The following is a 72,089-nucleotide window of genomic DNA, read 5'->3' on the forward strand; positions in this document are numbered from 1 at the left end:
CCCGGGTCCAGGTACCCTCGCCCCCAGAGGGGGAAACAGCACCCAGACCCAAGAGATGTGACCCTTTCCCCCCGGGGTGGAGGCAAGCAGACCGCCCCAGGCCTCGCAGAAGCAGGGAGGCCAATCTGTCAGCCAACACCTCCTCCCAGCCCCCCGCCCCGATGGCTGGCAGAGAACGGGGGTGTGTGAAGACCCCATACCTCCCTCCTCCCGCTCATGTGTAGTGTTGCTGCGTGTTGTTCTAAAGTGCATTTAAAACAAGGGAGGGCATGGTGCTGCTGCCGGAAAGCAGCAGGTGTTAGCACGGCCCCTCCCGAGAACCCTCAATGTCTACATGGATTTAAAATTGAGAGGTGGGCACCGGCGCCAGAGGTAGGGTTGAATACTCAGACCATTCACTGGACGCCGTTGGCGTGGTCACCCTCAAGGCCCTATATATATGTGTGTGTTATGACAGTGTGAATAATGTGGATGTCTAAGTTGTGGAATAAAATTGAGGCACAGGTGGCCAGAAGGGGACAGAGGGGGGGGATGTCTCCCCTGCACCCTGGTGACACACTCACACCCCAAGGCCCTACCTGTGTGGGTGGGTGTGGTGGAGCGGGAAGAGGGAGGCAGCCGGGGATGGGGAGGAAAAGAAAGGAGGGGCAAGATGCTCCTCCCTAGGGCCAGCTCCCCCGCTGACCCCAGTAGGCACCCCCGTCCTCTGGCACCCACCAAGGCAAGGGAGTCCAGGCCCATCCAGACCGGGGCCTACGGCAGCAGCACCGCCAAGCCCCACAGGACCCAGGGAAGCCCACCCTACCCCACCGCAGAGGAAACTGTACCCACCCTAACATTCAATCATCTCCCAGACTACACAAGACAACAGACACCCAGGTTAGGTTTGTTCTCCACCTCTCCTATGTCTCTCCCCCACCTGCAGAGTGGACTTCTGCAAGGATGGAACAACCTCCCCGCCAGTTAAAGAGCCCCCCAGTTAGGCCGATGCACCAGAGGCCCCCTGCGCCAGGGCTGAGCCCCCGTGCACCCACCCGCCCACAACCTCGGCGACACACCGACTAGGACCGAAGCCCCCAAGGCCCAGCCAGAGCCCCATCACGGAGACGAAGCACCCCCGAACCCCAAGCCCCCCCGCCTGCCCCGGATCCACTCAGGGGCAGCCAGGCCACCAGGCCAGTAACCTACGTCCGCCAGCACAGACCATCCCCCAACCCCCGCTGCACGCAGCCACGAGGAGAACAACCTCTAAGAGCGACCAGAGCCACTGACCAGGTTATGACCACAGCCCCCCGGGTTGAGCCCTCCCGGGATAACGTCTCTAGGGGTCCTCCAGGCGCCCTAAGCCCGTCCCAACCTCCACATCAACCACAATAGCTAAGACAGGACCAAACCACGACCCCCCACCCCCTCTAGGTGACGGAGCCGATCAAAGGAGCCCAGAGGGATTGATCTAATGTGGTGGCAGAGGCTGTATCAAGACTAATGTGATCTATTAGATGGTTTCTATATTGGCTAGAATTAAGATTATTTTTATTTTTCCAGTTCATGAGGATCGTTTTCTTGGCGATGCATAGGGCAGTAAAAACCATGTGGACTGTATTAGTTTCTGTAGTGACATCATCCAATTTTCCCAACAAGCACACTAAACGGGAGGCTGGAATTTTACATTTCAGACACTTTGATAAGTCTTCACATATCTCACGCCAAAACTTCTGAACTGGTGAACAGAACCAAAGAGCGTGGATGTAATTGTCTGGTGTATTGCCTTGACAGTGTGAGCAGTTGTTGGAAGATGTAAAGCCCATCTTGAACATCCGATGACCAGTATAGTGCACTCTATGTAGTATTTTGTATTGTATTAATTGCAGACTGGGATTTTTAATCAATTTAAAGGTTTTTAAGCATACCTGAGACCAGAAGTTTTGGTCTAAGCTTACTGATAAATCTGCTTCCCACTTTGCAATAGGAAGGGATACTGATTCATCTATTTTAGAAAGTGTTCTGTATATTTTAGATAATAATTTGGGGGATTTAAGAGTAAGAAAATGTACCACACTTGGTGGTGTTTGTGATTCAGCTTGACTGGGGTAAAATTTCTTTTTTACTATGGATTTAATTTGTTGATATTCTAAAAACCTTTTCTTGTTGATCCCATATTGTGCAACTAGTCTGTCAAATGAAATAAATTCTGTTCCCTCTAATATATGTTCTAAGTATTTAATTCCTTTACAACTCCATTCTGGAAAATTAATCATATTATTGTTTTGTAATATGTCAGGGTTATTCCAGATAGGTGTACGTTTGCATGGGATTAATGAAGACTCCGTTATTTTTAGAAACTCCCACCATGCTGTCAGAGAAGAGCTGATGTTAACACTTTTGAAGCATTCATATCTTTTGATGTTTGAGCTGATAAATAGTAGGTCTGAAATCTCTAGATCATTGCATAGTGCCTGTTCAACATCTAGCCAGGGCTCATCTAAGAGGGTATGTTTTAACCATTCTGAAATGAACTGAAGCCTGTTGGCTAAAAAGTATTGTTGAAAATTAGGCAGATCTAATCCTCCTTTATCCTTAGTTCTTTGTAGCATTTTTAAGCTGATACGCGGGGGTTTATCTTTCCAAAGGAATTTAGAAATATATGAATCCAGAGATCTGAACCAATCTTGTGATGGTTTGTTAGGGATCATTAAAAATAAGTAATTTATTTTTGGCAAGATCATCATTTTTATAGTGGCGACCCTTCCCATGAGTGATATGGGTAAAGATTTCCATCTAGTCAGATCACCTTCTACTTTCTTAAGAAGTGGGATGTGGTTTAATTTAGTTAAGTCTGAAAGCTTAGGAGAAACATTAATACCCAAATATTTAATGTTTCCAGATTGTAGTGGGGCAGAAGAAGAGTTATGGAAGGAACAGTTAATGGGAAGAACTGTAGATTTTGACCAGTTAATTGAATAATCTGAAACTCTTGAAAACCAGTTTATTAGAGTAATTACCTCAGAAAGGTTGGTTTGTGAGTTTTGCAGAAAAAGCAACACATCATCTGCATAGAGACTGATTTTATGTTCTACGTTCTTACATTTTATGCCCTTAATTGTTGTGGCCTGTCTAAATGCTGCAGCTAGTGGTTCGATAAAAATTGCAAAAAGTGAAGGGGAGAGTGGGCATCCCTGCCTGGTGCCCCTCAGGAGACAGAAGCTGGAGGATGTCTGGTCATTTGTCCTGATACAAGCTGTTGGAGAATTGTATAATATTCTTATCCAGTTTATGAAAGAGGTTCCAAAACCAAATTTGTGTAAATTTGCAAATAGAAATTTCCAGTTTACTCTGTCAAATGCTTTTTCTGCATCTAGAGATAATATTATGGTTTCAATGTTTTTACTGCATGAGTAGTCTATTAAATTAAGTAATCTACGAGTGTTTGTTGATGAGTGTCTACCTTTTATGAAACCAGTTTGGTCAGGATGAATTAAAAGGGGGGTTATTTTCTCTAGTCTCTTCGAGAGAGCTTTGCAGATTATTTTGAGGTCTACATTTATAAGAGATATTGGACGATAGCTTGAGGGAAATACAGGGTCCTTGCCTGGTTTTAGTAGGAGACTAATGTTGGCAGAATTCATATTTGGTGGTAGTCTGCCATTTTCCTTGATTTCCTGCAACATTCCGCGGAATACTGGTGCCAAAATTGTCCAGAATTCTTTGTAGAATTCTGCAGGAAAGCCGTCAGGACCTGGAGCCTTATTATTGGGCATACTTATCAGGGCTTCCTGGAGTTCATCTGGCGTCAGTGGCGAATCCAGTGCCATTGCTTGACTGTCTAGTAATTTCGGAAGATTTACGTTGTCAAGAAACTGATCAATTTCACTATTAGATGGGTTTATTTGTGGTGAATATAAAGTTTCATAGAAATCCCTAAAATTGTTGTTTATTCTTCCAGGGTCATATATTGTGTTCCCCGATAGATCTTTAACAGCACATATAGTTGTTTTTTCTTTATTTATTTTTAACTGGTTAGCTAGAAATCGACCGGATTTGTTACTGTGTTCAAAATTCTGCAAGCGAAGTCTTTGTACTAGGAATTCTGTTTTTTTATTAATAATTTCATTTAATTCTAGTTTTGTTTTGCATATTTTGTTCATTATTTCTTGATCTTGGTGGGACGCATAGCCTTCTTCTAAGGATTTGATGTTTTTTTCTAATTCCTGAATATTTTTGTTTTCTTCTTTCTTTTTATGTGATGAGAAAGAAATTATTTTACCTCTCATCACAGCTTTCCCTGCTTCCCATAGAACAGAAGCAGATGTTCCGGGAGTGTCGTTAAAGTCTAAATATGAAGTCCATTCTTTTTTAAAATATTTAATAAAGTCTTCATCTTTGAGCAGTGATGTGTTAAATCTCCAGTTTTTACTTGGTGTAGTATTATTCTTGTGCATCAATGTTAAAGATACAGGAGCATGATCGCTGACCGCTATAGGGTGAATCTCAGTGTCTGAAATGTCACTCAGCAGTGAGCTGCTGACCAAAAAATAATCCAGACGAGAATAGGAGTGATGAACATGTGAGAAGAAAGAATATTCCTTACTGTTGGGGTGGAGGGAGCGCCATGCATTGCAAAGGCCATGCATGGCGCTCCCTCCACGTATTTTGGGGTTTAAAAGCCACAGAGACCTGGTGTTTAGAAAAAATGCGTCTCAACTGTTCTGATACTCCTGACACATATGGGATCACTACAGGTTTTCGCTTGTTGTCCTCCTCTCCTGGATCGGCTGGAGCTTTCTTTAGGTGCCTTTCCAGCTTTGACAAAAGTCCAGCTGGGATAACCACATTTACTCAGGGCCTTCTTGATGTGCTGTTCTTCTGCCTCCCTGGCCGCTGTGTCAGTGGGGATGGTGTTCGCTCTGTGTTGTAGCGTCCTGATGACACCCAGTTTGTGCTCCAGTGGATGATGAGAGTCAAACCTTAGATACTGATCCGTATGTGTAGGTTTACGGTACACGTCAGCTTTTAGATGTCCCCCATTACTGATGGAAATCTCACAGTCTAAGAAGGCTAACCTGCCACTTTTCCTATCCTCCCTGGTGAATTTGATGTGTCGGTCCACCGAGTTAATGTGATCCGTGAAATGTAGTACGTCCTGAGATTTGATTTTCACCCAGGTGTCATCCACATATCTGAACCAATGGCTTGGTGGTGTTCCAGGGTAGGATAGCAAAGCCCTCTTTTCCACTTCTTCCATGTACAAATTGGCCACGATGGGTGAAACTGGGGAGCCCATGGCACACCCATGTTTCTGCCTGTAGAACTGACCCTTGTATGTGAAGTAGGTGGAATGAAGACACAGTTCCAAAAGCAAACACACTTGGTCGATGCTGAGAGTGGTCCTGTTGCTGAGGTTGGTGTCATCCTGTAATCTCTTACGGACTACCTCCAACGCTTCCGTGACTGGGATGCAAGTGAAGAGAGATGTAACGTCGTACGAGACCATGGTTTCATCTGCCTCCATAATGACATCTCTCACCTTCTCAACAAAATCCAGGGTGTTCTGGATGTGGTGTTCAGAGCTGCCCACCAGCGGGTTGAGGATCAAAGCCAGAAACTTGGAGATGTTATAGGTGACCGAGTTGATTATGCAGACAATTGGTCTTAAAGGTGCACCCTGCTTATGTATTTTCGGTAAACCATTCAGTGGGCTGGTTTCAGTCATTATGCAAATGTACTGTTTATAAGGGTTGGGGAAACCTGCAGTCAACTGAGACTGAAGAAGTCACTTGGATGAGTGACGAAACGTTTCTCCCACAAAACGCTACTTCCAGATGAACAGATTCAACTTTTGGAGATTTACTTTCCTGGATGATTGAGAATGCATCAAGACCCAGCATGAACTAGTACAAACAATGACAGTAACAAACGCTGGCTCATTGTTCATGTGTGTGCATAACTGAGGTTTCAAAACAGTGTTTTACAACAGTTATGAAGAAACAAATCACCAGAAACAAATCGTCTGATCAGATTACTCTGTGTTGCATCATGATGGTGGTGGGAATATTCAGGTCTGTGGGTGTTTTAATCTTCTCAATTAAAACACTGAATTGAATCCACCCTGCACAAGAAGGAGTAGCACTCTAATCTTGAGAGGCATGATCCACTCTCTGGTTTTGATTTTTTCATACTTTTGTAATTTTGTAGGATTTTAAATGCAGAACATGTATTTATGAAGTAGTATTTGTGCATTTGTTAGGGTTAGTCTTATTAAAAGACTGTGATTATGATAAAAGTGAAGAAATGGTCAGAGACAGAATAGTTTTTGGAACCAACTCTCCTCACGTCAGAGAGAAGCTACTCAGCCAAGCGCGGACTCTTGCGTTAGAGAAAGCTATAGACATAGCCCGTTCCTATGAGCTAGCACAGTCACAGCTAAAAGCCATGACTAACAACAACCATGAAGTGCATGCCGTATGTTGCAAAGGCGCAAAACTACAAAAATAAAAAACTCACCGCGAACCAGCAACGCAAGTGAAAGTTCCAGACACCAAAACAAAGTCTGTATGGCGTGTGGGAAGAATCACGACAAATAAACTGATTGCCCAGCCAAAGGAAAGCATTGTCTGAAATGCGAGAATTTCAACCACTTTGCAAAAGTGTGCAGATCTAAGCCCAATATGGAAAGAAAAACAGGACACAGAGAGGTGCACACTGTGCCAGAGGCTAATGATTCAGAACCAGAGCTGTTCATAGACACCATAGCTGCAGAGGATAATGGAGACAGTGCATTTGCAGACATACTACTGGGACCAGATAAGATAAAACTTACCTTCAAGTTGGACACCGGGGCACAAGCGAACATCATACCAGCCAACACTTTCCAAATGCTACAAACTCCACTCAGGGAGGACAAGGACAAGCTGTTTGGCTATGGGGGCCACCCACTCAAAGCCAACAGACACTGTGAGTTGATTAACAGATACAAAGACCGAAAATCAGAACAGACATTTCATGTTGTTGACTGCAACAGCCCACCAATATTAGGCTCCAGAGCATGCAAAGCCATCGGACTCATAAAGTTGTGTACGCAGTAACGGAGAGCATGGAAGCAGGGCAGCCCACCAAAGCACCAGGCATTATGAGCGAATATTCTGACATTTTCAAAGGCATTGGGGAATTTCAAGGTGAGTGCAGTTTCACCGTGAACCCCACTGTCGCACCAGTTGTGTGCCCACCAAGAAGAGTGCCTTTTGCCCTCAGGGATCCCATCAAATCAGAGCTGGACAATATGGAAAGAGACAAGATTATCCAAAAAGTCACAGAGCCCACCAAATGGGTCAATGCTCTTGTAATCTGCGACAACCCGAAAAGACCCAAACTCCGGCTGTGCCTGGACCCAAGACCTCTAAACAAAGCCATAATGAGACCACACTATTCACTCCCCACTCTTGAGGATGTGACACACAAGCCTACAGGTGCAAAATTTTTCAGCATCCTCGACGCACGTTCCGGCTATTGGGCCATCAAGCTAAGTGAAGAGTCATCCTTTTTGACTACTTTCAATACAATCTTTGGCCGATACCGTTTCCTCAGACTCCCCTTTGGCATCATGTCTGCTCAAGATGAGTTCCAGAGGAGGATTGACGAGACGTATGAAGGCCTGGAAAGAGTGGCAGGCATCGTGGACGACATCATTGTGTTCAGAAAAACAAAAGAGGAACACGACAAAAACCTCAAAGCCATGCTCAACCGCACCAGAGAGAGAGGTTTAAAACTCAATCCAGAAAAGTGCCGCATCTGTGTTACATAGATGAGCTTTTTCGGACATAAGCTCACAACTGATGGGCTGAAACCAGACCCACTCAAGGTAAAAGCTATCAGAAACATGCAACCTCCGGAAGATGCTGCGGAGCTGGAGACAGTTCTCGGCATGGTGAATTATCTCGCCAGATTCGTCCCAAACCTGGCAGAAATGAGCGCACCACTCAGACTGCTGCTGCGCCAAGACATGCCGTTCAAATGGGAAGAAGAACATGTGCGTGCTTTCCAGCAAATCAAAGACGCCCTTACTGCCGAACCAGGGCCAGTCCTTGCGTATTTCAACCCTCAAAAGGAGGTAACGCTACAAGTAGACGCATCTAAAAATGGACTGGGTGCAACAGTCATCCAAGAAGGAAGGCCGGTCACATACGCGTCAAAACTGCTTAACAAAACAGAGCAGAACTACACCCAAATAGAGAAAGAACTCTATGCCGTCCTCTATGGCTGTAAAAGATTTCATGATTACATTTATGGACGTCATATTACAGTTGAGTCGGATCATGAGCCACTGGAAAGTATACTACGCAAACCACTAGCCTTGGCACCGCCCCGACTACAACGTATGCTGCTTGCTCTTCAGAAGTACAGCATAACACTTGTCCACAGGCCTGGAAAAGAGATCCCAGTAGCAGATACGCTATCAAGAAAGTCAATAGACGACAGTGACAGCTCACTAAGTGAGGAAATGGAAACACAAGTACACACAATCGTCCAGACAGCACCAGTGAGCACAGAGAAACTGGAATGCATCAAAACTGCCACAGCCCAAGACGAACAACTCTCTACCCTCAAACGCATCATCTGGTCAGGCTGGCCAGAGACACGCAAAAAGTGCCCAGAACTTGTCAGTGAGTACTGGAACCATCGCGATGAAATCACTGAGGCCGATGGACTTCTCCTGAAAGGCGAAAGAATAATAATTCCGCACTCACTGAGAAAAGACATGCTGCAACGAATACACACGGGACATTCGAAAAGAGCAAACACAGGGCATGAGACATAATGTTCTGGCTAGGCAAGAGCAAACAGATTGAACAGACAGTTATGAAATGTGACATTTGCCAAACGCATCGCAGCTTGAACCAAAAACAGCCCATGCTGTCTCAAGAAATCCCAGAGAACCCATGGCAAACTGTCGGGACCGATTTGTTCTCATGGAACTCTGAAAACTACATTGTCATTTGTGACTACTTAAGCAGATACTTTGAGCTCGAGCGCCTGCCAAACATCACCACAACAGCTGTGATTCAAAAGATGAAAGCCACGTTCTCCAGACACGGCATTCCGAAGAAAGTCATAAGCGACAACGGACCATGTTACAGCTCACAAGAGTTCAGACGTTTCGCAGAGCACTGGGGATTCCAGCATATTACATCAAGCCCACGTTACCCCCAGAGCAACCGCTTAGCTGAAAAGACTGTCCAAACTGAAAAACGTATTCTGACAAAAGAAAAACAGGACAAGGTGGACCCCTACTTGAGCTTGTTGGATTACAGGAACACACCTGTTGATGGACTTAAATCCCCAGCCCAAATCCTCATGAGCCGTAGATTGCGCTCCATTTTGCTCTCAACAACTACACAGCTGCGCCTTCAGGTCACCCCGCAAAGCCTTGTGCAAGAAAGACGGGAGGAATGTCAACTCTGCCTGCCGACACCGCGCACTGGAGCACTAATACGCTACCAGCAAGAAGATGGGACATGGCAGCCAGCAACTATCGTCAAACCGGCAGAGACCCCACGCAGCTATCACATCAAAACAGGTGATGGTCAACTCTTGAGACGCAATCGCCGACACCTCATCAGTGCCCAGGACACCTCGCCACGCACTCTCACACAAACTGACATTTGTGACGACACGCAAACCACCCAAGACATTGTTCCAGAGACCAGGTCTCCCCACCACACTCCAACTACAATGACTGAACCCTGCCCTCGCACCAGATTCGGCCGTGCCATCAAGCAGAAATCAATCATGATTTGTAAAAAAAAAGAAAAAGAAAAAAAAGAGGGGGTTAATGTAAAGTGAAAGCCTGAGAAGCTGTTGAAATGTCTTGAGAAGCTAAAAAGTGTTGAAATGTTTGAAAACTTAAGAAGTGTTGAAATGTTGTTTTTTTAAATGTTTAAAATACAGCAGCATAGCATATTGCAACCTAGAAGTATATTGTTTACATCTTGTTATTATAGTCTCACTACCAGAGAAGCATTTTGATTGTTAAAGGGGGATGTAATGTTCGAACTCTTATTTTGAAATCACCGGAAGTGCACAGGTACGCCGGCTGTATGTGCATGTGCTAGCTTAGCAGTTGACAGTTACGTGGAAGCGCTGATCCTGATATACTGAATAAAGGAAACTGTATGACAACTCCGAGGCGATTCCTTCATAAGTATTGAAGCCACAACATGTTGAATGTGGTTGTCGCGCTGACCTAGTAGGTGTGGCTGTTACTCTTCTCTTCCTCCTCCTGCCCACTACCTGCTCTGTGCTGCTGCTGCTTGCGCGTGGCCGCTGATTAGACCTTGTGTGCAATCTACAACTAAGCGCGGCCTGGTGCGCGCCGCTCTGCCAGGTGAGCTGAATTAGAGCAATCAAGGGCTGGCGTGCCTAGTAGACCTTAAAATGCATGCAGCAGTCATTTGACCCGTGTGTGACATACTGAGAGGACAGCAAACAAAGCACAATCCACTTTCCACTGTGAGGAAGACTTTGAGCTAGACGGGCTATCGGTAAGCTCTTGGACTCATATTTGCTGCTTATATGTTTGGGAACTATGGAAGCTCAATTGTGGAAATGTATGTATGCTTTGGGAAATAGTTACTGCGTTTAAGTTTAAAAAATTATATTGATATTAAAATGAATGTTTAAGTTTGAATAAATTGTTTATGTAGATAGTGTTTCCCACATATTTATGTTAATTAATACTAAAAATAGCTACCCCAAATCCTTGGTTAAATCTTAAAACTAGTGTAAATATGTTTGGTTTAATTTAAGGAAAATAATTCTTTGTAAAAGAAAATACTTGGTTAAAGTCTCTATTAAAATATTTGCAAAATCTAAAATGTATACTTTAAAAATGTAATTGTTTATAAAAAGTATAAAATGCAAGGTAGACACATTTTGTGTATTTAAGAACCACAGTTTATTTCATCTTCGTTGTTTGAAATTACTCAGCTCTGTGATTAAAAACCAATGAATGTAAAATTAACTTAAACTTGGCTAAATGATAGTTTAGCTAAAGCTAAATACTTTTGTCCATGTTAAATGGCTTTACTGAAGTGTATATATTTTTGTTTTGTTTGTATTCTGCATAATGCATTTAATTTATCTGAATGATTAATGAAATGTTCTTTATTTTTTTGTGTTTACAGGTTTTTCACCTATCTAGCAAAACAGCTACCTACCTGAATGAACCTGAAACTGGTCAAAAATAAATTGAGTGAAATTCAAAGTCTGGTCTTTTTCAAGTGTGGGCACCTCACAGACGGAGAACACTTGACAGTGTTGCACATTAAAAAAGGCACTGGTAACATTCTATCCAACTTTAAGCACAACAAATATTTCTAAAATAACTCTGAGCTGCTCTAAAAAACCTACTATTATATTTATTATTTAGCTTAAACAATCAATGAAATGAAACAATACTGCCCCCTTTTGCTTGAAATATGGAATTTAATTTGATAGCACTTATTACGAGTGGGAAACAACAAACCAAAGATCCCCCCCCCCCCCCCCCCCCCCCCAAATAAAAAGAAGAAACCAAGAAGAATAAAAAGACATTTTAAAGTGACATGTACTGAAAAGTTTTTTAAAAAATCTGAAAAAAATGGTCAGGTTCTTCTTCCTCTTCTGACACTTGCCTACATATACACACTATATGTTGGTCATGTATAGAGTAAGACAACAATCATGATCATTCCACGAGAGATTTGACTTTTTGATTGTTGTTCACACATTTTTTCACTTTGCTGTTTTGCCAAAACATATTTTTTGAAACATGTCGCATTCGCTAGGTTTGGTCTGCATCATTTACAGTTACAAAGTTAATTATCATCAAAGTACACAGATAAAGAAATCAGTTAATTATAGTTTATTGTCTGACAAAAGATGAGAAAGTGAGATAATACCATCACCCTCTGGTATATAAGCCTGCAGTTTATCTCTCTAAAACAAAGACCCAGAACTTCAAATCTCTGCATGTGATATATATATGCAACACATATGTGATATTTGCAGCACATTCTCTTTTATAATTTTGAAGTATAGTGGATGTAATCCTGGTGTGTGGACATCTGAAGTATCTGGATGCAAGGTTGAAGGTTCTTGCTGAAATTCTGGTTTGGAAAAAAAAAAAAAATCATTAACTCCAGTTAGTACTTGCTTCATACAAAAAAAAAATTATTTTCTTTGTGAGTGTGTCTTAATTACTCACAGCATCCATAAAGCCTGTTTACACGAGCAATGTCATTGGCACTCATTTGAAAAGCATTTCCAAAATTAAGATTAGGATTGGACTTGGCAACAATCGTTGGCTGCCCATTCTTGGAGAAGGCGTCTCTGAAAGAACAAAGAACAGCACACACACACACACACCACCATCATCATCATCCATGGTTATATCAAGAACACAGAGAAGAAAATGGGCCCCTAAAGTATTGAATAGTCACATTAAAATTCCCTTTCTCACTGTGTGTGCGTTTTGTTTTTTGTTAGTCTGGATTACATTTTCTTGCGGAAAATGTAAAACATGTAAGGTAAAATAAAACCTTAAAAGGTCCACCTCACACAGAAACTCACCTGCGATAGTGCATGACAGAGTTGAAGTCATAGGGAGTCTGCAAATTGTTGGTGGCCACTTTCACAAAGTTTTTCTCTTGTCCTAAACAGAAATTTCCAGAAAATATTACATGTTTTTATATGCTGCCCCAATGTTCCACCTCAAAATCCGTCTTCAGTCTTAGATAATGCTCAAACTGTAATCTTCAAAGAGCTGAGTGTTAGATAACCAAAAGGTCTGCATTCCTTAATGTACTTAAAATATTTACATCCTAACTAGACATTCAGTTTTTTCAAACTTTCTTAGCGATTAATTTTTACATGCATGACATGAGGTCTAAGAAGTTTATAGAATGTATACATGGAAATGCTAGCTAATCTCTCCTGTGATCCTTTGTTTGATAGTCTTGGGAGTAAAGAAATACAAAAGAAATCTTCTATGCAGTGCTTTCTGTAGTGTTTTATCTGCTGAGTTTGGAAAAGCACAGATTACATGTAATATGTACATTGCTGTAAAACAGGATTATGTGTCCCATTGTCTACTAAGGTAAGTGTAACCAACGTTTTGCGTAGTTGAGCTGACCTGGGATGATGTTCGCGGTAAGGATCGTCACATACAGATCTCTGTCGGAGCGGACCTGCTCGTGGTGGAAGCCCAAAGCATGAAGAACCTCATGTTGCACCGTCGACTGATACAAGCAACCATTTCTCTGTAGGGAGATTACCTGTCCTCGGCTCTGACGGCCCACGTATGAATAGCACCTGATATACACAATAAGATCACTTTAAAAAAAACTAGATGGAGTGTTCTATAGTTCAGCACTATACATCATCCTTCTTCAGCTAGTCATGCTAAGGCTAAAGTACCAAAAAAAAAAAAGCGATGACAGTGATCATGTGATATGTAAGATCATATCTTACATAATACTTAAAATAATATTAATAAATAAAAATACACGGATATCTATTATCACCCAAAATAAGTAAACAGAAAGCAGTCAGAGCAATCTAAGAAAATTTTAAACATCTGTCGTCCCTTAATCATCTAATAACCCACCAGATTCATCTAATCACCTTACAAGGTGCCAGTCTCTACTTTTGGAATTAATGGACCAAATAGTATGTGAAATAAATAAGAGCAGACGAATAAAATGGTCTTTACACTCCTATGCAACCCTATACATTTCATCTAGTAGCAAACAGTGAAAAAACTGGAGATTTTACAGTAGAAGGTCAACACAAAATGGTGCTTCAACAACCTGTTTTGATGACAGATACAGAATACTTGCAATGCTATTAATTTTACACTTGCATTTTTGGAGGGTTTTGAGGGTGTGGGCGTATCAATCCTGTCCTGTCATATAAATACAAATACAGTCTAAGTACAGTGAGTTCATTCTCACCCTTGTCCAGAGAAGAAGTGAATGAAATCAACGTGGTTTGTCCTCCAGACAAACCGAATGCAGGTGGAAGCGTGGAAGGTGACTAGGGCATTGATGATGATGTTGCGCTCTTGGTCGCCTGCAGAATCAAATATGAGTCTGATGAGGAGCTTCTTCAATGTTCAATACCTTAAATGTGTTTCAGCTGTTTCAACTTGGCAACATGAACATATAGGTACTATATTATATATATATTATCCAAGTCTGTTTTTTGTTTTTTATTCTTCAATAAAGATGGCATTTGACAAGTCTACAAGTCTCTCCATCCAAGTAAGAAATAGCTAAAGTCCTTGTTTAATGGTTAAAGTTTGTACTGCTTACTATATTCAGAGCCGATGGAGACAGGTACGTAGACGTAGCTTCCAGTTTTCGGCCACTTGCAGCCAATGGCTGTGCATGGATCAGCATTCCTGGTAGAAGCAGGTACAATGTCGCCATGAACCAGCGGTTTTGCTGCAGAACAACAAACAGAGAGTGGATAAATGTTCCCTACTTAAGCTGCCATTTGCTCAGTTATGTCAAAACAAAGAGATACATGTGTACAGCATTTAATGTAAAAAAGTACAAACAGGTAGATAGAAAGACAGACAGATAGAAAAATAGATACTTTATTGATGGCACAATGAAAATGTTTGATGATAATACTTGTACAAAAAGTAAGATATAGTAACTTAAAACAGCTGACAACCCAATAAATGATCAAAAGGTTGATTGATCATTGTGACTGTTGGGAGTCTATTTTATGTTAACATGTCAGTTCTCAGGAATTTTTCATTTTCATCCACAATTTATATGTTAACAAAAAGAGTTTTATTTTGTAAATTGTCACTTACATGAGTTAGCATTGACTCTTTCAATGATCGCTGAGGCACCCAAAGTCTCATCTGAGGACACAAGATGAAACCAGCAGATCAACTTTAACTTTACTTATATTAAAAACACCTCAGTATGTTGGAAGTATTTGATCACTGAACGCACCACTTATATCTCTAATGACAGCAGCCCTCTGCAATACAAAAAAGGGAAATTATTTACTTACTCTTAATCAATTTGAAATCATACTGACAAATGTTATTGTTGGCAAGCAAAAACTATTATGTGAAAATACTTAAATTGCCTCATGCTTAAAAGCTCATAAAATCTTAGATAAACACTTTCTGGAAATCCATCATTACCAGCATGTTAAGCAGACATTGGGAGAATTGCATGACTTTCATAGAACAGCAGGCAGCGTTGAACAACATTTAATCCCTTTGCTGGAAGAGTCCAACTTACCAGACAAACGGCCATCATTGAGAGGAAGAGGGAGAAGAAGAAGGCTGGAGTCATGATGTTGGTCCTCTGCACTTAACCTACAGTCAAAATCTGAACAGCACTGTTAATAAAAAACCTTAAATGAATAAAACTGCTGCAATAGAAAGGTAAATAAGTTGGATAAGGGAAACCCAAAAGCTTATTCTGTTCAACTGGATGTTGAATTTTCTCCCCCTGTAAACGCTGCACTGAAAACATCCACATGAAGAAAATCAGCTATCTGGGATGTCCCTACTTAGATGATTCAGCATGCATGGAGATGATATGAGCAGGTGAGCTGCTTACCTGTTGTACCAGGCGTTGCTGGATGCAGCAGGTGTTCGGCTGCTCCATCTTTATAGATAGCTCACACAGGGTGTGGCTGAGGTTTCAGGAATGTCTTTTAAACTTAGTTATGTTTGTTTTGTTTCTTTTTTTGTTTCTTTTTGCGCATATCGAAACACTAAAGCAGCAACAATTATCCAGGAAGGAAACTTTAATGAAGGAAGTTGCGAACATATATTGAGGCTGACGTAAGCATTCAGATCATTAAATTATACCAATGAAAAGTGGCACAACTGAAAGAATTGCTGGTGTAAATGAAATTTCAATCAGACTTGCTGGAATAAAATTCATTTAACAATGTAATTACCTTTGGGCAGAATAATCAATTAAATGAACATTTTATTTCCTCGCATGTACTCAATTTACATTTTTGCCTCAGTTTTTAAAACCTTTCATTGTTAGCTTACAAATTAAAGTTCTTCCTTCTGAAATTCAGTCAAGTATCAGATAAAGGAAATACTCACATAAAACGCAAACAAAATGAATCTGTGGTCTAAATGAACAAAGATATGAAAATAAGACGCAAAAGAAGGAAAACTGAACAAACCAATTCATCAGACCTTCTGGGATAAATGTGCAATAAATTAATGAATAATCATTTTAAAATCCTGTAGCATTAGATAAATACAGATATAACCAATGTGACTGACTAGCTGTGGGTTGGTAGGATATCTTCTTTAACAGTTAGAGTTTAACATTTAGCTCAAGGTATTAACAGTAGCTTTTTTGGCCAAAGGCTAATATGTCCTTGGCTCCTGAGTACAGAGAACTTTCTCCATCAATTCTTGGTAAACAAGACACGCAAGGAAAGAAGATTATATCTGAATAGATGACAAAAGGCTCAGTGATAAGTGAGACAAAGGGCTGGGATGGAAACCAGGAAACAGTTTTTAAATATTTTTTTCTAAATACAGCACCCTTGTGTGCAACCTGAAAAACAGAAAAGCTGTGCTTGAAACGATTACATAAAAGATAATATATAAATCACTAAATGAAGAAACAATTCAATTCAATTCAATTCAGTTTCATTTATGTAGTGTCAAATCAAAACAACAATAGCCTCAAGGCTTTATATTGTAAGGTAGACCCAACAATAATACATACAGAGAAAAATCCCAGCAATCATATGAACCCTCATGAGCAAGCACTTTGGTGACAGTGGGAAGGAAAATCTCCCTAGGCTCACACGTAACAACAAAAAACACCTCTAAGCTTGCTCACCAGATAATACATGTAGCATTGGACACTATAGGACCTCAACAGCTACAGGCCGGTGGCTCTGACATCCCACCTGATGAAGACCCTGGAGCGGCTGGTCCTGGCTCAGCTTCGGCGCCTTGTGAGCTCATCACTGGACCCACTTCAGTTTGCCTACCAGCCTGGCATTGGAGCGGATGATGCCGTCATTCACCTCCTACATCGCTCTCTCGCTCACCTGGAGACCGCTGGGAGCACTGTGAGAATCATGTTCTTTGATTTCTCCAGTGCCTTCAACACTATTCTTCCCTCGGTTCTGAAGGACAAGCTGGAGAACTCTGGAGTGGACCATCACCTCACTACCTGGATTTTGGACTACCTCACCGACCGACCACAGTATGTGAGGACTCAGGGCTGTGTGTCGGACAGGGTCGTCTGCAGTACGGGGGCCCCACAGGGAACGGTTCTGGCTCCGTTCCTCTTCACCATCTACGCTGCAGACTTCTCCCACAACTCCACCCAGTGCTTCCTGCAGAAGTTCTCTGATGACTCTGCTATAGTCGGCCTCATCACTGATGGGGACGACGAGGAGTACAGAGGACTGACTCAGGACTTTGTGGACTGGTGCCAGCTGAACTACCTCCAGATCAATGCCAGTAAAACCAAGGAGCTGGTGGTAGACTTCCGCAGGCACAAACATCCTCCACTGCAACCACTGAACATCCAAGGTATGGACATTGAGACTGTGGACAGCTACAGGTACCTTGGTGTTCATCTGAACAACAAACTGGACTGGACTCATAACTCAGACGCCCTCTACAGGAAAGGGCAGAGCAGGCTGTACCTGCTGCGGAGACTCAGGTCGTTTGGAGTGGAGGGCCCACTCCTGAAGACCTTCTATGACTCTGTGGTGGCCTCAGCCATCTTTTATGGTGTGGTCTGCTGGGGCGGCAGCATCTCTGCTGGGGACAGGAAAAGACTGAACAGGCTGATCCGAAGGGCCAGCTCTGTTCTAGGATGCCCTCTGGACCCAGTGGAGGTTGTGAGTGACAGGAGAATGGTGGCTAAGCTGTCATCCCTGCTGGACAACATCTCCCACCCCATGCATGAGACTGTGACAGCACTGAGCAGCTCCTTCAGTGGGAGACTGCGGCACCCACGGTGTGGGACGGAGAGATTTCGCAGGTCTTTCCTCCCCACTGCTGTCAGACTCCACAACAAAGACTTTAACTGATCATACACACACATCCACAAATGTGCAATAACACAAATGTGCAATAATCTTTCTGGCACCGTTGTATTTTTCACTCAGTTGTATATAGCATTTGTATTCTATTTTTATCCTATTGTATATTTTATTCTATTTTATTCTACTGTATATAGTATTCTATTTTTATTCTATTCTGTACAGTTGTGTACTGTATTTATTCTTATTTTATTTTATTCTAATTGTCCTTCATAACTTTTGCACTGTCCACTTCCTGCTGTGACAAAACAAATTTCCCACGTGTGGGACTAATAAAGGTTATCTTATCTTATCTTATCTTATCTTATATCTTAGTATGGAGGTCTATTTTTGAATTCATTATGCATTCATTAATTTTGGATGCATTACTGTACCTGCCAGTCTTACTGGTTCATAAACAGAACATTTCACTTTCAATTTGTGAAGTGTGATGTAAATAGTCATGTTTACTGGAAGCTTTGGGGAGTGCCATGCTGGCATTGAGATAGGGACTTGAAGAACTCATTTATGTTTGACTAATGACATCTTTCAGCACAGCAAGGCTGTTTGTTTAACTTAGGAATGTGCGTTCTGGGAAGGTACCTCACTTCAAGGGCACGCTCACCTGGTGGTTGCAGTTTTATTCAAGATTTTCTATAACAGTACATTGTGCGCTGTGAGTCTTGCGTGCTACAAAATAACATTCAATATTTAGTATTTACTGTTAGTTACAGTTATCTAGGTTATTGCTGTGGTGTTGTGTTTATTGTGTTGCTCTCTTTTTGCTTTTTTGTTCTCACTCAGCGGATGATCCAGCAGATTTTGATTTTTTTTTCATTGTTTTATTTTTGGTGTCTTCTCTCAGTGTCCCTTTTCCCCTCTGTTTTTCTTTCCCTCCCTCCCTTTCTTTCTCTCTCCCTTTCCTATCCCCCTATCATGTCTGTCCTGTTTCTAATAGCTTAAAATAAGATAAATAAATAAATAATAAGACCAAAGAAAAAGAAAAAGAAAATGGCCCCGGTTACGAGCAGTGATAGGTCTGATGAAAAATCTGAGGAGCAGTTCGATTAAATTTCAATTCAATTTTGTTTATACAGCGCCAAATCACAGCAACAGTCACCTGAAGGCACTTTATATTGTAAGGTAGACCTTACAATAATACATACAGAGAAAAACCCAACAATCTTTTGAACCCCTATTAGCAAGCACTATGGCGACAGTTAGAAGGAAAAACTCCCTCTAACCAGAAGAAACCTCTGGCAGAACCAGGCTCAGGGGAGGGGCGGCCATCTGCAGCGACTGGTTGGGGTGACAGAAGGAAGGCAGGATAAAAGACACGCTGTGGAAAGCACTGTTATGATAGAAACTGATATGAATAATGACTGTTTTTTAACAGAATTCTGAAGAATGAAACAACTCTTGAGTCTGTGTGTGAGGATCTTTGTGAGGATGACAATATGTTTGATGAAGATTTATTGAAATTGTCTCTGAAGAGGAAGAGCTGTCAACCTGCCCACTGCAGTACTAAAACATTAAAAGCTAAGGGAGAAAACAAAGCAGGAGAAAGCAGTATGGAGTCTGAAAGGGTTTCGTGTCTGAGCTGGGAATGGCAAAATCTGTACTCTCCTGTTGACTTTAGGAGGCTCTTACTGAAAACCAAAGGCCTCGGGCTGTTGAAAGTGTAGGACTACTTTCCAGACCTGAAGCTGTTTGTCGTCTCGGGTCTTGACGAATAAATCTGGAAAGTTTGTTGATGATGTGTTATCAGTTCAAGAGATTTGAATGAATGAATGAATCCCTTTATTTGTCGCTTGCAGTTGACTGCATCGAAATTTGGACCTTTCCTACCGTACATACAATACACAAACATCACATTGGGGAGACAGGTCAGGCTAGGTGGCATAAGAAAACAATGAAATGTATAACACAAAAGGGCAGTCCAGAAGAAAAAAAAAAGAAACTCTACTCCTACTGGTCCCCAATCGGGAATCAGTATGAGAACAGAAAAAAACCCCACTCAGCACAAAAAAAGCACATTGACACGTCTCCCCCATCATGGTGAGAGCTAAGGCAGGGTGGAGACAGCAACACTGGAAAACCAAAATCAGTGAAGGAGGAGGACAAAAGCAAAGTTAACAGTTGGGCAGAATTTGCTGATAATTTACCCTACTTTGGCAGTCACACTTAACAAAAGAAAAGGGTGGGGGAGGACGACCCGGCAGTTGAGCCAAATCAAAGAAATTAATAAAACAAAAAGAGGTCAACAGCTTCCCTGGGCCTAAATAAAATAATATGCAAAACAAAAGGCCTGTCTAGCTGCTTGACAAAAACGGTCAGTAAAAACATACAATTGTGACATCGACCGCATAACCTAATGTTTGTAACAGTCCCAACTCTGCTGCCAGTGTATAGGTATAGGGTAACCCAAGCTTACTTGTCCAGCCTCCCACCAACACACTCTGTTTTGACATACACAGAAGCCTTCAAACAAAAGTTCCTCATGAGTGAGAAACACCCAGCTGGCCAGGGAGCTGCTCTTTTGTAATGATCCCTGGCCAGTGATTGGCCTACTGTGCCCAGACCAGCCAACAGACACATGCCAATCAGCTTTGAATCGGCCAATAGGTGGAGGCTTGACACCTGAATGAAAAAAGCAACAGAAAAGCAAAGGAACATCTCATGGCATGTAAAACTCTCCCCCATTAAGAACCGAACCTGGGGTTTGGTAACATGTCTAAATAGCATGGGAGAGTGCGTCTACTACAATGTTCTCTGAACCTTTTTTGTGATGGATTTCGAGAACATAGTTCTGAATAAGCAGTGACCAATGCATAGGCCATTTGGTATAATTATACATCCTAGACAGGAACACTAAAGGATTGGGATCGGTGAACAATGCTTGGGAGTAACGGAATACTTAAAACAGAAAATATGAGTAACTGTAAACCGTTACAGTTACTGTTTAAAAAGGTGATATTCAGAAAACAGTTTCTTTGTTGAAATGAATGGATTACATGGCGGTCTTTTCGTGTTTCATATGTTAGGCTATGCCTTCTCTATTTTTGGTAATTCCACGCCGGTGGAAACCCAAACAAACACGCGTTAAGAGGCTCTAATACCTGTGTCTCAATCTTGCAGCCCATATCACCTCTACTTTCCCGCATAATGACGTGAAGAAATATTTCTAAAAATTATTATTCAAAAAATATTTAATATGGAGGCAACAGGCAGAGTGTTACAGGCATAGCCCTAAAGAATGTAGCCTCATGGGCAGTGTAGTCCGTGCTACAGGGAGAATGGACTGCCATACCTGTTATGTGTCTGTGAGTGCGAGTGAGGGAGAAAAAGGAGAGTCGAAAAGTATGAGTTGTCACCGAGCAGAAACGGGAGATGCAAGCATGTTAATATAATAATAACCATTGCATCAAAAAAGAGTGCCTGACGAGCCCAGTTGTAAGTAAGCTATTAAGACTGTTGGGTAGATAGCTTGGACTGGGAGGACTGTAAGGTGCTAGTTCAGATTTGCAGCTACCACTCCCCGGAGTGTCGGCCAGAGCACTGCTCAAGGCCCGGATGAATGTTCAGAAGGGAGACAATGATGACACCGAGGATAGTGCAGACTCTTGTATTGACTTCACATAGGTGGGAGTGACAGTGGTTTTGGCATAGGAGCAGGTATGCATACAGGCTTAGGTGGGTGGGTATGTGTGTGGGTGTGTGTGTGGTCTCTGAAAGGAACAGAAAGAAAATACTACATTACTAAAGTGCTCACATCAATAACTCAAGAGTACATCAACATAAACACAGGTGGGGAATAAACTAACATACCCTTTAATACTATAGGCCATATATTACCCACGACTCACGTATAGACCCACTGAGAGAGCTAACACGGTACACAATTATACCCAACCATACGGCAGGAGAGTTAGCTTAGCTTAGCACCCGTTAGCTGTACAGGCAGAAACACACTCATTCCCCCACTAACCTCAGACACAGTCCCAAACACATCTTATCATCACATAGTCACACATCACAAACTTACTTCGATCATTAACGCACACTTCTCAAGGAATGACCAATTCTCTGCCGGTAATCTGGAGCAGAAAAGCTCAGGTGCCTTGCCCATGTTTCTCCCTGCCCATAGTCTCTCATACAAAGCGGTGGGGTGACCTCTACTGGCCACTCTACAAAACTACCAGTGAAACTAACCGCTGAAAAGAGTAAAACCATAACTACGTGGCCTTTTGTACAAAGACTCAACTGTACACTGTGTTCGTGTTTTCCTCCGAAACAATAAGTTCCGTTGGAGCAGCCTTTCAATGCCTCTCTCTGTCCCTCGCTAGCAAAGTTGACCCAGACAACAAAGTAAAGCTAGTTTTCGGCTATGAGCCCGACACAGAACCCAGCATATTAGCCAGAGGTCCCTTTACTATGGTTCGGAGCCGCGGACCTGTTTTATATATGCGGGGAATAGTTTTCTATACGAGATCACTGCAAAAAGTGCAGCCTTACCCTAATGTCCACCCTACCTACTGTTACTCCATTTATATTAAGATTTAAAAATCTGGTTGGTATTGGTATGGCGAGTAACCTTCAGTAATAGTAATAAATCACACAGCAATAGTACATTCATGTAGTTGTAAAAAGCAGGATAATATATTAAGTAATCCAAAGTATTCAGAATACGTTACTCTCATTGAGTAACGTAACAGAAGAGGTTACAAAATACATTTTGGGGCGTGTATTCTGTAATCTGTAGTGGAATACATTTTAAAAATAACCTTCCCAACACTGTCGGTGAGGACTGAAATGGACTTTGACTTGACCCTATATAAACTTCAAAATGCTGCAAGGCCCACAACAAAACATGTGTCTCCCTTTCAGTGGTAGTAGAATACCTCAGCTGATATTTATCAAACTTGCGGGAGAAGAAACTAACAGGATGGCTAATGTTCTGGTTATCCTCCTGGAGAAGCACTGCTCCTGCCCCAACTGCACTGGCATGTATTTCCAGTTTGAATGGTAAAGAGAGGTTCAGAGCAGCCAAGACGGGGGTGCAACAAAGTATGCCCTTAAGGCTTTCAAAAGATTGTTGGCAACCCTCAGACCAAACGAAAGGGTTTGAGGGATTGGTTAAGTCGGTGAGAGGGGCAGCAACTGAGGAGAACTTTTTACAAAATCGTCGGTAATATGCTGTCGTCCCAAAGAAACGGCACAGTTCCCCCCTGTTGGGGGAACTCCTTAATGGCAAAGGGTTAGGGGTTACGGTATCATTGCTCTGTTCGTCAGGAAGGTGGGACAGGAATTGTGGTAGTGTTGACAATATTGTAGAATTACCTAGTATAGCACTTTGAGGCTCAGCACCCCGTAACACCAACCCATCTTCATTAAGAATCATGCTCACCTTGGAAACAGAAGCTATCGGTGCAGGAGCTACCTGTTCTTGGGCCACAAGTGACACAGCTTCATCATGCTGATGTTACTCTCTCGAGTACGACGTCTACGATCTGGGGTCTGATGGATGTATGGAGACCGACATAATTTGAAGAACTGGCGACTTCTGGCTCACTCCCGGTGGGTGCTTGGCTGGGCCTGGTGCCTGTGGCTCAGTTGGGCCCTGTCTGGGCGGTGGGGGACCCTCAGGCCTCTGGCCTCTTGGCCTTGGTCTCGGTCCACTCTGGCACAGCTGGCTGCCGGCAGAGCCCACGGGCACGTCACTACAGCCCCCTCTGGCTTCTGCTCTGTGGCTGCTGGGTGACCCCTCTTTTGGGGCTCTCCTCAGCTCTTCCCAGGATGGTGGCACGGATACCCCTCCGATGGTCCTCCTTGGCTTCTCGAACTCTTGGGACCTCTGGATGTCTGCAGCCTGGATCTCCTCAATGCCTGTGTGGCTCCCCACACCCTCTAGCAGATCGTTACATGGAGAAATCTTTTGAATACAAGCGCGCTGATCCACACAGGTGTGCACACGGGTGTTCACAGACACAAACTACACCTTTCCTGGCTGTTACCTCAAAGCACATTGTGCGCCTGCGTGCTGCACAATAACATTCAACATTTAGTATTTACTGTTATTTAAACGTATCTAGATTAATGCAATGGTGTCGTGTTTATTATGTTCCTCTCTTTTTTGCTTGTTTTCTCTTTTTTTTCTCTCAACAGGTGATCCAGGTGATTTTTTTCTGTTAAGTGTCCTCTCTCACTGTCCCCCTTCCCCTCTGTTTTTCTTTCTCCCTTTCCTATCCCCCAGTCATGTCTGTCCCGTCTGTAACAACTGAAAACAAAACAAAACAATAATAACAAAGATCAGTGAAATGGACCAATACGCCAAGGCTGTGATGATCCACTTGGTAAAGTAAATCCGTTAGGCATTTTTCTTGGCTTTCAGACAAGAATTCTGATGGCTAAAGAACCAAACGGGACAGGCACAAAAAAAAGAAGAACTGGCGACTTGGTCTCCGCTCTGTACAGGCTATAAGAGTTTTTTCAAAGTCCTGACCATTAGACTTCGAGACGTGATGCCTTCTGTTATTAATAGAGACCAAATATATTGTGTGCCTGGCAGGATAATAAGTGATAATATCACTTAAATTTCAGATGTTTTGGAAATTTCTAGCCCTTTGGGCATAGATATTGGTCTAACTTCTATAGCTCAAGAAAAAGCTTTTGACTGGGTTGAACACTAATATTTGTAGCAAATCTTGACTGCTTCAGCCCAGATTTTATAGCAACGTTTCAGGTTCTGTACCGTGACATTGCGAGTGTACTGAAAATGAATGGAGTCTTGAGTGGTCCGTTTAATATTCTTATGGAGGTGAGGTAGGGATGTTCTTCATCAGGGATACTGTATTAACTGGCAATTGAACCATTGCTTAAAAATATTAAAACAGGGTTAGCGTTAGTGGACAGCTGCTCCATGTCAGTCTGTAAGTCACTCTTAGTGGTAACTTGGCTTTCCTAGAGCTCTGTGTTTATTCAAGTGTTCTCTGACCCTTGTTAATATTAGGCCCTTGTGCTCAGGTCACAGTCCGGCAATTGAAGACATCTCCTGCCTGTTCTCAGTGCAAGAGAACTCCCTCAGTCTCCATCTTTTCCACCTCTTATGACTTTTTGTAAATTGGCTCCGCATTTCATTGGCCCATATAAGATCAATGCTGTCATCAGCCCAGCAGTGGTTCGGCTGTAGCTCCCTGTTTCGGCGCATACATCCAACGGTCCATGTCTCGCAAGTTAAACCGGTCCACCACAGCCCTTTGTGCCCCCCATCCGACCCCCCTCCTCCCGCCTGGCTCCTTCACGGTCATCCGGCCTGTACGGTTCGGCAGGTAGTGGATGCTCACTGGCGCGGGCGAGGGTGGCAGTATCTGGTGGACTGGGAGGGGTATGGCCCTTAGGAACGTTCTGCGGTCATGTATTCTGGACCTATCTCTCATCACTGACTTTCACGCTAAATTCACTTTTCCTGCCGGGGGATTACCCATTTATCTAGACAGGACTAAGGTGTTTAGCAAAGCAACCAGCTCTTTGTGTCCTGGGCTCCCTCTCATCGAGGGAAGCCTCTGTCACACTAGCAGAAGTAAGAGCACATACAACACTCCAGCACAAAACAGATTGGGCATCTCCAACAATGGATATGACATGAGTCAGACATGGCATGTAATGAAGGAACTGTGGTGAAGGTGGGTGACAAAGCGACTTGGAGAACCAAAGCTCTAGCAATATGTTTTGGGACTGTGGCTGAACGTTATTCCATGATTTACTATTGCTCATTCTTTTTGTTCCCCAAGTGTCTGAGACGTCTAAACCTTTGTTATGATTAAACAAAACTGTTATGCCATATAAAACCATAACTCTTACTTATCATTAGACCAGCAAACAGGGCAAAGCTAAGCTGGCAGCCAGGAGCTCCTTAAACATCACAGTTGAAAGTGCTTGACAGCTTGCTGTTTGTATAGTTATTTAGTCAGACAGGCAAAGCCAGCATGAACTAGTACAAACAATGACAGTAACAAACGCTGGCTCATTGTTCAATTGTGTGCATGACTGAGGTTTCATAATAGTCTTTTACAACAGTTATGTAAAAACAAATCACCAGAAACAAATCGTCTGATCAGATTACTCTGTGTTGCATCATGATGGTGGTGGGAATATTCAAGTCTGTGGGTGTTTTAATCTTCTCAATCAAAACACTGAATTGAATCCACCCTGCACAAGAAGGAGTAGCACTCTAATCTTGAGAGGCATGATCCACTCTCTGGTTTTGATTTTTTCATACTTTTGTAATTTTGTAGGATTTTAAATGCAGAACATGTATTTATGAAGTAGTATTTGTGCATTTGTTGAATGTGTTGCGCATTAAAAAAAGGCACTGGTAACATTCTGTCCAACTTTGTGCTGCTCTAAGAAACCTGCTACCATATTTATTATTTAGCTTAAACAATCATGAAGTGCTATATCTGTAACTGTATAGCTATTGAAAAAAGAGTTCTACGGACAAAATCCATCTACTGCACTTTCCTGTACATCCCTGTAAAATAATGAAACAATACTGCTCCATCTTTACAGACATAGAGTGTGGCTGAGGTTTCAGGAATGTCTTTTAAACTTAGTTATCAATCCATTTGTTTCTTTTTGCTGATGTCGAAACACTAAAGCAGCAACAATTATCCAGGAAGAAAACTTTAATGAAGGAAGTTGCGAACATATATTGAGGCTGACGTAAGCATTCAGATCATTAAATTATACCAATGAAAAGTGGCACAACTGAAAGAATTGCTGGTGTAAATGAAATTTCAATCAGACTTGCTGGAATAAAATTCATTTAACAATGTAATTACCTTTGGGCAGAATAATCAATTAAATGAACATTTTATTTCCTCGCATGTACTCAATTTACATTTTTGCCTCAGTTTTTAAAACCTTTCATTGTTAGCTTACAAAATAAAGTTCTTCCTTCTGAAATTCAGTCAAGTATCAGATAAAGGAAATACTCACATAAAACGCAAACAAAATGAATCTGTGGTCTAAATGAACAAAGATATGAAAATAAGACGCAAAAGAAGGAAAACTGAACAAACCAATTCATCAGACCTTCTGGGATAAATGTGCAATAAATTAATGAATAATCATTTTAAAATCCTGTAGCATTAGATAAATAACAAATATAAATGGCCTGTATTTGTATAGCGCTTTTCTAGTCCCTAAGGACCCCAAAGCCCTTTACACAACCAGTCATCCACCCATTCCCACACACATTCACACACTGGTGATGGGAAGCTACATTGTAGCCACAGCCACTCTGGGGTGCACTGACAGAGGCGAGGCTGCGGGACTCTGGCACCACCGGGCCCTCTGACCACCACCAGGAGGCAACGGGTGAAGTGTCTTGCCCAAGGACACAATGTCTGTCCAAGCTGGGGCTTGAGCCGGCAACCTTCTGATTACAAGGCGAACTCCCAACTCTTGAGCCACGATCGCCCCAATGTGGCTGACTAGCTGTGGGTTGGTAGGATATCTTCAACATTTAGCTCAAGGTACTAACAATAGCTTTTTTTGTCTAAAGGCTAATATGTCCTTGGCTCCTGAGTACAGAGAACTTTCTCCTTAAATTCTGGGTAAACAAGACACGCAAGGAAAGAAAATTATATCTGAATAGATGACAAATTTTTAAATGACAAAAGGCTCAGTGATAAGTGAGACAAAGGGCTGGGATGGAAACCAGGAAACAGTTTTTTAAATGTTTTTTTCTAAATACAGCACCCTTGTGTGCAACCTGAAAAACAGACAAGCTGTGCTTGAAACGATTACATAAAAGATAAGATATAAATCACTAAATGGAGAAACAATGTTAAAATGTTCATTTTATTTCTTAAAAAAATGTTTATTTATTAAATTTCTTTCTCTGTATTCCTTTCATTGTAAATGATCCACTTAGAAGACTCTTTGTATCTCAAAATAAAGAGTGATTTTTTTTTATTTTTTTTTTTGCAATTTCTATTATTATTATTATTATTATTATTATTATTATTATTATTATTATTATTATCATCCATTGACTTCTGCTGATCCTTTTCAGGGTTGCGGGGGGCGCTGGAGCCTATCCCAGCTGTCATAGGGCGAGAGGCGGGGTACACCCTGGGCAGGTAGCCAGTCTGTCGCAGGGCTTACACACAGAGACAGACAACCATTCACGCTCACACTCACACCTATGGGCAATTTGGATTAATGCCAAGAAAAATGCCTAATGGATTTACATTACCAAGTGGATCATCACAGCCTTGCCATATTGGCCCATGTGATTGAGCTTTGTTATTGTTGTTTTTATTATTTTATTTGAATTTTATTTTATTTTCAGTTGGACAACATATTTTAGTAAGGAATTCTATTTTTGAATTCCTGCTAGTTCCTGGCAAGGGAAGTAAAGGAATGCATTACCGTACATGCCAGTCTTACTGGTTCATAAACAGAAAATTCCAGTTTCAGTATGTGAAGTGTGATCTAAATAGTCATGTTTACTGGAAGCTTTGAGGAGTGCCATGCTGGCATTGAGATAGGGACTTAAAGAAAGGAACTTAAAGAACTCATTTATGTTTGACTTATGACATCTTTCAGCACAGAAGGCTGTTTGTTTAACTTAGGAATGTGGCATAGCTGCATGTGTGTAGGTTTTATTTTATGGATGCCTGTCCTGACACGTCCAGGGTTTGATGTGCTGTGAGGCCAAAGTGCTAGCCAGCTGAACACTGTGGAGCTAATTACGAGCTTGTGATATCCCATTAAGTAGAGTTGGACCACTTTACAAGTGTTAAAAACCATTCCCTTATTTCTTCAAAGTAGAGTTCCAAAGACTGATTAATGATAAACCACGCAACTGGAGATGCACGCCTCTATGTGAGCGCACTGTCACTACATGGTATCAACAACCCTGGACACAAAACCTGTTTTCATTCTATCCCATGCTGATGTCAGTTAGGAAAATATAACTGTAAATGACCCACGGCAGACCTGATGACAGTTCAGTGCTTTTCAGCATCTCTTTATTCTTACGGTTGCTGTTAACCACAATCGACTGCAGGTCTGTAGCTGCCTGCCCAAGACCTTTGCACTTCCAAGGGAAGGAAGGAAGCGGCGGCAGCGCTGCCAGTGTGTCCATCCACAACCGAGTTTCGGGACCTCTGGGCAGCTGGGTCCCGAAACACTTTTTCTGCTCCTGACTCAATGACTGTCATTTCTGGGACAATGTTTTGTGCAGAGGATGGTGTGGACCGTCTCTGCTTTGTGCCTGCCAAACCAGGACATGCTTCAGAGGGTGTTCACTGTGGTGATAATCCTTCCTACATAGAAACTACTAACCTTGTGTCTGTCAACCCTGAAAATATCACTAACTGCTCAGAAGTTTTTGAAAACTGCTTTTACTCTGTTTCTGCCTAGCTCAAAAATAATATTACCGGAACTGTTGTCGATAAGGTGGTTTTTCCTGAGACTGCTCTAGAGCCGCCTGTAGCACTGCCATTAATGTGGCCTGTAGCCCAGCCTTTAGCACGGCCTGTAGCTCAGTCATCTACTCCACCACCAGCTCCATTCTCACCTCAACCATCACTTTGACCATCTGATCAGGTCAGGTCCCAGCTCAGTTACCTGCTCAAGTTGCAGCTCAACCATTAGTTCAGTCTCCTGTGTTGTCAATAGCTTATTCTCCTGTGTTGCCACTAGCTCAGTCTACTATTCAGTCCGCAGCTTAGCCACCCATTCTCCCACCATCCTCACCCGTTCATTCTAAGCAGGGAGAAAGTCTCATTCTAACCTTAGGTGTTTCTCAAGAACTGGCCACTTTAGAGACAGTAACTCTCTCCAGGGCCTCCCCAGAAGCTGGGTTTCAGCCCCCAGCTGATTCTGGACCCATGGAGGCTAAGAAGCAAACTGAGGACTGCACCTTGTTATTGTTGCCTGGGCAGAGCCAGTGGCCTGCTTCAGCGTTCTGCCTCCTCTGGAGGGTCCAAGGGGCCCGTTCAGCCTTCTGTGTCCGTTGCACGGTCCAAGGGGCTGCTTCAGCCTTCTGCCTTCGCTGGACGGTCCAAAGGGCTGCTTCAGCCTTCTGCCTCCTCTGGAGGGTCCAAGGGGCCCATTCAGCCTTCTGTATCCGCTGCACGGTCCAAGGGGCTGCTTCAGCCTTCTGCCTCCAATGGAGGGTCCAAGGGGCCCGTTCAGTCTTCTGTCTCCTTTGGAGGGCCAGAGGGACTGTTTCAGTCTTCTGTCTCCGCTGGAGGGTCCGAGAGGCCTGTTCAGCCTTCTGTCTCCGCTTGGAGGGTCCAAGGGGTCACTCCAGCCATCTTCTGTCTTCGCTGGAGGGTCCGAGGGATCCATCCAGCCTGCAGCATCACCACCTGTGGCTTCCAATCAGTCGCCTGCAGCACCACTATCATCTGGTCCTTCCTCATCTGGTCCTGCCTCGTCTGTTCCTGCAGCTGCCACGTCGCCGTCTGGTCCACCACCCTTTTAGACGGCACGTCCACATCTAGCACGGCCGGCTCTTCCATGTTCGCCACCTAGACATCGCCGGGCACTTTCCAGTCCGCTGGCCTGACATCATCGCTGTCATGGGCAGCCTGCTGAACTGCATCGCCGCTGCTGCCTTCCGCACGGTCGGCGCCCTGAACTGTTGATTGACTCTGTTTTCTTGGGCTTTCTTGGTGTCTGTTTGGTTTGCTTCTGGACTCGGAGTATAGCAGCATGTAGCACTTTTGCTGAAATTCAGAAACAGACTTACATCTAGGCTTAGTGCAACCCAGTAGAGAAAACCGCTTTTGTTATTATTCTTTCTTGCTTTCTTTTTATTTGTATAAATGTATTTCCACTCTTTTATTTTGAAAAGAAACATTTATTTTGAAAGAAGGAAGTGTGATCCTCTATCGAACTTTATTTTCCTGTTTCACGGCTCACGATGAGTAATGGCAATTTCATTTGTTTGAAGCAGTTTTAGTCCCGCCTTCCAAGCATCAGACCACCATTACACATGAGCTAGGTTTTATCGCACGTGGAAGGTAGATGAGACAGGCTACAGATGGTCTGTGCGGAGTTTTCTGTCATTTTGGTGAGTCGAGCCGATGTACTTTGGGGAAAAAAATAATAATATGCTAGCCTGTAGATAAAATTTTTTATTAATTTTTTGTTAACACCCATTCACGAGTGGTTATTTTCTATTTAAAAGCAATGAAAATGCTGTTTCTGGTTAAAAATAATTTCATGTACAACTGAGGACATTTTAAGTTTATAAAAAACATGCATGTAATATATTACTGTGGTAATATGAAAAGTGAAGATAAAGAATGAAGCTATAGCTGTGAAATAAGAGAAAGGACTTGATCTGGCTGTATGCATTAATGTCAATATTGTTGTGCAGGCTAGGTTTTTTGTTTGTGTTGATAAAGCAACTAAAATTCTGGATCCTGGATGGATTACACTGGATTCTCTCCGGATGGAAATAGCAAGCCTGTGCCCAGACTGAACTGAACTGCCAAGAGAGGCATCAAAGTGGTAACACACAAACCACAAAACCAAGGAAAAAAAGGACTAGACTAATAAGGAATCCTGACTAATGACCAAAACAGGACAACTGAAATATTGAGCTCAATAGGACTGTCATTTTTGGGGGGTTATTTTTGTTATGCCGGCTTACTATTACTATTACTTCTGTTATTGTGGAATTTGTGTCTTATTGTATTTTCATTTCTGTGCAAAATAATAACAATTATTGCTCATTTCCTCTCTCCAGCATTTCATTTCGCATTCACCTCAGTTCCTATTGTAATCCTGCCGAACCTAGCAAGTGGTCTGTAATTTGGATTGTTCTTGATTATTTAAAGTGAGTCACAGGTTACATTAGGTTTTGGTGTTGGCATTTAAATGACTGGAATGTCCAGAATCCTTAAATTATAGAATCACATTGTTTAAATTGTAGAGCATTTAAAGAAGATTTTATAGACTAGGCAACATTAAGATATACTGTGTAGTTGCAGGAAAACAGCTAAATACAGCTCAAACTACTTCACTGTTACCATTCAAGAAATACTATGGTTAGGTCCTGTTTCTCGCCACTTGGTACATGACAGAATGATCCAGCCAAGAATGGATCAAGTGGACTTGAGCACACATTATGTCATTGCAGGGGGACCAACTGGACAGCCATGAAAAGATGCTTCAACACATTCCAGACTGCATCCTCCACTGGATGCAGTCTGGCTGAAGGACCGGATGGCTGTTGTCTATATTGGTTCACTCCCATTCCCCATACCACCGCTGTTGCAAGTCATGTCTTTTTATATTGTAAGGTGTGAAGAAGCTCAGTCTGGGTGGAGTTCTTTTTTTATTCTCCTCCGTTCCCCTCATGTATTGTGTATTTCATTGTTTTTCTTACCATGCTACCTCCCTTTGACGTGTCTTCCCAATGTGATGTTTGTGTAATGTACGTATGGTCAAGGGGGTCCCATTTCACTGCAGGTAACATTGCAGGTCACTCCCGGTGGCTGCACCCATTGCTCAATTGGGCCCCATCTGGGGGGGTAGGGGGCCTTCGGACCTCTGGGGCTGGGGGTCGGTCCGCTCTGGCACGGCTGTCTGCCAGCAGAGCCCGCAGGCACGTCACTACAGCCCCCTGTGGCTTCTGCGCCGCGGCTGCTGGGTGGCCCCACATCTGGGGCTCTCCTCAGCTCTTTCCAGGAGACTGGCACGGTGGCCCCTCCAATGGTCCTCCTTGGGTTCTTGTGCCCTGGGCCTCTGGATGTCTGGGGCCTGGATCTCCTCCATGCCTGCTTCATGCCCTGGAGGACAGGGTTATGGCTCCCCACACCCTCTAGCAGATCGTTACATTATTAATTATTAATTAGTCCTTTATTTGTCCAGGTAAAAAATCTCATTGAGATTAAAAATCTCATGTCCAAGAGAGACCTGGCATCATGGCAACAAAAGTCAAAATACACGTACCACATAAGTATATAACCTTTAAAACAAAACAATATCCCATACAAACATGTGAAAAATATACAATAACAGATCAAATTAAGAGCGACATTAAAAATAAATCACACTGAATAAAACAGTTATTCTCTCATCCCTTTAGGACAGACTTAAATTCTCCCAAGGTAACCAATTCTGATAATTTCAATTCAATTTCAATTCAATTTTATTTATATAGCGCCAAATCACAACAAAAGTCGCCTCAAGGCGACTCAGTTCCTTCTGCAGATTATGCCAGGAAGCAGGGGAAGCGTATTTAAAAGCCTTTTTCCCCAATTCTGTTCTGATTTTTGGGACAATCAATTGTATGATATTGTGAGAACAAAGGCTGTATTGGTTGTGGTTTTTACATGTAACTGAGGTAACATCTGACCCCACTTCTGGGAATGCCTTTATTGTGGCGGGAATAAACTTTGTATAAGTTCCGGGTCAATCAGCTGCATGTCCCCTGCTCTCATCGCTGTTGCTGTCCCTGTGGTTAGTGTGCTTGTCAGATTTTGACAAATTATGGACTCCATATCGATTGACAGCGTGCAATAACCCGGCCAATTCATTCAACTTTATACCCTGTCTCGATCCACTCAACGGTCAGGTTCTTTTTTTTACTCCCATGATCAGAGCCCTGATCAGCGCGGGATGGCGAGCAACCCGACCACTGCTGCATTGCGGTAGGACCTGTGAACTGTTGATACATGACCTATGACAGGTCAACGGAACGAAATGATCCCATACTGGACTAAACCTCATCCCACCTCCTTTTAGGCCCCAATAAGCTCTTTTGTATTATTACCATTATTTTTGTTTGTGATATATGTGCATATATTTATTTTTTGTACATCTGTCTATACATTCCTCCATACCATAACATACATAATATATATATATATTGTTGAGCTCTATTTCTGTTTCCTGTGTTTTATTCAAACACTCAGGCTCCGTAGCCGAAGCTAGTTCTGATTAGCTCATTATCTATGAAGCAGCAGTCAGGCGCTCTGGTCCTTTACCACGTTACATGTGGCAAGCCAGCCAGGAGCCTTTATGTTTGAATATTTTGGGGTCATAAATATAAATTTCTATTATGTTCCTTGTTGAAAATCAAAAATGTATTCAGTTGCACTTTCCGGCATAAATATATCACAGTCTGTGATGATCTCTGGTGTGTCTAACACAAAAGCTGCTGACAAAATTCTTGGTTACTTGCGTACTTATGGTAACCTTACCCGTCATTTTTACGTAAATGATCCTGCGAGTGCTTTCTTTAAAAACCTGATCGCTGAGTTTGTAGATACCACTGCTTTTACAACTCTAGAGCCGCTTCTGCCGTACACTTACTGTTCTAAAACTGCTACCGACCTTGTGTTCTGCGTCGCGGCTCTGGCTTGTGAGTACGCTGCTACAGAGGACAGAAGCAGTCCCCCTCCCAACTACCTCAAGGAGCTCAAACAAATTGCTGATCGCAGTTGGCACAGGTTTGAGGATGTCTTGAAGACAGTAATGAGGCAGATTGGTCAACATTTGCATGAAGCAGGAGCAGATGATGATGGAAAAAGTGAACATGAATAGGATGAGGAAAATGGAGTACATGAGGACAATGGAGTAGAGGAAGGAGAAAAGGAACTGGAGCCGCAGCAAATGTCTTCACCTCCTGCTAGACAGATTTCCTCTTACCAGCAGGGGGCACGACCCCATGAAAGTCAGACTGGTGTAACGCGGTAAAGGACCAGGGCGCCTGACTGCAGCTTCATAGATAATGAGCAATCAGAAGTAGTTTCGACTATGGAGCCTGAGTGTGTGAATAAAACACAGGAAACCAAAATAGAGCTCAAAAATATATATATATTATGTTTGTTATGAGGAATATATAGACAGATGTACAAAAAAAAATATAACCATATATATCACAAACAAAAATAATGTTGACAATACAAAACAGCTTATTAAGTTCCAAAAGGAGGTGGGATGAGGTTTAGTCCGGTATGAGAAATCTAGTTTTGTTCCATTGACCTGTGATAGGTCATGTGTCAACAGTTCGATTCAATCCATAGGATTACAAGTCCTACCGCAATGCAGCGGTGGTTGGGTGGCTCGCCATCCCGCGCTGATCAGGGATGATCGCGGGGGGAAAAAAACCTGACCTAAACAAGGTCAAAAACATAAATTATCATTCACAGAAGAAAATGAAACAGCATTCTACTGCTGTGACAAAATAAATAAATAAGTAAATCCATAAATAACAAAGTCAAATAATTAATGCCATATTTTATACAACAATCAATAAACCAATAACCAAACAAATCATAACATATTATAGTCATCTCTTATAATGAATTTCATTCAAAATACTATTATAGAAAAACATTCTCATGGGTCCCATCAAAGTATATCAGCAATAAAGCTACAAAACAGTATCCAAAGTTAATCAAATATTTAGAAAACAAAATTCAATTCAAGGTGTTGCGCAACAAGTTCAATAATCTAAAGGGAGTTTAACTCAATGCAAAAGTCTCATAGGCCGCTTTGGCATTTAATCAGAAAAGAACAAAAAACATCCAAAACGGACAAAACCACAAAAATCAAATCACTCGTTCAACTCTTGATACGTTAATTCAACATTCGGCCATAGTGAAATAAACAAAAACAACAATATTCAATAAATAAAACTAGTAATTGCACTTACTGTCACTAGCCTAGCATTAGCTTACCGGTGTTTTAGAATGCGCGACCGTGGCTCCGCATTTTCATTAATTGTGACCAAACAAAACAAACAAATAACTCACCGCTGAGTCGATTGTGAGGTGGTGTAAAGATGAATGAATCGGCCGGGTTATTGCACGCTGTCAACTGGTATGTAGTGTAAACTTTGTCAATATCTGACAAGTACGCCAACCACAGGAACAACAGCAGCCAGAGGAGCAGGGAACATGCAGCCGATTGACCCGGAACTTATACGGGGTTCATTCCCGCCACAATAAAGGGACTGGCGGAAGTGGGGTCAGAAGTTACCGTGGTTACACTGGACCAACTCCAAGAGTATCACTGACAACACATGATCTCAATCCACCACAAATACAAAGGGTTGTTGTTGAGCATGTGGTCCGAAACCCAGACATGAGCGCTACAATGTCACTTCACCTCCGTGCTTTTTCAGGAAGGATTCCTAAGCCGAGTAGCGAAGCGGATTTTGAATCATGGCATTCCCAAATTGATTTACTACTTGCTGACCCCAATCTGTCAGCTCTACACGTCACCAGATGCATTATAGAGAGCCTGTTGTCACCTGCTGCTGATTTGGTTTAAGGTCTAAGCCCCAACACATTGCCTTCAGTCATACTACACTCAGCTTTTAGAACAGTTCAAGATGGTGAAGAATTGTATGCTCAATACTTAAATATTCTTCAAAATCCAGGTGAACGACCATCCACTTACCTCCAAAGACTGCAGCTAACCCCCAGCACTGTTGTGAAGCACGGAGGACTCGCAGCTGCTGACATGGATAAACATCTGCTAAAGCAGTTTTGTCGTGGGTGTTGGGATAGCACTATAATAACCAAATTACAACTGGAACAGCAAAACAACAACCCACCACCTTTCTCTGACTAATTGTTGTCATTACAGACAGAAGACAGACAACTTGCTAAGGAGTCACTTATGAAAAAATACATTGGTGCATCAAAAAAAAAGCCAACATCCAGTCCCAAATCACTTGTTCTTGTGGGCACTCTAAAGCCAATGAAGAGTTAAAAGAAATGAAAAAACAACTCCAAACCCTCCAACAGCAAATGTCCCAACTTTTGTCCCAGAACGTTCAGCAGAGTTGAAGGTTAAGCCACAACAAAACAAGCCCAGTCATTCTTCACCCCAGTCAAATACCAAACCCAAGCCATGGTACTGTTTTAACTGTGGAGAAGATGGTCAGCTTTCTTCCACCTGCAACAACAGAGCAAACTCCAGTCTTGTTGAACAGAAAAATAAACAATTAAGGAAAAAACAGCAAGAATGAGATGCTAAAAATACTTCATATTTAAACTAGAAACAGCTTCTGCGGTGGGACACACAGGAGCTGCATGTACTAGCAGTTCCAGAAACCACAACAAACTTCCATTGCTGCCAAAAGGGTTTGTGGGGACCAAAAGCACAGGACAAATTCAAATCAAAGGCAACCATTTCAGCTGTCTTCTTGATTCCGGCTCTCAGGTTACTACCATTCCTTATTCCTTCTATATTACCTATCTTTCAGATCACCCAATCAAACCACTAAATGATCTGTTGGAAGTAGAAGGAGCAAATGGACAAGCAGTACCTTACCTGGGATACATCGAGATTAGCATGACCTTCCCAGCTGATTTCAGCTGATGGTTCATCCATTGATGTTGATACACTTGCCCTTGTCGTGCCTGACATCCAGCAAACATACCCAATGATACTTGTTGGCACCAACACTCTTGATGTCGCTTACAGCAAACACTGTGATACCCACCCTGAGCAGTCATTCCAGCCAACTGGTTCTGGTTACATTGCGATTTATAAAATCCTCCAGTGTCGCCATGTCCAGAATTTGAATCTTGTAATCTTGAAGTCAGACCAACCACATACCATTACTGCCAGCCAAACCACTGTCATTGAGGGATGCCTGGTCACAAGGCTATTTCAAGGTGAGAAAGCAGTTATTCTGGAACACCCAACCTCCATTTCTCTACCTGGCGGACTCATGGTAAAAACCTGCCTTGTGGACTTACCTCAATATCGGCCATGTTTTCTGCCTGTTGTAGTGAGTAATGAGTCTGACCATGAAATCCACATTCCAGCCCGAGCCGTTATTGCAGAAATCAGCGCTTTCCAGGAAGTCATTTCAAAAGAGCAACACATCCAGTATTCAGACCAGTTTACAGAGTCGTTACCCTCCATCTCAACCACAATACAACTTTGGAGATTCCCCTTTAACTCCAGACTGGAAAGAACGCATTATTCAAAAGCTCAACAGTATTCCAGAGGTATTTGCCAAACACGATCTGGACTTTGGCAGGACTGATAAATTTAAACACCAAATCAAATTGTCTGATCCAACCCCTTTCAAGCAAAGACCCTGACCAATCAAGATCCTGATGCTGTAAGAAAACAAGTGGCGCTGTCACTTGGTGTTCGCTCTCTCTGCAGTAGAGCATCACTTCCTGTTCCTGCTCAAACACACAGTGGTGTTTTTGAGTAGCTTATCTGCGTAGCAATTTAATTAAAAACTTTTAGATACATTCTATATTTCATAGTATAATCTTCACGTGCTTCATCCGAAGCACACTTTCTGTGTACTCACTACCTAATTTATAACCAAAGTATTCACTCACTGTGTCTTTATTGTTTCGCTAGCTTAGCTTAGCTCATAGCCAACTCGTTAGCAGCATGGCCTCTTCACCTGTCCCTCCTGCACTTACCTGCTCATGGTGTCAGAGGTTTAGTTACTCCTCGGCCTCCTTTAGCAATAATGATCCTTGTAATAAATGTAGCTTATTTGCAGCTCTGGAGGCCAGGATTACTGAATTGGAGACTCGGCTTCGCACCCTTCATTCACCCATAGCTAGCGAGGCCCCTGTTGCTGGTGCAGCCGAAGATAGCGTAGGCCCCGCTAGCTGTTCCCCGGCAGACCCCAAGCAGCTGGAGAAAGAGGGCAGCTGGGTGACAGTGAGGAGGAAGCATAGTCTTAAACAGAAGCCCCAGGTACACCACCAACCTGTTCATGTGTGTAACCATTTTTCCCCACTTGGTGACACACCCGCCGGGGGTCAAACTCTGGTAATTGGTGATTCTGTTCTCAGACATGTGAAGCTAGAGACACCGGCAACCATAGTCAATTGTCTTCCAGGGGCCAGAGCAGGCGACTTCAGTAAATTCAGTAAAATCATAATTCACGTTGGCAGTAATGACACTCGGTTACGCCAGTCGGTGGTCACTAAAATCAATATTGAATCGGTGTGGAACTTTGCCAAAACAATGTCAGACTGTAGTTTTCTCTGGCCCCCTCCCCAATCAGACCAGGAGTGACATGTTTAGCCGCATGTTCTCCTTAAATTTCTGGTTGTCTGAGTGGTGTCCAAAAAACGATGTGGGCTTCATAGATAATTGGCAAACCGTCTGGAGGAAACCTGGTCTTGTTAGGAGAAACAGCATCCATCCCACTTTGGATGGAGCAGCTCCCATTTCTAGAAATATGGACAAATTTATTAAACCCCGCAAAATATGACTATCCAGAATTGGGAACAGGAAGTAGAGTTGCAGTCTTGCACGCCTCTCCGCAGCTTCTCTCCTCCTGTTACCCCCCCCAAAAACCCATCTCCATAGAGACTGTGTCAGCTCCCAAACAGACAAAAAACAAAATAAAAACCAGCAACAAACAACTTAAACATAAGAAAATCACAAAAAAGAACAATACAGTATCCACATCTGAACTGTTACGAAATAAATATATATTCTTAATGCTTATTTTCTGTTTATATTGTTTTATAGAGCCCAGTGTAGGAAAATGCCCTTGTGAGTTAGAATGTATGCCAAAAGTCACAGAGTAGACTGCACGTCTTGTGCAGAAAACAGGAAGTATAGCGCAGAGCTGCATAGGCATATTAATAAAACACAGGAAACCAGACAGAAAAAGCGGAACTAAGTAAACTGTGTGTGTGACGTATAACAGAACTATGTATAACCATGCTGGCTTCTAAGGCTTTCAGACCTGAGCTTGTGTGTTCGTGTGACAGGTCTCCATTTCCGGAAATGTAAAATAAATATCATTTTTTGAGCTTCACCACTCTGAGTCCAGTCTTTCTCTGTCACCAAAAGAATTCAAAAGAACGGAATTTAACACTTGGTGCCAGTGACCTGGATTCTTTTGCGGCTGAGAGGACAAATTCGGCTTAAGGTGGGATCTGATATGAGGCGAACAGGAGACCGGTCTAAAAAGATTTAAAAGTAAGCACAAGCCTGTTCAAAGAAAAAGAAAATTGTGTATATTGGATGAATTCTAAATTATCTGTTCACCGAGTTGATCTCCACCGTTAAAGTGGCTCAGTAGTGGTGAAATTAAACTAAATTATAAAATCTGTTCAGTAGATTTCAGGTGACATGTCCATGGTGATTTTGGGTAATATGTGATAAATAAAAAGTAACGTCTGGGGAATATTTGATGAAAGCTTATTGTTGTTAATGATGGGGTGAATTTCAAAGTTGATGTGACGTGTGTTTGAAGTTGATGTGTTATGTGTGTCAATTGTGTTACGTCAGCCAAGAAAAGAGATTAGATTAGGACATTTGGTTAAGGGATTTCATTCCCAATTGGTTAAAAGGGTTGGACCCGGGCATCAGGTAGTGGTACTTCTAAATTTATTTAAATTAATCTAGGACAGGAGTTGGACTCCGAGGAGCGCGGTTGTTCAGCGTGTGGCAACGACTCCTGATCGTGGACGTGCGGTCAGGCCTGGCGGCGTCCAGTTAGCCCGGGTGGTTCCCGCGGGGATTCGAACACCCATTAAAAACTAAGTGGTCAAGGATCACTTCTTTACTGCGCCATTTAGGTGAAGAGCTGGGCTCGGGCGTGACCATTTCAACGCGGATGACAGGTAAAGCTTTAAGTAAAGCTTCAGGCGCCAGTGGGATACTGAGGCTACGTCCACACGTACATGGGTATTTTTAAAAACAGAGATTTTCCGTTTTTGTTTTTTAAAAAAAAATCCTGTCCACACGTAAATGCAAAAACAAAGGAAAACGCTGCTAGGAACATGCCAAAGCAACAGATGGCGATATATTCCTAACCGTGTAGAAATGTTGGCCAATCAGAAGTCTAGAAGACTGGGTGGGAAAGAGTAAACAAAGATAGCGCATAGAAGCAGAACTGAGTCCTGTGCGGAGGGACAGTAACTGTGTGTGTATATGTAAGCATTTAAACACTGCAGAGAGGACCAGTAACAGTATTTTGTGTAAGTCCGCCATTGTAGAAATTCATTTCACCGAGACAATAACATGGCGCACAGTGTGACGTCAAAAAAGGCGCACACCTTTGATGCTGCGTTTTCTCCGTTTTCCTCGTCCGCAAGTAAATGCAAAAACTGAGTTTTTGAAAATATCCACCCTGGCAGGCGTTTTTAAAAATCTCCGTTTTCAGTGACCGAAAACGCCGTTTACGTGTGGACGAAAGGTGCAAACACATAGAAAAATCTGCGTTTTCAAAAATACCCGGGTACGTGTGGACGTAGCCTGAGACGCTGGTTAAGTGGAGCTTCCGGTCAAGCTGCGGGGAGCGCTTTAAAATTAATATAGGGCCTAGATATTTGACCGCTATCGGTGACGGCGTTCCCGAAGCAGGTTGGTTGACCAGCAAGGTTGGACCTGGGCTTAGAGGCTTTTAAATTAGTCGAAAAGGTAGGATCACTGATACCAGAGAATGTCTCCAAAAGTTGATTCTGTTCATCTGGACGTAGTGGAAACGATTATGCGGTTAATCATGAGTTTTAGACATGGCAGTATACATGTTACAAAAACACAAAATAAAAGTAAAAATACTCCAACTCCGATGAGTAGTCTTTTTAGCACCTGTAGCCAGGAGCCAGTGTAAAGCCAAGAAAACCAGTCACTTGTATTACTCACATAGTCCTGATTTTGGGCCTGCTGGATCTGTCTCAAGGCGTTCAGGGCGTCAGTCATGTTTGATGAGTGTACATTGTCTGGTATGTAAGTGCAGCAGGTGTTGTTGAAGAGGACGCAAAGTCCCCCTTTCTCTGCCAGTATTATGTCCAAAGCTACTTGATGTTGCATCACTGCGATCCGTAATGCATTGATTTCCTGATTCTGTTGTTCGTTGATCTTGCATGAAGCGTTCAAGAAGAGTCCAAAGCGGTAGTCCAGCGTTTCGATCCTCAGCATGTTTTTTCCGGTTCCCACCCAGGGGAACAATGTGTGGAGTACTTTCTGTCCGGTAGTCCACAGTTTGAATTCCTCGGGTACGTTGCTTCCCCATATCGGGTCATGTGGTTGAAGTTTAGGGAACGTTCATCTTCCTTTCCGGCGTGCTGTAGAAGTGGTGTTTACTGCGGTCATCCTGAAAGTGTTGTCTGACAGGAATATATGAGCACATGTTCCTGTCCAGCCTCGGGGCAGTATGAAATATGCCCGTTGTCCACATAGCCAGGCCATTCCTTGCACGTGCCGTTAGACGGTCCAGTCATATTCACAGGGGCACCCTCTCCGTGGACTGCAGTTTGGACACAGTTTGTGGTGTTTCCAACGGGTGTGTTACCTTTCTCTTGTTGATAACACATGGAGTGGTTCTTCCCTGGGAGTTGGTCTAGAAACACTGGGAAGTGGATGGAAGTTTTCCGGTTTGTCACGTTGAAATCAATCCAGAAGAGTTGATCACATGTTCCATTACTAAGTCCAACAGCATGTGGGATTGTGTCGTTAGTGATGATTCGGCTGTGTTGGAATCCAATGCCAGCGAAGCTGGCTGCACACTTTGCTTGAGTCTTGTTCATATATTCACCATATAGTGTGGGGTTTGTCGATGTGCTGGGCATATGAGAACAGACATAACAGTCTGTATTCGCAGATTCCGCCTTGGTCCTGTCGTGGATATAACGGTACCAGGCATTGTTCATCCAAGGGTGTATGTGATCTTGTGTCATGTCTCTTAGGTGGGAGTTGTCATGCGTCCATCTTTTCTGTCTGCCTCGTGGTTCAGCTGTTGTTGGCGTCAGCTGGGGTCCTGTAAGGGTGAGCGTCGTAGTCAAGGTGACCAAGAGGGTCCACCTTCCCATGGTTGCACACAGGTCCGTCACACCCTGTCACTTGGCCGCCCTAGAGTTGATCAGTGGCAGGAGGTTGAAGTGCGAGCAATTCCCTACGGGCGCTCTATCAGCCCTTCCCCCTCGCCACTGGAGCAATCAAGTGTGGGTGAGACTTTCCTTTCCTAGTTGATTTCTGTGAAGGAAGTGGAATCCTCTGGGACCTCGACCCTTTTGCAGTGGCTCTGATGTATCCAGGAGGGTCTCTCCGCTATTTTGCAGGCAGTTGGAGTGGTCAGAAGTACTTGGTATGGACCCTCCCACCGCGGCGAGCTCCAGTTTTTTCTTTGGAGTACTCGGACAAGGATCCAATCACCTGGCTTCAACCTGCAGGAAATAGGAGAAGAGCCTTGCGGCAGTTTATTGTTCATAACGACTTCTCTGTTTGTCAACAATTGAGTCATCCAATCTGCCAGAGCGGTTTCACGGATTGATTTATCTAGTGGCTCGCTAATAACTGGCAATGGAAAAGGTCGCCCATGTATGATTTCAAATGGAGACAGTTTGTTATTTCCTTGTGTTATTCTCATCCACATTTTGACTAGGCCTACACATTCTGGCCATGGCCTGCCAGTTTCTTCCATTGTTTTCCTGAGCCTTTGTTTTATAGTGCCATTTGTTCTCTCCACTAATCCTGCACTCTGTGGATGGTAGGCACAATGGTGTTTTAAACTGAAACCTAGTGCTTCAGATACTTTGCTGATCACGTCATTTACAAAATGGGTTCCATTATCTGATCTTATCAGAGTAGGAATACCATATGTTGGAATGAAATGGTTGCATAGACACTTTGCAACTGAGATTGCATCTGCTTTTTGAACTGGGTAGATTTCTGGCCATTTTGAGAAAACATCTATGATTACTAGAGCATATTTTGAGCCCTGACACTCATTCAATTCAATGAAGTCCATGTGAATTGTATGAAATGGGTGAGGTGGTGTAGGAAAATGTCCTCTTTTTGGCCTTAAGTTACCTTGGGCATTGTGTTTTTGGCAGGTCATACATGTTCTCACATATTCTTTTGCTGAAGTTTCAAAATTAATAGTATAGAATTGTCGGTTTATTATAAGGATCATTCCTCCCGTTGAAACATGGCTTAAGCCATGGCACACTAGAGCGGCTGTTTTGTGCAATGATTTGGGAAGAATGGGTTTTCCTGCTACTTTCATTATGTCATCAGTGTCTAGTGCTGCTCCGTGTTTTAGCCATTGTTTTTGTTCTTTGGGTGGTGCTGCTTTTTGTTCGTCCTGCAGTACAGATAGTGGAATGGTGTGATTTTCACGAGTTGTTAACAAGACTGTGGTTGCTATAGCTGCTGTTGTTGCAGCTTTGTCAGCAAAATTGTTTCCCTTTGTGATTTCAGAGTCATCCTTCTGATGTGCTGCACATTTACAAATTGCTAGATGTCGCGGCAGTTGTACTGTTTTTAACAGTTGCTTCAGTAAATCTGCATGCTGAACTGGGTTACCAGAGGAGGTCACCATCCCTCTGTTATCCCATATTTTTGCAAAGTGGTGAACTGCTGCAAATACATACTGGCTGTCTGTGTGGATGTTAATGTCCTGTCCTTTATGTATTTCGCATGCTCTGATTACAGCAGTTAGTTCTGCACTCTGAGCTGAATGTGTGTGTGGCAAGGCTCTTGCTTCCACTATAGTGTCTGTTGTGGTTACTGCATATCCTACACAGTTACGCCCTAGTGTATTTTTTGATGCTGAACCGTCAAAAAAGATATCAGTGAAACCTTCTTGTGGTGTACTGTAAATGTCAGCACGTGGTTTTGTTTCTTCTTCTAATTTGTCCACGCAGCAATGTGCTTTTCCCTCTGTAGGTGTTGGCAACAATGTGCTAGGATTTAAAGGTCCACATCTCACTATGTTGATGTGGGACTGTGAAAGCAGTATGCCAACATAGGAGAGTTGTCTCGCGTGTGTTAAGAAAGGCAAATGTGCTTGGAGCAGTATAGAAGTTACTGCATGTGGTACTCTAACAGTCAGAGTGTGTCCTAAAACTATGTCAGCAGATTTTTGCACAGCCTCTGCAGCTGCTGCACATGCTTGTACACAGGTGGGCATTCCTGAGGCCACTGAATCCAGTTTGCTTGAATAGAAAGCTAGTGGCCTTTGTTTTTCTCCAAATGATTGTGTCAATACTGCTTTCATGTGTCCCTGTGTTCCGTCTACGTTTAAGTAGAATGGTTTGTCATAATCTGGTAATGCAAGCACAACGTTGGTTTGGAGCACGAGTTTTAGTTTAATAAATGCTCTTTCTGCTTCTGGCGTCCACTGTATTTTATCTTTTAAAGCAAGATCTTTTCCATAGATTAGGTTTTGCAGTGGTTGCGCCCATGCTGCAAATTCTGGAATCCACGCCCTGCAGTAATTGCACAACCCGAGAAAACTCATCATCTGTTGCTTAGTTTGTGGCTGTGGTGCATTTTGTATGGCCTCTTTTCTTTTGTTTAGTAGTTTTTTCCCTGCACCTGAGAGGGTGTGCCCCAAGTATGTTACTTCAGGTCTCCATAATTGGAGTTTATTCAGAGACACTTTGTGGCCTAGCTCAGCCAAGTGACGTAACACAGCCATAGTATTTTGTTTACACCCTTCCTCTGTGTGGCCAGTCACTAAAATGTCATCTACGTAAAGTAGAAACTGTCCTCCTGCTGGCAGGAGGCAGGACATCATTGATTTCTTTAAAGCTTCAGCATAGAGAGTGAAGCTGTTTTGAAAACCCTGAGGTAACCTAGTATAGGTGTATCTCTGTCCCTCAAAAGTGAAGCCAAACAGATATTGTGAGTTAGGATGTAAAGGCACTGAGAAAAAGGCGTTTGATAAATCTATAACTGAGAACCATTGTTCTTTTGGGGTGACTTGATTCAGCATAGTGTGAGGATTTGCTACTACTGGTGGTATCATTTCAGTAATTTCATTTATTGCTTGTAGATCATGTACCAAACAATACTTTCCAGTATTAGCTTTCTTTACTGGGAAGATTGGAGTATTGCAGGTAGCAGAATTCGTTTTTATTAAAATTCCTGCTTTCTCCATATCTTTTATCACTGGCTTAATCCCTTCTGTTGCTTCCTTAGATAAGGGGTATTGTGGTCTAATGGGCCTGTGGGATGAAACAGTCTGTACTGTTACTGAGTCTGCGTTTTTTATTAATCCCACATCAGTTGGTCCATCCGACCACAATGTTGATGGTAAGTTTTTAAGTGCTGGCTCTTCTTCCAGCGAGAGAATTTCTCATTCTTGTGTGCTGTCATGCAGATGAGAGTTGGGTGTAGTTCTTATCACCCAGCCAAGTGTGTATCTCATGCACCCTGTTCTTTTACCCTGTGCCCAACCCTCTTCTTCTGTAGGTGTATATTTATCATTTTCTACCTTTTGCAGGATGTCGCCTAATTGACACCATTGTGTGCCTGCTGTTTTTGCAACTGACACATGGGGTTTGGTGATCCTGTTTAGTTTTTTTACTGGATCTGGTTGGATCACTGAGCACACTGCATTTCCGCTTGTTCTGACATATAAATGTTGCAAAGTCAGATATGGGCTTTTTAGGCTGTGCACCTGTTTATCATACAGAGGGTCAGGGCCTGTGGTTTGTTTATAGCGCAGGGTGTTGTGATACTCAGTTGGCTTCATTTTTTTCAGCACTTAAAGGGAGATGTTTTTCAGCTGCTTCTTTGAGCTGTGTAAGCGGTGGCAAATCTAATGACCAGTAGTAGTTTGGTTCTCTTTTTCCTTCCCTCTGATAGGGGTCTTCCTCTGCTAACATTATTTCTGCTGTCATGCCTGTTTCTGTGGGGACAACTCCTATCCCTAGTTTTGTCATTGCGTCTCTTCCTAATAAGTTTACTGGGCAGGTTGGGTCTATTATACATGGCATGCAGCAGGAGCGTTGGCTGGGTTTATGCAAAAATGTCAGTGGCATTGTTAGTGGCTGGGTTTTTACGTGCCCTGACGCTGTTTTTACAATTATCGCGTCATTAGAATAGGTTGTTCGGGGGGGTTCTGTCTTAAGTACTGTTTTACAAGCTCCTGTGTCACACAACATTTGCAGCTTTTTGCCATTTACATAGACTGTAAGTGTTGGCTTTCCATCCAGTAAACTTGATGAACATTATATACTTCAGCTTCATCCTGTTCTAAATTGTTTTCTTTGTTAGTTTTTGTTTTTAATGTTTTTACTTCTTTTTCATTTATCTGGGTGCTGGCAGCCACAGTGGTTGCAGCTAGTCATTCTGTGTCAAGCGTGCTCTGTGTCTTACAGTCACGTGCAAGGTGTCCCTTTTTCCCACACTCCCAGCATGTAGTGTTAAAGCCACTGTTTGGTGTGTGTCTAAACCTGCCTCTACCTCTTGCTCCTCCCCTATGCATTCCTCTCCCTTTCTTTTGGCCTCTGAAACCTCCCCTGTAGCCTCCACTCCAAATAAAAGCTGTAAAAGCAGTGTCAGTGTCAGTGTCTAGGGCAAAAACTGAGGCCGTCTCTTTGTTTTTCACTACTGTCTGAGCATGGTCAGCATATTGAAGCGTCTCATCTACTGTGCCTGTGTCTTGTGTTACCCAATGTTTTTCTACATGAGTCCTAATGCGTGGTAGCAATCCTTTAATAAAAGCACGTTTAAGTTGTTGCTGATATGTTGATTGTGGGTCATCAGCATACTCTAGACCTGAAGAAAAACTGCTAAGAAAAACTGGTCTTAGCCTGTCCATATATTCATGTGGTTTTTCTGTGTCACTCTGTTTAACTTGCCCTATTTTACCATACCTGGCTTTTCGCGCTAGTTGTTTACGGGCCCTGTCAAACACAGGTATTAACGCTGCTTGGAGGTCAGCCTAACCTGGGGGAAACGCTCTACCATCTGGTAGGGAGCCAGTAAAGTCTCCCCTAATTCTCCCCCAGGAGAGCCCTAGGCAGTCCTGGAAAAGCTGTATTACCTCGTGACCCTTTAGATGCCACTGGGTAATTACTTCACGCACGGCAGTTTGTCACGATTTGTACCCTTCTTGTATTGATGGAATGCCTTTTACTACATTTTGTCTGTCTTTATGTGTCCATGGGCGGTACACAAAAATTGTGGGTCTGTTATCCCTGCCTCCTCCCTGATCATCACCTAGGAGTGTGCCATATCTGGGGTTTGCTACTTCAACTAATGGACATGCCAGTGTGGATGGTGGTGGTGGGCCTGGGTGTGAACCACGACTGTCGCACTCTTCTTCAGAGCCATAATCAGATTTTCCTGGATGAAAATCTGTTTCATGCTCTGCTAACATTGCTTGCGTGTCCTTATGTACATTGGTGAATTTAGTTGTCATTGCTCTTGTCGCTATGGGAGATCGTTTGAGACTAGATTTTTTTGGTTTAATGTTGGTTGTTTTTTCTGCAGTTGGTGTGAAAGGTTTAACAGAGGGGTTTAAAAGAGAGTTATGTGGGTTTGTCAGTGGAGGTCTTTGTTCAGCACGTGCCTGCTTTGTAGTTTCATCATCAGGGGTTATTAAAGCTGCTGCTAATTGTTTTTTCTTTTCTCCTTTCTTTTTTTTGTTTTCAGTTCTCCTTTCAGCTTCAGTTTCCCATGCTTGGAAAAGTTTAAACTCTTCTTTACGTTTTAATTTTTTCTTTGGGTCTTTTGTTAGTGTAATTTCTTGTTTCAGGGCAGCTTTCAGCTGGGTAACAGCTGAGGGATTGCATTTCCCTTCCCAGCTGTGGTTTTTAGCTTTTTGTGGATTTCTCCACCTATTTGCACTTATTCTACCTGCTCCGGTTTGTTGTTTTTCTAACCATTCCTCATCAGGTGTTAATTTTGCTTGTTTATTCCCCATTTTCAAAGATTTTGCTGGGCCGTCACTAGCACGCTCGACTTCAGAGTGGTTTACTGATACGGCCTTCGACTTGACCCTAGAGGTCAAGCGGTATCAGTTTTATGAGACTAAGTCCAACCGTTCTCCTCTGTCACCAGTACGTGAGCCTCAAGCAAACAACAAAATAAAATAGAAGTAGTTCAGCAGCGTATTGTGCTGTAAAATCAACTTACTTCTAGACACATACACACATAGACATTTTGCGCGCTAATTTGTCACGAAGTATTTTACGGCTACCTCTAAAACCAGTCTAAACACAGTTCCTTTTGGCGAACTTAAACCGATTTTGTTACGAAGTATTTGACTGCTACCTCTAAAACCAGTCTAAACACAGTTCCTTTTGGCGAACTTAAACCTATTTTATCTCAGTTCCTTTTGGCCTTTTGGCGAACTTAAACCTATTTTACTTTGTCAAAATATTTCAATTTGTCGAAACGTATTTTAATTTGTCACGAAGTAATTTTGGCTACTTCTAAAACCAGTCTAAACGTATTTTACGTTTCTTTAAACAAAATAGTGTTTCTCACCCTCAGGCGTCTCGCTGGTGGTTTGGATGGCCAGACTGAATCCCACCGCCGTGGACCAGACTAAAAACACCGGCCTGGACCGGAATTTAACGTCCCAGGTCTTTACGGCCTCGTCTAAGAGGGCTGTGCACAGACTTCGGTGCTGGCTTCCCACGGCGTCGGGAGTCAGTGCTGGATCCTGGAACAGAGTCACAGATAACAGTTCTGATGTTTCTGCCACGGCTACGAAGGACCAAAATAAATGTCAGGAGATTTATTCTAAATGACACTTCTTCAGCTAAGAGTCTAAGAGGAGAAACACACAGACGCTGCAGCATTTACTTGTATACAAGGGCGATCACAGAACGCTCACACCAGAGTGGGGGCCCTGTGATGCGCGCTCTGTTCTTGCACTTGTCTTTATTTATACACAAGAAAAATGAATACATTTGACGTGAGCATGTGCGTATGTGATTGTGTGTGTGTGAGTGTGTGTGTGTGTGTGTGTGTGTGTGTATGTGCGAGGTCAGAACTGCTTGTTTGACTTCTTACTATCGCTGTGTGAAGGTTCAGATACAAATATCAGAACACGTTTTATAAAGAACAATCAGTCCAAAACAATGAAAAGTACAATCAGTTCTAAGCTAGGAAATGTGTTACGGGGTGGTGAGTAAGAGAACCCAGACGCGGACCTCTCGTTAAAGTTGAACAGTGTCTTTATTTACAGTGAAGCCAATCCACAGTTATCCACAGTGCAAAGTCCCTTCAGTGCTCCCCTCGTGTGTCCACACAACTCTCGTGAATAGTGACGTCTCTCCTCTCGTCTCTCCGCCTCGCTCGTTTCCTGGAAAAAGGCAAACAGACGCGATTAGCCCCCCTCCGCTATCAAACACTTGTCTTACACTCGCTGAGTTCGAATCACTACCAGGCTTGGTGGAATACTCCAGCGCTGTCTGTCACTCAGCCACACCATTAAATAGCTCTGCCAACGATGGTGGAAGATTGGCAGCAGCTGGTGAGGAATCAGTCGCAGGTGGGACAGCTCAGAGTGGCAGCACTTCCGGGTCGGAGATCTCCCGTTGCTACGCAACCGCGTAACAACTGCAACGGAGCCGGAGACAAAAACAGAGCGAGAGAACAAACACACACATACACACAGGTTGCCGGTCGGGGCACCGTCGGACCTGACAGTACCCCCCCTCTAATGGGAGCCTCCCGGCGACCTAGCAAATTTATCAGGGTGCCTGCGGCAGTAGTCTCTCACCATGGCATCATCGAGAACCGCGGACCGCGGCACCCAAGAACGTTCTTCCGGACCATACCCCTCCCAGTCCACCAAAAACTGAAAGCCCCTACCGCGGCGCCTGGCATCCAATATCCGCGATATGGAATACGCCGGCGCGCCGTCGATAATCCGGGCGGGTGGCGGGGGCCCGGAGGGCGGGCACAAAGGGCTGGTCCGGACAGGCCTCACCTGGGACACATGAAAGACATTGTGAATTCTCATGGAACGGGGAAGAGACAAACGTACAGTCACAGGGTTCAATATGGCTTGGATGGGGAAGGGCCCGATAAAGCGTGGAGCTAGTTTTTTAGACTCGACCCTTAGAGGAACATGTTTTGCAGACAGCCATACCTGTTGCCCGACCTGGTATGCAGGGGCCGGAACGCGGCGGCGATCCGCCAGTCTTTTGTTCTGCTCAGCGGTCCTCAACAGGGCGGTTCGGGTGGTGCGCCATGCCTGTCGGCAGCGCCGCATGTGGTGCTGGACTGAAGGAACCGACAATTCCCCTTCCGACACAGAGAGAAGCGGGGGCTGGTACCCCAGGGAGGCCTCAAACGGGGAAACTCCAGTAGCCGCTGACGTGCTAGCATTATGGGCATATTCGACCCAAGCCAGTTGATCGCTCCATGATGACTGGTTGGAAGAGACCACACAACGTAGCATCGCTTCGAGTTCTTGATTAGCTCGTTCCGTTTGCCCGTTAGTTTGAGGGTGGAAGCCGGACGATAAGCTGGCCTGGGCCCCAAGTTCCTTACAAAACTCCTTCCACACTCGGGATGTAAACTGGGGACCCCGATCGGACACGATATCTTGGGGAACCCCATGGAGACGGAACACCTGCTGTGTCAGAATCTTGGCAGTTTCCAGGGCTGAAGTGAGTTTTGGCAGAGCAATGAAATGAACAGCCTTTGAGAAGCGATCGATTATGGTCAGGATGACTGTGTTACCTGAGGAGGGGGGAAGACCGGTAACGAAGTCCAGTGCGATATGAGACCACGGGCGGCTGGGTACAGGCAATGGACGAAGGAGGCCAGCAGGAGGTGAACAGGAGACCTTGTTTCGGGCACAAACGGGGCAAGCTTCCACGTACTCCTGAGCGTCCTTCCCTAGAGTAGGCCACCAAAACAAACGTTGCAGAAAGGCAATAGTGCGGTTTTTACCTGGGTGGCAGGCGAACTTGGCCGTATGGACCCAGTGAAGGACTTTACTTCGGACCGCTGTGGGAACAAACATCCTCCCATCGGGCCCTGTGCCTGGATCAGGTTCTGACCGCTGAGCGGCCTTAATGACCCTCTCTATGTCCCAGGTCAGAGCCCCCACAAAGCACGAAGATGGCAGAATGGGTTTCTCCTTCTCTTCTGGGTCGAGATCCGGGGTGAATTGGCGTGATAAAGCATCCGCTTTGAGATTGCGGGAGCCAGGTCTGTAAGAGATGGTTAAGTTAAACCGTGTGAAAAATAGAGCCCACCTGGCCTGCCGGGCGTTCAGTCTTTTGGCTGCTTGGAGGTAGGCTAAGTTCTTGTGGTCTGTCCAGATTACCACCGGATGCTCGCTGCCTTCGAGCCAATGTCGCCACTCTTCAAGCGCCAACTTAATGGGGAGGAGCTCCCGGTCTCCAACGTCGTAATTGCTCTCTGCAGGAGATAAGCGACGAGAGAAAAAGGCACATGGGTGTAACTTTGCGTTTACCCGTTGGGATAGTATTGCCCCCACACCTGCGTCTGAAGCATCCACCTCCACAAAAAAAGGTTGACTGATGTCTGCCTGCACCAACACCGGAGCTGAGGAAAAGAGGTGCTTGAGTCTCTCAAAAGCTCGTTCAGCGCCGGGAGACCACTGGAACGGCTGCTTAGGAGAGGTTAGTTTGGTGAGAAGCAGGGCGACCTGACTGAAATTGCGGATAAATCGTCGATAGAAATTGGCAAATCCCAGAAACTTCTGCAGCTGCTTACGGTTCTTGGGTTCTGGCCATTCCACCACTGCTTTCACTTTGGCTGGATCTGCCCGCAGCCGTTCCTCCTCGATGATGAACCCCAGAAAGGAGATTGTCTGCACGTGAAACTCACATTTTTCTGCCTTTACAAATAGCCGGTTCTCCAATAGGCGTTGCAACACCATTCTCACGTGCTTGACATGTTCAGCTGGGCTCCGAGAAAACACGAGGATGTCGTCTAGATAAACGAAAACACAGTGATTAATGAAGTCCCGTAAAACATTATTTATTATGGCTTGGAAAACCGCTGGAGCATTCGTGAGCCCGAATGGCATCGCCAAATACTCAAAGTGCATAAGGTGCGTGTTGAACGCCGTCTTCCACTCATCCCCCTGGCGGATTCGGACCAGATGATAAGCACTGCGGAGGTCTAGTTTCGAAAAGATGGTAGCCCCCTGAAGGAGTTCAAAAGCAGAGGTGAGTAAAGGAAGCGGGTATTTGTTCTTAATGGTTATCTTGTTGAGACCTCGGAAGTCAATGCAGGGGCGGAGTGTTTTGTCTTTCTTCTCAACGAAGAAGAAACCTGCCGCAAGAGGAGAGGTGGACGGCCGGATTATCCCGGCTGCCAGTGAGTCTGTAATGTAGCTCTCCATTACCTCTCGTTCTGGTTTCGAGACACTGTATAGACGGCTTGTGGGCAAGGGAGCGCCGGGTAGCAAGTCTATCCCACAATCGTACGGACGATGGGGGGGAAGAGACTGGGCCTTTTCCTTACTGAACACTTGGGCTAGGTCGTGATATTCAGCTGGAACTGTAGTCAAATCGGGGGGAGCGTCTGGTGAAGACGGACTGGTGGGCGTCTGGCTAGCTGTAGCAGAACGTAAACACTGTTCATGGCACTGAGGACTCCACCCAGTTATCCTGCCTTTTTCCCAATCGATCTGCGGGTTATGGCGTTTGAGCCAGGGGTAACCCAAAACTAGCAGAGTGTGAGGAGCCTTGAACAGGAACAGGCTGATTTGTTCCACATGGTTTCCGGAGAGAGAGAGAGTTAAATCAGTAGTGCGATGGGTTATGCTAGCTAAGGGGGCACCATTTAGCGCTGCCACCTGGAGGACCTCAGGTAAGGGTTCAACAGGTATGCCCAACTTCTGGGCCAGGGCTTCATCAATAAAACTTTGTTCGGCCCCCGAATCGATTAGAGCACTACATGGGTGAATACAGGACTGAAAGATTAATTTGGCAGGACAGCTGAGGTGGGGCAAGACGTTTGCGGTGACGCCCGTCAGTATGCCCACGGCTACTGACGGGCAGCTTCTTTTCCAGACTCTGGGCATTTATCAGAAAAGTGTCCTCTCTTTCCACAAGTGAAGCACTCACCCCCCTGTGGTCTTCTCCGTCGGTCCACAGATCTGAAGCTGGCTCGACCGATCTGCATGGGCTGCTCTTCCTCTAATGGCTGTTCCTCCCGCTCCCGTCTCCACTCGAGAGGGGGTCCTGCCGAGGTCTTGTTGCCGCCTGCTGGTCGCCGTCCGAACTCACGCATATGCTCATCTAACTGAATGCACACATTCACCAAAGCACTGAGTGATTTTGGCAGTTCCCTGGTGGCTAACTCACGTTTTAAATTTTCGTTCAGGCTGTTTATGAAAGCCCCTCGTAGTGCATTTTCTTGCCAGCCGGTCTCCTCGGCCAAAATCCAGAAGTCAATCGAGAAGTCTGCTACACTATTCCGTCCTTGTTTCAGGGAAAACATGCGATGTGCGGCGCTGTCGGCGCTGGAGCCCTTGTCAAAAACACAACGAAATTTGCACAAAAAATCGTCATAAGAGATAGCAGGTTGCATACTTAACACGGCCTGGGCCCATTGTAAAGCGCGTCCAGTCATTAATTCCAACCCCACCTTGGCCCCATCTGAGAAATAAGCCCGAGGCTGTTCTCTAAAAATGAGCGAACATTGTGTTAAGAACCCTCGGCTTTTATCCAGATCCCCATTAAACTTCTCAGGGGCCGGCAGCAGGTGCTCACGCTGCGGTGTGGGGGGGGAAGGAGGCAGAGGAGAAGCTGCGGCTGTGCTAAGAGACGGCCCGGGCGACGGAGCATTAGCTGCAGCCCCAGGAGGAGTTAGCAAAATCCCTTTTAATTCAGCGACCAGCTGCCGTAACTCAGTTTGTTCATCAACAACATATTTCATCATTTTTTCATGGCGTTCCAACATCTCACCTTGAATCGTGAGTTCCCGCAGAACCCGGCCGGCGTCCGCTGTGTCCATGTGAGTGGCTGGAGTATTCTGTTACGGGGTGGTGAGTAAGAGAACCCAGACGCGGACCTCTCGTTAAAGTTGAACAGTGTCTTTATTTACAGTGAAGCCAATCCACAGTTATCCACAGTGCAAAGTCCCTTCAGTGCTCCCCTCGTGTGTCCACACAACTCTCGTGAATAGTGACGTCTCTCCTCTCGTCTCTCCGCTTCGCTCGTTTCCTGGAAAAAGGCAAACAGACGCGATTAGCCCCCCTCCGCTATCAAACACTTGTCTTACACTCGCTGAGTTCGAATCACTACCAGGCTTGGTGGAATACTCCAGCGCTGTCTGTCACTCAGCCACACCATTAAATAGCTCTGCCAACGATGGTGGAAGATTGGCAGCAGCTGGTGAGGAATCAGTCGCAGGTGGGACAGCTCAGAGTGGCAGCACTTCCGGGTCGGAGATCTCCCGTTGCTACGCAACCGCGTAACAACTGCAACGGAGCCGGAGACAAAAACAGAGCGAGAGAACAAACACACACATACACACAGGTCGCCGGTCGGGGCACCGTCGGACCTGACAAAATGATCATCATGCAGCATTCTATCACAAATAAACTTATATCATTAAAAGCTTATACTGACTAAAAAATACAATTTTCTATTGACAGTGGGAGAAACGTTTCGTCACTCATCCAAAGTGACTTCTTCAGTCTCAGCTGACTGCAGGTTTCCCCAATCTTATAAACAGTACATTTGCATAATGACTGAAACCAGCCCACTGAAGGAACAATGGGCTGTGAGGTCAGTTCCTTAATCATAATTATGCAAATTCTCGTGACCATTGATCAACAACCACTGACCAAAACCCACTGATCAAAGACCACTGATCAATGGCCATGAGTACCATTCACAGAGAGTTGGGGAATGGCTGCAATCACAGCATTGTAAGATAGTGAAAGATGTACCCTTAGGCCCCCTCCTCGATTCAGAGATGGTCTTTCCCTTTTCACGTAAATGGCCTCCTTGACTCCGCCCTCAAACCAGCGTTCCTCCCTGTCCAGGATGTGTACATCCTCATCATTGAAAGAGTGTCCACTGGCCTGTAGGTGTAAATAGACTGCAGAGTCCTGGCCTGACGAGGTAGCTCTTCTGTGTTGTGCGATCTGCTTCGCCAGAGGTTGTTTGGTTTCCCCAATGTATAAATCCTGGCAATCCTCCTGGCACTTAACAGCGTACACTATGTTACTCTGTTTGTGTCGGGGGACCCGATCCTTGGGGTGGACCAATTTTTGGCGCAGCGTGTCTTGGGGTTTAAAAGCCACAGAGACCTGGTGTTTAGAAAAAATGCGTCTCAACTGTTCCGATACTCCTGACACATATGGGATCACTACAGGTTTTCGCTTGGGCAGCAGTTGTCCTTCTCTCCTGGATCGGCTGGAGCTTTCTTTAGGAGCCTTCCCAGCTTTGACAAAAGTCCAGCTGGGATAACCACATTTACTCAGGGCCTTCTTGATGTGCTGTTCCTCTGCCTCCCTGGCCGCTGTGTCTGTGGAGATGGTGTTCGCTCTGTGTTGTAGCGTTCTGATGACACCCAGTTTGTGCTCCAGTGGATGATGAGAGTCAAACCTTAGATACTGATCCGTATGTGTAGGTTTACGGTACACGTCAGCTTTTAAATGTCCCCCATTACTGATGGAAATCTCACAGTCTAAGAAGGCTAACCTGCCACTTTTCATATCCTCCCTGGTGAATTTGATGTGTCGGTCCACCGAGTTAATGTGATCCGTGAAATGTAGTACGTCCTGAGATTTGATTTTCACCCAGGTGTCATCCACATATCTGAACCAATGGCTTGGTGTTGTTCCAGGCTAGGATAGCAAAGCCCTCTTTTCCACTTCTTCCATGTACAAATTGGCCACGATGGGTGAAACTGGGGAGCCCATGGCACACCCATGTTTCTGCCTGTAGAACTGACCCTTGTATGTGAAGTAGGTGGAATAAAGACACAGTTCCAAAAGCAAACACACTTGGTCGATGCTGAGAGTGGTCCTGTTGCTGAGGTTGGTGTCATCCTGGTGTCATCATGCAAAAACTTCCGGCACCCCCCGTGTGCGGCAGCCTGTTACAGCAGCTCTGCTCATTCTGAGTTTCTTTCTTTCTTATCTTTTTCTTCTCGTAATTTTTTATAACTAACGTATTAGTAATTAGACTCTGCAACCATGTTCTACCGTTTTGTGCTAGTTCTGGTCATTTTTCTTAGTATTTTTCTACTTTTTTCACCCGTGTCTGGGGACCCAGAGCAGGAATCCTTTGTTTACAGTAAGGATCAGCTGTTAGCGCTGCGTCCCGCAGCGGTACTGCCGGCGCACAGACCCGACATTCCCAGCGAGCTGAGGAGGAAAAGACGGGGGTGTCGTGCTGGGATGGAGCGCCGTCGCCCGAGAAGGAGACGTTATCGACCATCTCTTCCTTCTGTAATTATTGGAAATGTACGATCTTTGCCCAATAAGATGGATGAGCTCACGTCGCTAACCTGGTCACAGAGGGCGTACCGGTAATGTAGCATCATGATGCTAACGGAGTCGTGGCTAACACCGCTAACTCCGGACACGAGCGTGACACTACCGGGATTCCAGCTGCTGTGAGCGGACAGGACAAGAGACAGCGGTAAGAGGAAAGGAGGGGGACTGGCAGTGTTTGTGAATGACAGATGGTGTAACCCTGGGCACATCACTGTAAAAGAACAACTCTGCAGCAGAGACATTGAGCTGTTAGCCGTTAGCATGCGTCCGTACTACCTGCCCTGGGAATTCTCGCATGTTATCGGGATAACAGCGTATGTCCCCCCCTCGGCCAATGCGGATGCAGCCTGTGACACTCTCCACTCAGTGGTCAGCAGACTGCAAACACAATCTCCGAGAGCCCTCCTCATAATATCAGGGGACTTCAATCATGCCTCACTGGACTCCACACTGCCCACCTTCACCCAGTATGTGACCTGCCCAACCAGAGACAATAAAACACTGGACTTACTGTATGCCAATGCAGAAGAGGCATACAGTTCATCACTTCTCCCTCCCCTGGGCAGATCTGATCATAACCTGGTGCACCTTGTCCCTGTGTATGAGCCCTTAGTGCGCAGGGAGCCACCAGCCACCCGCACAGTGCAGAGATGGTCGGAGGAGAGCGAGGAGGCTCTTAAGGATTGTTTTGAGTCCACTATGTGGGAGGTGATCTGTGACGACCACGGAGAGGACATCGACAGCCTTACTACATGCATTACTGACTATATTAATTTCTGTGTGGATAACACCGTACCTACCAGGACTGTACGGTGTTTCTCCAACAACAAACCTTGGATTACCACAGAAATTAAAGCTGTCCTCAAGCGGAAGAGGAGGGCCTTCAAATCCAAAGACAAAGAGGAGTTGAAAAGGGTGCAGAGAGAGTTGAGGGGACTGATAAGGAATGGGAAGGATAGCTACAGCCAGAAGATAGAGAGCCAGCTTCAGCAAAATAACGTTGGTGAAGTCTGGAGAGGCCTCAGAACCATTTCAGGCCACAAACATCAGAACTCTCTGCCTGGGAGGGATGTGAGGTGGGCAAATGAACTGAATCATTTCTTCAACAGATTTGATTCAGCCATGAGGCAGTCTCCAACATCATCTGCAGACTCACCCACCCCCACTGCTGCTGTTCCACCTCTGACACCTCAGACACTTCACACCTCCTCTATTCACCCTGCTCACTCCTCCCCACCCCCAACAACAGCATCCAATACACACTCAACACAAGGCTCCAGCCTGTCTCTCTCAACCACCCAGGTTAGGAGGGAACTGAGGAGGATTAAAGCCAAGAAGGCAGTGGGTCCAGATGGCATCAGCTCGAGGGTCGTCAGGTCCTGCGCGGACCAACTGTGTGGTGTGATGGAGCACCTCTTCAACCTGAGCCTGAGGCTGGGAAGAGTCCCACAGCTCTGGAAAACCTCCTGTGTTGTACCAGTGCCAAAGACTTCACGCCCCAAGGACCTCAACAGCTACAGGCCGGTGGCTCTGACATCCCACCTGATGAAGACCCTGGAGCGGTTGGTCCTGGCTCAGCTTTGGCGCCTTGTGAGCTCATCACCGGACCCACTTCAGTTTGCCTACCAGCCTGGCATTGGAGCGGATGATGCCGTCATTCACCTCCTATATCGCTCCCTCGCTCACCTGGAGACCGCTGGAAGCACTGTGAGAATCATGTTCTTTGATTTCTCCAGTGCCTTCAACACTATTCTTCCCTCGGTTCTGAAGGACAAGCTGGAGAACTCTGGAGTGGACCATCACCTCACTACCTGGATTTTGGACTACCTCACCGACCGACCACAGTATGTGAGGACTCAGGGCTGTGTGTTGGACAGGGTCGTCTGCAGTACAGGGGCCCCACAGGGAACGGTTCTGGCACCGTTCCTCTTCACCATCTACACTGCAGACTTCTCCCACAACTCCACCCAGTGCTTCCTGCAGAAGTTCTCTGACGACTCTGCTATAGTCGGCCTCATCACTGATGGGGACGACAAGGAGTACAGAGGACTGACTCAGGACTTTGTGGACTGGTGCCAGCTGAACTACCTCCAGATCAACGCCAGTAAAACCAAGGAGCAGGTGGTAGACTTCCGCAGGCACAAACATCCTCCACTGCAACCACTGAACATCCAAGGTATGGACATCGAGGCTGTGGACAGCTACAGGTACCTTGGTGTTCATCTGAACAGCAAACTGGACTGGACTCATAACTCAGACGCCCTCTACAGGAAAGGGCAGAGCAGACTGTACCTGCTGCGGAGACTCAGGTCGTTTGGAGTGGAGGGCCCACTCCTGAAGACCTTCTATGACTCTGTGGTGGCCTCAGCCATCTTTTATGGTGTGGTCTGCTGGGGCGGCAGCATCTCTGCTGGGGACAGGAAGAGACTGAACAGGCTGATCCGAAGGGCCAGCTCTGTTCTAGGATGCCCTCTGGACCCAGTGGAGGTGGTGAGTGACAGGAGAATGGTGGCTAAGCTGTCATCCCTGTTGGACAACATCTCCCACCCCATGCAGGAGACTGTGACAGCACTGAGCAGCTCCTTCAGTGGGAGACTGCGGCACCCACGGTGTGGGACGGAGAGATTTCGCAGGTCTTTCCTCCCCACTGCTGTCAGACTCCACAACAAAGACGTTAACTGATCAAACACACACATCCACAAATGTGCAATAACACTAAGTGCAATAATCTTTTCTGGCATCGTTGTATTTTTACTCAGTTGTATATAGCATTTGTATTCTATTTTTATCTTATTGTATAGTTTATTCTATTTTATTCTACTGTATATAGTATTTTATTTTATTCTATTCTGTACAGTTGTGTACTGTATTTATTCTTATTTTATTTTATTCTAATTTTTGCTTCATAACATTTGCACTGTCCACTTCCTGCTGTGACAAAACAAATTTCCCACGTGTGGGACTAATAAAGGTCATCTTATCTTATCTTATCCTGTAATCTCTTACGGACTACCTCCAACGCTTCCGTGACTGGGATGCAAGTGAAGAGAGATGTAACGTCGTACGAGACCATGGTTTCATCTGCCTCCATAATGACATCTCTCACCTTCTCAACAAAATCCAGGGTGTTCTGGATGTGGTGTTTAGAGCTGCCCACCAGCGGGTTGAGGATCGAAGCCAGAAACTTGGAGATGTTATAGGTGACAGAGTTGATCATGCAGACAATCGGTCTTAAATTTGCACCCTGTTTGTGTATTTTCGGTAAACCATACAGACGTGGTGTAGACTCCCCTGGGTACAGCCTATGGTAGGAGGTCCGGTCAATAGCCTTGTCTTGTTCTAACTGCTTCAGACAGTCTATCACTCTCTTCCTGTAGCCACTTCCTGGGTCTCGATTCAGGGGCTCATAAGTATTTTCATCACTGAGTAGTGACAAAATCTTCTCATGATAGTCTTTCTGGTTTAGCAATACTGTGCACCTACCCTTGTCTGCCGGAAGGATGATAATGTTGTTGTCATCACTAAGTGATGTGAGTGCCTTCCTCACCTCCATGGTGATGTTGGATGCTCGGGGCTTTGCATTGCTGAGACAGGACGAAACTTTCGTCCGTAGTTGCTCTGCTTCCACTTCTGCAATATTGTTGTTACGAATTGCTGTTTCTGTGGCTGTGATCAGCTCCACTAGCGGGATTTGTTATTCCATGATTTACTATTGCTCATTCTTTTTGTTCCCCAAGTGTCTGAGACGTCTAAACCTTTGTTATGATTAAACAAAACTATTATGCCATATAAAACCATAACTCTCACTTATCATTAGACCAGCAAACAGGGCAAAGCTAAGCTGGCAGCCAGGAGCTCCTTAAACATCACAGTTGAAAGTGCTTGACAGCTTGCTGTTTGTATAGTTATTTAGTCAGACAGGCAAAGCCAGCATGAACTAGTACAAACAATGACAGTAACAAACGCTGGCTCATTGTTCATTTGTGTGCATGACTGAGGTTTCATAATAGTCTTTTACAACAGTTATGTAAAAACAAATCACCAGAAACAAATCGTCTGATTAGACTACTCTGTGTTGCATCATGATGGTGGTGGGAATATTCAAGTCTGTGGGTGTTTTAATCTTCTCAATCAAAACACTGAATTGAATCCACCCTGCACAAGAAGGAGTAGCACTCTAATCTTGAGAGGCATGATCCACTCTCTGGTTTTGATTTTTTCATACTTTTGTAATTTTGTAGGATTTTAAATGCAGAACATGTATTTATGAAGTAGTATTTGTGCATTTGTTGAATGTGTTGCACATTAAAAAAAGGCACTGGTAACATTCTGTCCAACTTTAAGCACAATAAATATTTCTAAAATAACTTTGTGCTGCTCTAAGAAACCTGCTACCATATTTATTATTTAGCTTAAACAATCATGAAGTGCTATATCTGTAACTGTATAGCCATTGAAAAAAGAGTTCTACGGACAAAATCCATCTACTGCACTTTCCTGTACATCCCTGTAAAATAATGAAACAATACTGCTCAATCTTTACAGACATAGAGTGTGGCTGAGGTTTCAGGAATGTCTTTTAAACTTAGTTATCAATCCATTTGTTTCTTTTTGCTGATGTCGAAACACTAAAGGAGCAACAATTATCCAGGAAGAAAACTTTAATGAAGGAAGTTGCGAACATATTTTGAGGCTGACGTAAGCATTCAGATCATTAAATTATACCAATGAAAAGTGGCACAACTGAAAGAATTGCTGGTGTAAATGAAATTTCAATCTGACTAATAAAATTCATTTAACAATGTAATTACCTTTGGGCAGAATAATCAATTAAATGAACATTTTATTTCCTCGCATGTACTCAATTTGCATTTTTGCCTCAGTTTTTAAAACTTTTCATTGTTAGCTTACAAAATAAAGTTCTTCCTTCTGAAATTCAGTCAAGTATCAGATAAAGGAAATACTCACATAAAACGCAAACAAAATAAATCTGTGGTCTAAATGAACAAAGATATGAAAATAAGACTCAAAAGAAGGAAAACTGAACAAACCAATTCATCAGACCTTCTGGGATAAATGTGCAATAAATTAATGAATAATCATTTTAAAATCCTGTAGCATTAGATAAATACAAATATAACCAATGTGACTGACTAGCTGTGGGTTGGTAGGATATCTTCAACATTTAGCTCAAGGTACTAACAATAGCTTTTTTGGCCAAAGGCTAATATGTCCTTGGCTCCTGAGTACAGAGAACTTTCTCCATCAATTCTCGGTAAACAAGACATGCAAGGAAAGAAGATTATATCTGATGACAGATTTTTAAATGACAAAAGGCTCAGTGATAAGTGAGACAAAGGGCTGGGATGGAAACCAGGAAACAGTTTTTTTAAATGTTTTTTTCTAAATACAGCACCCTTATGTGCAACCTGAAAAAAAGACAAGCTGTGCTTGAAACGATTACATAAAAGATAAGATATAAATCACTAAATGGAGAAACAATGTTAAAATGTCCATTTTAATTCTTAAAAATTTTTTTTAATTAAATTTTTTTCTCTACATTCCTTTCATTGTAAATGATCCACTTAGAAGACTCTTTTTATCTGAAAATAAAGAGTGATTTTGTTTGGGGTTTTTTGCAATTTCTATTATTATTATTATTATTATTGTTATCCATCCACTTCTGCTTATCCTTTTCAGGGTCGCGGGGGGCGCTGGAGCCTATCCCAGCTGTCATAGGGCGAGAGGCGGGGTACACCCTGGGCAGGTAGCCAGTCTGTCGCAGGGCTTACACACAGAGACAGACAACCATTCACGCTCACACTCACTCCCGCATTCACACCTATGGGCAATTTGGATTAATCAATTAACCTATCAAACCCACAAACCGCATGTCTTTGGATGGTGGGAGGAAGCTGGAGTACCCAGAGGGAACCCACGCAAACATGGGGAGAACATGCAAACTCCACGCAGACAGATCCCGGCCCGATGGTGGAATTGAACTCAGGACCGTATTGCTGTGCGGCAACAGTACTAACCACCGCCCTATTATTATTAGTAGTAGTATTAGTATTAATATTATTATTATTAGCAGTATTAGTATTATTTGCCTGTCCCCTTTGGTTCTTTAGCCATCAGAATTTTTGTCTGAACGCCAAGAAAGATGCCCAATGGATTTACATTACCAAGTGGATCATCACAGCCTTGTCATATTGGCCCATGTGATTGAGCTTTGTTATTGTGATTGTTATTATTTTATTTGAATTTTATTTTATTTTCAGGTGGACAACATATTTTAGTAAGGAAGTCTATTTTTGAATTCCTGCTAGTTCCTGGCAAGGGAAGTAAAGGAATGCATTACCGTACCTGCCAGTCTTACTGGTTCATAAACAGAAAATTTCAGTTTCAGTATGTGAAGTGTGATCTAAATAGTCGTGTTTACTGGAAGCTTTGAGGAGTGCCATGCTGGCATTGAGATAGGGACTTAAAGAAAGGAACTTAAAGAACTCATTTATGTTTGACTTATGACATCTTTCAGCACAGAAGGCTGTTTGTTTAACTTAGGAATGTGGCATAGCTGCATGTGTGTAGGTTTTATTTTATGGATGCCTGTCCTGACACGTCCAGGGTTTGATGTGCTGTGAGGCCAAAGTGCTAGCCAGCTGAACACTGTGGAGCTAATTACGAGCTTGTGATATCCCATTAAGTAGAGTTGGTCCACTTTACAAGTGTTAAAAACCATTCCCTTATTTCTTCAAAGTAGAGTTCCAAAGACTGATTAATGATAAACCACGCAACTGGAGATGCACGCCTCTATGTGAGCGCACTCTCACTACATGGTATCAACAACCCTGGATACAAAACCTGTTTTCATTCTATCCCATGCTGTTGTCAATTAGGAAAATATAACTGTAAATGACCCACGGCAGACCTGATGACAGTTCAATGCTTTTCAGCATCTCTTTATTCTTACGGTTGCTGTTAACCACAATCGACTGCAGCTCTGTAGCTGCCTGCCCAAGACCGTCTCACTTCCAAAGCGTAATATTTGATGCTAGGTGACAATTCGTCAACATATTATGCTTCCAGCCACCCAGCAATGACTCATTCAATGATCACTGAGGCACCCAAAGTCTCATCTGAGGACACAAGAGGAAACCAGCAGATCAACTTTAAGCTCTTATATTAAAAACACTTCAGTATAGTAGTAGAATACCTCAGCTGATGTTTATCAAACTTGCGAGAGAAGTAACTCACAGGATGGTCAATGTCCTGGTTATCCTCCTGGAGAAGCACTGCTCCTGCCCCAACTGCGCTGGCATGTATTTCCAGTTTGAATGGTAAGGAGAAGTTGGGAGCAGCCAAGACGGGGTGCAACAAAGTATGCCCTTAAGGCTTTCAAAAGCTTGTTGGCAACCCTCAGACCAAACGAAAGGGTTTGAGGGATTGGTTAAGTCAGTGAGAGGGGCAGCAACTGAGGAGAACTTTTTACAAAATCGTCGGTAATATCCCGTCGTCCCAAGGAAACGGCACAGCTTCCGCCGGTTGGTTGGTTGGGGGAACTCCTTAATGGCAAAGACTTTGGCATCTGCAGGGCGCACTTTTCCCAACCTGCTGGCCAAGGTAGAGAACACTGCCTTTAGCAAAGTCGCACTTGGCAAGGTTCAAAGTGAAGAATGCATTTTCTAGGGCAGTGAAGACTTCTTTCAACGTAGCCATGTGGGTTGACCAGTCACTACTATACACAACTATGTCATCTAAGTATGCTCTACAATTAGGGATGTTTCCCAACACCTTATAGACCAGTCTCTGAATGGTTGCAGGAGCATTACACATCCCAAAAGGCATAACCGTGTACTGCAGGAAGTGGTCAGGAGTTACAAAAGCTGAAATGTCAGATGCCTCCCGTGTTAAAGGCACTTGCCAATTCCTCTTTAACATGTCAAGTTTAGTGATGTATTTAGCAGGCCCAATTTTGTCAATGCAGTCATCGATAAGAGGTAAAGGATGTGCATCTGGCACAGTGACAGAGTTTACCTTTCGAAAATCAGTGCAGAATCTTGGGCTTCCATCTGCCTTTGTGTCTAGGAGACATGGTGAAGTCCAAGAGCTGGAGCCTGGCACTGCAAATCCATTTTGAAGAAAATACTTCACTTCCTTTTTTATGATTTCCCTCTTTGCTGGGCTAACCCGATAGGCGCGCTGTTTATTTGATGTAGGGTTAGTCAGCACAACCTCATGTTTTATAACAGTGGTTTGAGAAGGGATGTCATTGAACAGGGATGGGAATCCCAATATGAGTGTTATGATATCATTGCTCTGTTCGTCAGGAAGGTGGGACAGGAATTGTGGTAGTGTTGACAATATTGTAGAATTACCTAGTATAGCACTTTGAGGCTCAGCACCCTGTAACACCAACCCATCTTCATTAGGAGTAATGCTCACCTTGGAAACAGAAGCCATCGGTGTAGGAGCTACCTGTTCTTGGGCCACAGGTGGCACAGCTTCATCATGCTGATGTTACTCTCTCGAGTACGACCTCTACGATCTGGGGTTTGATGGATGTAAGGAGTGCCTGCTGGCATTTCAATACAGCTCTGTTACATGACAATAGCTGTCAGCTATTATAAGGAACAAAAGCGATTTTTCAGAAAATCCCAACTTGTGCAATAATTTCTTCAAAAGACTCCCTCAGGTGAAACCAATCAAAAACTGGAGGTTCAGCCAACTCTGCATGAACTTTATACTCCTCTGATGAGTTTTTAGAGTGGCAGAACTCCTGGCCTAGAGGTCCTGTTATCAAATCTCACAAGTCCTTTTGGTTTGGGATGGGTGGGGATTTATCATGGATAGTCTGCAGAGAGGCTTGCTGCCTCTGAGCTGTAGAAGGGTGATCATTACTCTGCTACCAAAGAAGGGAGACCGACACAATTTGAAGAACTGGCGACTTCCGGCTCACTCCCGGTGGCTGCTTGGCTGGGCCTGGCGCCTGTGGCTCGGTTGGGCCCCTTCCGGGCAGTGGGGGAACCTCAGGCCTCGGGCCTCAGTCTCGGTCCACTCTGGTGGCTGCCAGCAGAGCCCACGGGCATGTCACTACAGCCCCCTCTGGCTTCTCCTCTGTGGCTGCTGGGTGACCCCTGGGGCTCTCCTCAGCTCTTTCCAGGATGGTGGCACGGATACCCCTCCGATGGTCCTCCTTGGGTTCTCGCACTCTGGATGTCTGCGGCCTGGATCTCCTCCATGCCTGTTTCATGCCCTGGGGGACGGGGCTATGGCTCCCCACACCCTCTAGCAGATCGTTACATGGAGAAACCTTTTGAATACAAGCGCGCTGATCCACACAGGTGTGCTAATAATAATGGATTGCATTAATATATTTATATATGCATTAATTTGAGACCCTCAAAGCGCTTTACAATTCCACTATTCATTCACTCTCACATTCACACACTGGTGGAGGCAAGCTACAGTTGTAGCCACAGATGCCCTGGGGCAGACTGACAGAAGCGAGGCTGCTATATTGCGCCATCGGCCCCTCTGGCCATCACCAGTAGGCGGTAGGTGAAGTGTCTTGCCCAAGGACACAACGACCGACACTGTCCAAGCCGGGGCTCGATCCAGCAACCTTCCGATTACAAGACGAACTGCCAACTCTTGAGCCACGATCGCCCGTGTACACACGGGTGTTCACAGACACAAACTGCACCTTTCCTGGCTGTTACCTCAAAGCACATTGTGCGCTGTCAGGCCTGCATGCTGCACAAAAACATTCAACTTTTAGTATTTACTGTTATTTAAACTTAGCTAGATTAATGCAATGGTGTTGTGTTTATTATGTTCCTCTCTTTTTTGCTTGTTTTCTCCTTTTTTTTTTTCTCTCAACAGGTGATCCAGGTGATTTTTTTCTGTTAAGTGTCCTCTCTCACTGTCCCCCTTCTCCCCTCTGTTTTTCTTTCTCTCCATCTCTTTCTTTCTTTCTCCCTTTCCTATCCCCCAGTCATGTCTGTCCCATCTGTAACAACTGAAAATAAAATAAATAAAAATATAATAATAACAAAGATCAGTCAAATGGACCAATACGCCAAGGCTGTGATGATCCACTTGGTAAAGTAAATCCGTTAGGCATCTTTCTTGCATTCAGACAAGAATTCTGATGGCTAAAGAACCAAACGGGACAGGCACACAAAAAAGAAGAACTGGCGACTTGGTCTCTGCTCTGTACAGGCTATAAGAGTTTTTTCAAAGTCCTGACCATCAGACTTCGAAACGTGATGCCTTCTGTTATTAATAGAGACCAAATATATTGTGTGCCTGGCAGGATAATAAGTGATAATATCATTTAAATTCCAGATGTTTTGGAAATCTCTAGCCCTTTGGGCGTAGGTATTCGGCAGTAATGACACCCGGTTACGCCAATCGGAGGTCACTAAAATCAATATTGAATCGGTGTGCAACTTTGCCAAAACAATGTCGGACTCTGTAGTTTTCTTTGGTCCCCTCCCCAATCAGACCAGGAGTGACATGTTAAATTGCTGGCCGTCTGAGTGGTGTCCCAGAAACAATGTGGGCTTCATAGATAATTGGCAAACCTTCTGGAGGAAACCTGGTCTTGTTAGGAGAGACGGCATCCATCCCACTTTGGATGGAGCAGCTCTCATTTCTAGAAATATGGACCAATTTATTAAACCCCCCAAAATATGACTATCCAGAGTTGGGACCAGGAAGCAGAGTTGCAGTCTTACACGCCTCTCTGCAGCTTCTCTCCTCCTGCTACCCCCCCAAAAACCCATCTCCATAGAGACTGTGGCAGCTCCCAAAAAGACAAAAAACAAACTAAAAACCAGCAACAAACAACTTAAACATAAAAAATCACAAAGAAAGAACAATACAGTATTCACATCTGAACCAAAGAGTAAAACAGTGAAATGTGGATTATTAAATATTAGGTCTCTCTCCTCCAAGTCTCTGTTAGTACATGACTTAATAATTGATCAACAAATTGATTTACTCTGCCTTACAGAAACCTGGTTGCAGCCGGATGATTATGTTAGTTTAAATGAATCAACACCCCCGAGTCATTCTAACTACCAGAAACCTCGAAGCAGGTTTCTGGTAGGCATTCCGGGGCAAAGGGGGCCCTCGGGCCTCCGGCCTCGGGGCCTGCGACTCGGTTCACTCTGGCACAGCTGGCTGCCGGCTGAGCCGGCGGGCATGCCGGTGCAGCCCCCTCTGGCTTCTACTCCGTGGCTACTGGGTGACCCCTCGTCTGGGGATCTCCTCAGCCCTTCCCAGGAGGGTGGCACGGATGCCCCTCCGGTGGTACTCCTTGGGCTCTTGCACTCTGGGGCCTCTGGTTGTCTGGAGCCTGGATCTCCTCCATGCCTGCTTCATGCCCTGGGGGACGGGGCTATGGCCCTCCACACCCTCTAGCAGACCATTACATGGAGAAACCTTTTGTATTGTTAGGATTCAGAAATTCTTTTATTTCTGCCATATAATCTGCATTATTATAATTGCATTGATAAAATGTTTTACATCATTATTTTATCAGTAATATTTCTTACAGGGTTCATATTGCATTGAAGATGTTTGTCATAACAGGCCTGAGCGAAGGCCCAAATGTCTTCTGCTTTTTTGTAACCGGCTGCCCTTTCACCTACTTGGTAACAGATGACTGGAGGCGATAACCAGCCCTCAGACACTCTGAAGGCTTAAGACTATGACTTTGCATGGAAGGTATTGCAGAAAAGAGAAGTTATATGTCTGTTTATAGCTATTGAAGATGTACAAGATATACCATTGACTGTACACGATGAACTTTTGTCTTGTGTTGACGCCATTGGGGGGGCGGATACCCCATTGCTTTAAAAGTGTTCTCAACATGTATTTTTGTCAGAGGACATATGGTGATATATCTTCTCCTGTGCTAATAAACTCATCGTTTGATTGCACTTTTCTGGAGAATCCGTCATTTGTTGTCTGATCTGCAGTTGATCGATCTCGCTTCATTTGGTGGAGGATGCAGGGCAACTGAAGATCAGCAGAAAGAAGTACAGGTGTTTGTTGTCGGCGGAGGTCGAGGCCAGATCAGGTGATCGGACGGCAGACGTCACGGTGATTGCTTGACTACTGGGCCCAAAAAATAAAAAGGTAAGGCACAAACCTCTTAAACAGAAATTGTGCTATAGTGGATTATAATTCTAAAACAGGTAGTCAAGTGGTCATCCGTTGATCTCTGTTTTGAGTTTTGTTTGAAATGAAAATCTTTGTTTGCAACGAAAGTGAAACTTAAGACTAGCGTTGCGTTCACGGCCGGCTCGGGAGAAGCAGTACTGAGCTAAAAGTAACATCAGATGTCATTTTAAGGAAATAGAGAGAAAAGAGACTGAGTTGTGATTAAGGAATAAAGAGCTTATAAGTGTCTAAAGTCACGGAGTCGAAGGACTCCACCTCTGGGAAAGACGTTTCCTAGGATTTTACTAGGGGGGGGGCGCTGAGATTTTGTGGCCTCAGATATAGCCCTGGTGATCGCAGAGGATCATTTTGAGGGAGACACTTAAGAGAAAAAGAGTAAATACCGAAAGAGGAGGTCCAAGGAATTGTGAAGAGTAAATACCGGACGAGAAGGTCCGAGGAATTGTGAAGAGTAAATACCGGACGAGAAGGTCCGAGGAGTTGATACATGTACTAAGAGTAAATACCGGACGAGAAGGTCCGAGGAGTTGATACATGTACTAAGAGTAAATACCGGACGCAAAGGTCCGAGGAGTTGATATATGTACTAAGAGTAAATACTGGACGAGAAGGTCCGAGGAGTTGATACATGTTCTAAGAGTAAATACCGGACGCAAAGGTCCGAGGAGTTGATATATGAGCTAAGAGAAACTCAGGCCAGCCGTGAGCTTGAGGTGTTGTAGCAAACCGAGCCGGCCAGTAAAAGTGAAAGTCTGATAATAAATAAACCTGTGAGCCTCCTCCTGAGTGCAGAGAATTTGCAGAATTGTTGAGTATCTCTTGTCAAAAAAAAAGGGAAAAGAGATTCTGTGTATTGAACGGGCGAAGCAGACCGTGAAGTTTTTAGATTAGATCAGAGAGAACAAATGTGGCCGAAGGTTGGATCTGATATGAGGCGAACAGAGGACCGGTCTAAAAAGATTAAAAAGCTACGCACAAACCTGTTCAATAAGCAAATTTGTGCAAATTGGCTGAATTCTAAATTATCTGTTCGCTGAGTAGATGATCTTAACTATTAAAACTGGCGCAGTAGTGGTAAAACTGAATTCTTGAGAATAAAGAAGCTTTGAAGTAATTAGAAACTTTGAAGTAATGAGAAGCTTTGAAGCAAGGATAATGAAACTTTGAGAAAGACAGCACTGAAAATAAAAAGTAACATGAGATGTTATGATAAAAGAAAAAGAGACCAAGGCATGTTTAGTCTGGCAGAAAACACCTGGTGCTGTCAGGATGTTTAAGTGACACAGGAGTTCAGAAAATCGAGTCAGAAATGGTTTTGTGGCTCTTGGTAAACTGATTTTGAAGGAAAATCAGTGTTTATTGTGCTGAAGCAACAGATCCGGTGGTCTGAGGAAAAGAAATAAATCTGTGAATGGTTGATATATTTACATGAATTTTGGTGGATCCGCTGAGGTCCAGAAAATAATCAATGCCGACTGTGTTGGTTTGAATGTTGGTAAATAATCCAGGAAGAATTGCCCTGGGTCTGTGTGTTGTTCAGTGACAACATGCGCAGTTTAAATTGGGCGCTGTTCCTTCCTCTTTTTAGTTTCAAAACACAAAGGCTGTTAGATTAAGAATTACTGTGTGAGGAACGGTTTGACTTTTGACTAGGGAAATAATATGCTTACTTTTGGGTCTATGAAGATCTCGTAACATTCTGGTGGAGATCCCGGGGTAAAAAGAGTGAGCTCGGATGAGGGAGTCCGAGAAAAAGACACCGTGAGCTGAGCAAGATGTTTAACTGACTCAGGATTTCAGAGAATCGAGTCAGCTGTGATCTTGAGTTTTAATGGTAAGTTGATTTTAAAAGGAAAATCAATGTTTGCCATGTTGAAGTAATTCTGATGATATTACTAGATGTGTTGTGACACAAGTGAAGAATAAGTTGTGTACATGTGGACACACAATTATGTTGATATGGATGGATTGGCTGCGGTCCATCTGATAAGTGAATGCTGGGTAAACTAAGACAAGAAACTGTTTTCAAATCAGCACTGGCCGCAGTGAGATACATGTGCTGAAGATTACTGGACCCGGCGAGGTCCATATGATGAAGTTTTTGGGCAGATAAATGACAGAAACAGTTTCTGAATTTTGAGGAGAATTCTGGAGCACTGAGGTTGAATTTTCTCTGTGCTTGGTGCACTGCGTGGACTTATATTAGAGTTATAAGTCCAAAGGTTATGACCTGGAGGTCATTCATGGTGTTTAAAGAAGAACAGGAATTAGAAAAGGATATTTAATGTCATATTTTGTGTAAATTGAGGGGGACTCACCGTATGTGTTCACCTTTTTTCATTTAAAGGGACACAGACATTAACACACTCAAAGCTCTTAGGTGTGAGTTACTTCCTCTTTTAATTCTAAACTGCAACACATGTGTGCATTGAACTAGGATTTCAGCAGGGGATGAGACAGGATTTAGATTAGGGCTAGTTAAAAGATAAAGATGACCTTTGTTAGTCCCACAGGGGGGAAATTTGTTTTGCTAAAGCAAAAGTGCAAAGTTATGCAGCAGAAATTAGAAAACACTGGAATGCCATAAAATAAAGTAGAATAGAATAATATATACAATAGAATAAAA

General features: G+C 43.9%; 1 protein-coding gene across 1 annotated transcript; it reads right to left on the minus strand.

Moving 5' to 3' along the window:
- Nucleotides 1–12,230: 12,230 nt before the first annotated feature.
- LOC134635591 (high choriolytic enzyme 1-like) lies at nt 12,231–15,353 on the minus strand. The gene is made up of 8 exons (XM_063484967.1): nt 15,300–15,353; nt 15,003–15,030; nt 14,858–14,908; nt 14,346–14,477; nt 13,986–14,103; nt 13,166–13,344; nt 12,604–12,685; nt 12,231–12,363 (listed from the first exon to the last, which is right to left on the minus strand). The coding sequence occupies exons 1-8, from the start codon at nt 15,351–15,353 to the stop codon at nt 12,231–12,233; spliced, it is 777 nt and encodes a 258-aa protein (XP_063341037.1).
- Nucleotides 15,354–72,089: the final 56,736 nt, after the last annotated feature.

The sequence above is a fragment of the Pelmatolapia mariae genome, linkage group LG10_11 (assembly GCF_036321145.2).
Source record: "Pelmatolapia mariae isolate MD_Pm_ZW linkage group LG10_11, Pm_UMD_F_2, whole genome shotgun sequence".
Lineage (NCBI taxonomy): Eukaryota > Metazoa > Chordata > Actinopteri > Cichliformes > Cichlidae > Pelmatolapia > Pelmatolapia mariae.

Excerpts from the sequence above, each read along its gene's own strand:
- LOC134635591 (XM_063484967.1), bottom strand. The coding sequence starts at position 15,353 with ATGACTCCAGCCTTCTTCTTCTCCCTCTTCCTCTCAATGATGGCCGTT. Across the intron at positions 14,104-14,345 it reads CTCCATCGGCTCTGAATATA|GCGACCAAGAGCGCAACATC; the intron begins GTAAGCAGTACA and ends TTGATTCTGCAG. Across the intron at positions 12,686-13,165 it reads TACCGCGAACATCATCCCAG|GACAAGAGAAAAACTTTGTG; the intron begins GTCAGCTCAACT and ends ATTTCTGTTTAG.